The 62262-nt window shown below is 43.9% G+C and overlaps 4 long non-coding RNA genes across 4 annotated transcripts; 3 read left to right on the top strand and 1 right to left on the bottom strand.

Annotated features, from left to right (window-relative positions):
* Positions 1–6880: 6880 nt before the first annotated feature.
* LOC110203892 (uncharacterized) lies at positions 6881–34494 on the bottom strand. The gene is made up of 4 exons (XR_013487401.1): positions 34407–34494; positions 30543–30583; positions 13753–13980; positions 6881–10995 (listed from the first exon to the last, which is right to left on the bottom strand). It is a non-coding gene; the product is annotated as an uncharacterized LOC110203892 (long non-coding RNA).
* On the top strand, positions 20473–31412 carry LOC144457850 (uncharacterized). The gene is made up of 3 exons (XR_013487403.1): positions 20473–20697; positions 21591–21690; positions 31174–31412. It is a non-coding gene; the product is annotated as an uncharacterized LOC144457850 (long non-coding RNA).
* A 553-nt stretch (positions 34495–35047) lies between the features above and the next one.
* Positions 35048–36936, top strand: LOC110203893 (uncharacterized). Its single transcript, XR_002323112.2, has 2 exons — positions 35048–35409; positions 36202–36936. It is a non-coding gene; the product is annotated as an uncharacterized LOC110203893 (long non-coding RNA).
* Positions 36937–43273: 6337 nt separating this feature from the next.
* On the top strand, positions 43274–45974 carry LOC110203894 (uncharacterized). The gene is made up of 4 exons (XR_013487400.1): positions 43274–43514; positions 43663–43829; positions 44616–44708; positions 44967–45974. It is a non-coding gene; the product is annotated as an uncharacterized LOC110203894 (long non-coding RNA).
* Positions 45975–62262: the final 16288 nt, after the last annotated feature.

The raw sequence follows: 62262 nt of genomic DNA, 5'->3' as shown, positions 1-62262 counted from the left end.
TACTATGTACAAGTTCTTCCTGGTTGTGCTACTCCTTCACTCAGCATCAGACCATACAACTCTTTCCAGGATTTTCTGAAGTCAGCTGCTCATCTTTTTCTTATAGCAAAATACTATTCCATTCCATTCTATACCACAACTTGTTCAGCCATTCCCCAATTGATAGGCATACTCTCAATTCCCAATTCTTTGCCACCACAAAAAGAGCTGCTGTGAATAGTTTTGTACATATGAGTCCTTTCCCATTTGTGTGATCTCTCTGGGATATAGTTCTGGATGTGCTACTGCTGGGTCAAAGGGTATGCATATATTTATAGCCCTTTGGGCATAGTTCCAAATTGCTCTCCAAAATGGTTGGATCATTTCATAACTCTACCAATAATGTGTTAATGTTCCATTTTCCCCCTCATCTCCAAAACTTATCATTGACCGTTTTGTCATGTTGGCAATCTGGTAGCTGTGATGTGGTAGCTCAGAGTTGTTTTGATTTCTGTTTCTCTAATCAATAGTGATTTACAGCATTTTTTCATATGACTACAGATGGCTTTAATTTCTTCATCTGAGAACTACCATTATATCCTTTAAACATTTATCAATTGGGGAATGACTTGTATTCTTATAAATCTGACTTAATTCTCTACATATTTTAGAAATGGGGCCCTTATCAGAGAGACTGGTTGTAAAAATTATTTCCCAATTTTCTACCTTCCTTCTAATCTTGGTTGCATTGGCTTTGATTGTGCAAAAACTGTTCAATTTAATGTAATCAGAGTTATCCATTTTGCCTTTCATAATGTTCTCTGTCTCCTATTTGTCATGAATTCTTCCACTCTCGATAAATCTCACGGTAAACTATTCCTTTCTCCCAATTTGCTTGCATTATCAGCCTTGATATCTAAATCATGAACCCATTTTGACTTTACTTTGGTATATGGGCAAGATTTTGATCAATGCCTAGTTTCTGCCATATTATTTTCCAGTATTCCAGTAGTTTTGTCAAAGAGTGAGTTCTTATACCAGAAGCTGGGGTGTTTGGGTTTATCAAATAATAAATTACTATAGTCATTGACTACTGTGTCTTGCATACTTAACCTATTCTTCTTTTTCAGTACTCTCAGTTTCTGAAATTATAATTACCAAGACAAATCATTTTTCATATTCCCCTAACTGATTCTAATGAGATGCAGAGCCTTCTCAGTGAATCACTTACTGATATGGTGAACACTTCATCAAGGGGTTTGTGGAATTTATAACAGTATGGGACAGGGGAGGGAGATATTGATCGATACATTGACAAATCAACAGTGGGCAGTCCCCTTAGCAGGTACAGATACAGAGACCCACAGAAGAAGTAAAAAGAATTGTCAGTTAAGGCTTCAGAAGTGTCCTGTCATATAACTATCTGGTGTTCAGGCCACCATCCAATGAAGTTTTGTGGTTTGAATGCTTTTCAAGCAGTGCCCAGCAGATCATCTCTTCAAGACCCCTCATAGAGAGAAATCCTCTTTCTTGGTGGAAATCTCCTACAAAGCCGATCTGAACACAATTTTAAATTACCTTGCAAATAACCAGGTCAAATAATGAAAGTTAACTCAACCCTCATATCTCTATTGTTATAAAATCAAAACTGGAACCTCCACCAATTGTCATGTTGATAAGAAACTCAAATAAAAACCGCAAAATTAGAACCAAGTTTTTATATTTCACATTCACAAATTTGAACCCAGTTTTTATACTTCACATCAATCCCCCAGCAGGAGGATGAGATTCCACTAAGGAATTAATCACAGAACACAGTTTTATAAAAAGATGGACTCCAATACATACATAATCCATTGAGTGATCAGTTTTAAGATGGTACATATCAATAAAACAATTCCAACTTCTGGTCTTGTACAAATAAAGAACCCTTCATTAAAGTGGATGCTTCCTTTCAGGCATTTACACGATAGCCCACAAGCCATTCTTTTAACATCAAGTAATTGTAACAAACTGAGAGCAGCAGAATACTATCCTGGTTTCCTAAGTCCTTGAGTGAATTATCCCCATACAATTAGAAGGACCAAAACTCATATGGGAATATATACCAGTAACAGATGTCAAGGCTAAATACTTAATTCCCAAATTCCAAGCCAAATAGCTCAACTTTACACTTGCATCTTACTGGAATAATCTCAGATGTTCCAGCATCAATCGATTTATTGTTGAACAGATTTGACATGTGCTTACAAAACTTTTTGATTAAGAAATTTGCCATAAAAGAGTAGGGACATAACGAAAGTAAGGCAACAATGTTTCCCTAACTTCTTGCCAATTCCAGGCAGAAGTTATGTAATGCCCAACTGCATTCAGCCAGGCTTAAAGGCTACCAGGTGTCATAGTGGAGAAATTTGAGCCAGGAGAGTTCTACTCGGCACATGCAGAACACTCTTTCTCCAGGCTTTCCCATGAGACCCTCTGCATTCACACTGCCCCCATGGGTAGGTGGCTCACCTGGAATCAGACTCAGATTAACCGTCCCAAATGGTCTCAACCATCATCAGGGTTTCAGATGTGACTACAATCTCACATTAGTTAGGGAACATCTTTAAAGTAAGTCTTAAGTAGTTTGCGTGCATCACTACACATGATCTGCTTGCTGATTAAATAACATCAGGAGGAAAATCACATTTCCTTTAAGATCATAAGTTGCTACTGTGATAGATTTTCATCTGTTTCTCAAGCTTTTCTTGTCCTTCTCTAACCCTACTGCATCTGAAAGAATGAGACATTTCAAGAATTGAATCTCATGCATGTGAGAAGTTTAAAAACTAATTTTAACCCTTGCTAGACCATGGAATGAATGCAGATCTAAACAGCAAAAACCTTCCCACTTACCGCTCCTTACAGTAATTGCTTTACTATGACTACCACTACTGCTGCTCCCACTGAGCTACTGTCGCACACTCTCTTTCTCAGAAAGCACCCATGAAGGCCTGACCAAGGACACAACAAACCTAGTAATTCAAACGTAGCTAAACAAACTCGAAATTCACAGCAGGTTTGGACATAATTGTCATCAATATCAAATTATTACTTGCAACAAAATTAGCTTACAAATGGAAATTTTATAGGCTGTCTAAAAACCACACAAAAGCTCGTGCAACACATGTCTTCATAAAAGTTTTTCCCTTTTTAAAAACAACTTACAATTTATCCTGGTGCTATAACAAAATTAATTGATTACAAGATTTTACAAGGTCTTTTCTTACAGAATTGCCAAGTTTCCTTTCAAAAAAATACTTTTACAATAACTCCAAATAGCTTAGTGAACCATCTTAAATTTCATTAAGTGAGAAGCAAATAATTGTAGCTGAAGCTTCCTTTCAAATACAGACACAACTTGGAAGTTTATGATTTCTTAAATTACATTACTTCGAAAAGTTACAACACATGAACAGTTAGAATGATCTAACAACTTCGTAACCCATTCATCTTTTTTTCCCTGACAGCCTAATTCTGAATCTAACAGCATCTAGATTATAATAGAAATGGCTTTTATAGCAACATAGGTGACACCACTGTTTACCAAATGTCACAGCTGAGGTAAATGCATCCGAAATCACCTTGCACGGAGAATCATTCATCTCATCATTAACATATAGAAAGTACAACCTGAAACCGCCTTATGTATTTTCATAAAAGCCAAGTTTTCAAATGAAAAATCTGTTCTCCAAGCAAATATCAGTATTATTATTACTTATTTATAACCAAATATACTTCATTAATTGTTCCCAGTATTCAAAAAGCTTTTATCACATCCTTTTTAAAAGGCCCAATTCATATGCAACAAAATGCAGATTAAAAATTGCTTTGAACCCCATTTCTACCTCACCATGGTCTCTCAGATTTTTACAGTCCAAGACAATTTTAGACTTAAGATACAATTTAAAAACATAGGCAGTAATCTTCAGATGAAATCAATTACATTTTCAGATTACAACGTGTAAAAATGATTGAACTTAGTACTTTTGGTACTTGAACAATAACGTTAAATTAGAGAAATAACATTAATGTTGTCTAGCATATGCCAGTGATTTTACAATCAGCTGATCCTTACAACATACCTGGGAAGTAGATTCTATATTATCCTCTTTACAGAACAATAAACTGAGGTTAACTCTTGGAGTCATGCAATTAAAAATTCCTTAATGACAAATAACAATATCTTTTTGCTTAACCCTGAGAGGAAGAGCACTTTCAGATGCTGTTCTTATTCCTTCAAGACATATTTTGACTTAAATCACATCACATATGGATTAATAATTGCTAATTATAAACATATTAAATTTATTTTTTAAAAGTCCAATAGTCTTGGCCTTTGAAAGGAAATATTATCCTAAATTCATGCATTCCCTTAGGAAGACACATGGTGACAATTCCCAGCTCTGTGGAACTTTTTTTCCTCTCTCTTTCTCCACTTCTTGCAGAAGTCTCCTTTTTGAGGCTTATCAGATGAAAACTACCCTAAGCATTCCATCCTCCTGGGAGTTTCAGGCTGATATATGTAAGTCTTACAATTAAAATCACCTGTAAACCAAGGTAGCTAAAGCATTTGGTCCTGGCAAAGACAAACCATCTGAAGCTGCCACCAAGGCACCCAGAAGAACTAACCAGGGATTGGGGGAACTTAGAACATGTGGCTTGCTGCAGACCACCCCACCTCCATCTATTCCCAAACCATTTTTTTCCTACCTTCCCTATTTTTGCTCAAGCTTTTACTTCTCTTTCCTAATCTTTGAACCCATTACTCGGATTACCTCCACCTTCCTTTATATTACAAATTAAAAATTATACTCACTCCATTTTAGGTCCTGCTCCTCTTCACCCCTTTAGAATCTGGAGGAAGTTAATGTCTGATAATTTAGAAATCAAGGCATCTTTTTTTCCCCACACCCTTTACATATAGCCTTTTTAATGTTAATGCTTGAAAGTCAGAAAAACCCTTATTTTGCAGTTTGAAACATATTGCCTTGCTATCAGATCCTATCAGTCTAAAAGCTGCTGGTTAACTCATTTTTTCCTTCCACTACCTTTTGGGAGAGTCTCTCCCTGCTTTCTGATTCCATTTCCCATTATTTAACTTTATTTTGGTATCCCAACTTGGCCAGTGCTGAGACTCCAAAAAAAGTCTTAATTTCCTACTGAAAGCTTCAGGTAGGTGTTCCTTTTCAATGTTCTCTCTCCAATTACAGGCCATAGAATTTCCTCAGAAGGCTTTTCTGGCTGCATTTTTTATCTTTCACCACAAACATGAAACATTTTGCAAACACACACAGAGACAGAAAGACTTTGACGGTACAAAGTGTGCTTGAATGTGATTTTCTTGTTGCCTTTTTCAGCGTAGTTCATTTTGAAGAGAAACCAATTTAGAATCAAAATTCAGCATGTACCAATTTTTGCATTGCTTTGACCAGTGAAAATTCAAAGTTATCACTTGCCAATTTACTCTAACTGACCTATAGCCAAATACAGGCTATGCTCTCAGAGAAGGCCTGTCTTGTGACCCGGGACCCAAGAGCCCCTTGGGGAGAAAAGAAAAGGACTGCAATGGATGAGAAGAGTCCATTAGATAAAGAGCAGGGATTTGGGGGATAAGACACACCCACCCTTCAAGGCTGAGACTTTATGGGAAAAAAGTCCTCTTGGCACTGTTGGGGAAAGAGTATAAACTTCAAATCCCAGTCCAAAACCCTAGTCAAAGGCACCATTTCTTGTGAACTCCCAAAAACAAACCCCAATTTTGAACACAGCCAGCTCTAAGAAAGGGACAAACGAAATTGGGGTGCCTGTGTTCACACTTCAGTTTCTCTCAAGCTGTATTCAAATGCATTGCATGGGAGTTCAGTCCAAAACTGGGCTGACCAAGGGGGTCAATTCAGAATTGGCTTAAATTGGACTTTTTGGGGTACAGATTTACCTGCCCTTTGAAGAGTAGGTGTTCCTATGGACCAATTTCTCTAATGAATATAGATGCAAAAATTTTAAACAAAATACTAGCAAACAGATTGCAGCAGCTTACCACAAGAATAATACACTATAACCAAGTAGGATTTATACCAGGAATGCAGGGTTGGTTCAATATCATGAAAACTATCAGCATAATTGAGCACATCAATAACAAAACCAATAGAAACCACATGATCATCTCAATAAATGCAAAAAAGCTTTTGATAAAATACAACACCCAATCCTATTAAAAACACTAGAAAGCATAGGTATAAATGGAGTTTTCCTGAAAATAATAAATAGCATCTATCTAAAACCTTCAGCAAGCATAATATGTAATGGGGACAAGCTAGAAGCATTTCCAATAAGATCGGGGATGAAACAAGGATGTCCATTATCACCACTGTTATTCAATATTGTACTGGAAAACTTAGCTTTAGCAATAAGAGACGAAAAAGAAATTGAAGGCATTAGAATAGGTAAAGAAGAAACAAAGCTATCACTCTTTGCAGATGACATGATGATATACTTAGAGAATCCTAGAGAATCAAGTAAAAAACTACTTGAAATAATAAACAACTTTAGCAAAGTTGCAGGCTATAGAATAAACCCACATAAATCATCAGCATTTCTATATTACCAACAAAGCCCAACAGCAAGAGATAGAAAGAGAAATCCCATTTACACTTAGTGTAGACATTATAAAATATTTTGGAGTCTACCTCCCAAAACAAACCCAGGAACGCTATGAACACAATTACAAAACACTTTTCACACAAATAAAATCAGATCTAAATAGTTGGAAAACATCATGCCGGGAGCGCCTGCGTCCCTGGCTGTGCTCTGATGCCGGTAGAGTGTGAAGAAAGAATCACGGGCCAAGTGAGAGCAGTGAAGAACAAACTCTGTTTATTGATCTGAGGTCTCAGGCTTATATAGTACTGGATCAAGCAATAGTAACATTAGTATTCGTGAAAAGTACAAATCTAATTAAGTGATTTCTTTACTTCCTTGCACCTTGTCTATTACATTCTTTCCTGCATCCTGTCCTGTACCCCATCCGTTTCCTCCCTTCCTGCATCCTGTTCTCAAGAGAAGGAACGGGGCGGGGGGGGTGGTGAGCCGACATCCTGAGTTTCACAGCTGTCAGGCTTAGTACAAGCTATAGGTAAGACCCGGGCTGGCCTAAGCCCTCCAACTCCCCAAAGCCGGCCCTCTACATTTCCCCCTTTCTTCTGTTGTAGCTTGAGAACGTGGGATGCACATCAGGAGAAAACTCAAGAGTAACAAGAATACTATCAGGGTAGAAAATGCAACAGCAAACTTGAAATATTCTGGAAAGTGTTAAGTTCCTTGATATAATACAATAGCTTACAAACAATATCTTGAGGATCAATACCATCCATGTTATATTTTTGGAATGCCAAGCACCCTGAAGCCTATTCAATATTTGATCAGGAGTTACATTGGTAGTATTAGAAAGGAAATAGGGAGTTGCACCAACCAAAGTATAGTGGTCAAGTTACAGGTTTAACCCAAGGTGGGGCAAGGCATATAAGTCCAATGTAATCATGACTCCATCACGGAGCCATCCGCGACAGTCATCATTGCAAAAAGGACAGTCAGCATCTTAGTATTGGCTCTTCGTCTTCTCGGTCTCGCCTTCCTCCTCCGCTTGTCTCTCCGACCAGTTTTTCCTTTGATGCTCAGGGTCTCTATCCCTCTGGTCAGTATGCTGACAGGTGCAGATGTTCGTCTCGGGAACCCAGACTGGTTCTCTCATGTTCTGGAAAAATACAAGCATAACCTCGACCCCAGATTAGTAATTTTACTGGACCATCCCAATTATCCATCTTTGGATCCTTCCACATTACTGTGACATCTGGTTGCTCATCTAACAACCTGTCCTTTTGCCCTGCAAAATGTTTTTGCAGTAGTACGTCCCTGATCATCTAGTGTTAAAAATTTTATGGTATGTATTACCTGGTCCAATCTCCTTTTTACATTTTTGGTATATATTACCTGATCCAATCTCCTTCTTACCCTATTTTCTATTCCCTCTTTTTTCTGCTTATCAAGGAGGATTTTAATATCCTTGTTGCACCTTTCAACAATGGCTTGTCCAGTAGGATTGTACGGGATGCCAGTAGAGTGAGTGATATTATAGATGAGACAAAATTGTGCAAAATTCCTGCTAGTATAGGCAGGACCATTGTCAGTCTTGAGGTGTCTTGGATTGTCAAGAATATTAAAGCAAAACAAGAAATGGTACTGCTTATGTCCTTCTTAAAAAATGTAACTAATCCAAAATATCTGCTTGTCTTCATATGACATTCATCTTTCCCTCACTTTTTTTTTTGCACATACTCTGACATGTACACTGTAATTACACTTAAAAAAACATGAATCACACATTGATATGAAATAAAGGAATTTTAGAATAAGACTCTCCCTAACGTGTAATTGTTCAGTAGAAAAATAGCCAACTAAATATGATTAAGTAGTTTTTAGAACAGCATAAATTTAAGTAGCTAAGAAATCAGGTATGTATAGAAATGTGTTTAAGGTTATGCTTCTTGGCAGAAAACACAGAAATAACTAAGTTTCCTATCTGTAGTCAAAAAAAGATTTCCTAATGGTTTAATTAATAAAAATTATTTTCTACTCTAAAATGTTATTTTAACTACTGACCAGGCTATGACAAATTTATGCTGGATTTATGCTGGGGAGTTAGGCAGTAGAACTCTGAGGCAAAGCAAAAGAATTTCTTTAGTTATCTACTGAATTCAAGAGGGTTTTGTTGGGCAAGGGTAAAAATATATTTCTAAATATTCAAAGACAAATAAATGTCCCCCTTTACCACTCTTGCTTGTTTAATTTGCTTGTAAATCCTCTCAAAGAACCACCAGGACAAATGAAAGCCTAAAAATATTGCTATTAATATTCTAACAAAGTCAGAATGAAGAATTTTTTAAATCAAAGTTCTATCAAAGATACATTAAAAAGGACTTATGAAGTTACAGCCTTTTATATACTGTAAAATATATTAAGATTTTAGCTATATTAGAACTAGTACTAAGGAGCTGATTCACAAAATTTACAAGCTACATCTTACTGGAAATTTTAGTATACATACAGTGCATTAGACTGTGTTCAGCATACAAACTGCTCATGTCAAATTTCTAAAGCAGAGAGTTTATTTACTGCTACCCTTGAAGTTTCCTCCCCACCTGATTAAGAAAACAGGTTGATTTGTTTTCTAATTATTGATATAACTTACCTTCTTAAATAATTTTCCTCTTTTTTGAATGCCAATGTAATTTTAAAGTTACTTAAATGGTGGTTGTAGATAAAATAATACAAGCTTTTTTTTTCTAGAATTACCATAAGATAGAACTCTGGATTTACAAACTGATCTGGAATGAATGGAAGGTTGCAAAGGACATGTATCTACAAAAGCTATAAAATTAAGCACGCTATTTTAGCTCTAACTTCAATAAAACTTTTGTTATATGTATATAAGGCAAATGTCCCATTTTCTTTGATTATGAAAAAGGATCTAAAATGAAATCCCCTTAACCACTGATTTTGGTTAGTCTGCTCATCTGCCATATCATATTTACCTTTGTTTTTTTAAAAATACTGTTTGGAAATGTGATAGCTGACAAAAAAATGTTAATATACAATTTTCTTTGAGACTCTTGAAAACCACAAAAATTTCCAATATCATAGTGACTACAAATTCTAACACTTAATGTGAAGTCATCATAACTCTTTGCATGCCACAACGACTCACACCTAAGGCCAACTTTTTCAGAATGTACTATAACTTGAATAAAATCAAATAGGGAGACATATACAAAATGGGAAATACAGTGTAGCTTCACATCACAGCTCGTGCTTGTGCATAAGACATTATGGAGGGAGTAATAATTTCACTTACACACTGACTTTATAAATGTGATCAGTGCCAATATCCTGTATATTTATGACATGGGTCTTTTTAACAAGAACAGGACAGCAGCATGGCAACCACTTTTCTAAGTATATTTTCTATACAAAATAATTCCAAGATATAATCATTAAGTTCTCATATAGTACTATTATTTTAAACAATAATCAATAAAGTAGTAAATATGTGAAAATTACAACACCACCAAGACTGAGCACTGCCATTTCCTAGTGTAATCAAAGTTGGTATTAGTACAGTCTTGGCAATGCAATGGTTGGACAATACAGGTATCTTATGCAGAGATTTCAGCAGCAGAATGGCACTTGGTTTATGCTCAATAGAAATGACAAAGATGCAGTTGACAATTTAAAGAAAGACAATGTTCTTATTTGCATGCTAAAATTCTAGTTGTGTCCCCTGTATTTGAACACTTTCAAATAATATTGTCTGTCTCTCTGCTCTGCCTAAGAGCTCTGCCCCATATTAGCTAACTATCTTATAGTACACTACTGAGCCGGTGCAGCTTACTTTCCCTTTAAATCAGAGAAGCGGAAAAGCGGCAGTCTCGTTCTGAAGTTTACTTTCACTTTTAAAGACGCTCAAAATCCGTAGTCTCGTTTCTCCACCAGTGCGGTTTGCTTTCCCACCTGTGCAGTTTGCTTTCACTTTAACTCTGAGACCCTAAAAAGTGGCAGTCTTGTTCTGATGTTCACTTTCACTTTAGGAGACCCCCATAAGTGGCAGTCTCGTTCTGATGTTCACTTTCACTTTAAGAGACCCCGATAAGCGGCAGTCTCGTTCTGATGTTCACTTTAAGAGACTCCGATAAGCTGCAGTCTGGTTTCTTTTTAATCCCCGTTTAACCTGGTGAAAATAAAAGCTGTATAGGAAAATTATCGCCCTACCTTGTTAACGTCTTCTCTTGATGACCGGAGCTCCTTTTCTAGGGCTGTTTAGAGCCCACCTTGTCCAGGGCCACTCTGCCGGGGAAGCCTTCCTTTCAGGTCCCTGTCTAGGCACCAAATGCTGGGAGCGCCTGCGTCCCTGGCTGTGGTCTGATGCCGGTAGAGTGTGAAGAGAGAAAGAAACACAGGCCAGGTGAGAGCAGTGAAGAACAAACTCTGTTTATTGATCTGAGGGCTCAGGCTTATATAGTACTGGATCAAGCAATAGTAACATTATTATTCATGAAAAGTACAAATCTAATTAAGTGATTTCCTTACTTCCTTGTACCTTGTCTGTTACATTCTTTCCTGCATCCTGTCCTGTACCCCATCCGTTTCCTGCTGCCTTCCTGCATCCTGTTCTCAAGAGACGGAACAGGGGGGTGGTGAGCCGACATCCTGAGTTTCACAGCTGTCAGGCTTAGTACAAGCTGCAGGTAAGATCTGAGCTGGCCTAAGCCCTCCAACTCCCCAAAGCCAGCCCTCTACAATAGTGTCTGCAGCCCTAGCTTGGAGATGTAGGGCTGGGCGTGAAACACTGATGTCCACAGTGGTATTGCTATCCCTTCTACCTCTTACCATCAGGAGGGAAGGCACCGGTTCCCACCACAGGGATTGCCAATGGTTCTAGAAGCCAGCAGGGGAGGGCCCACCCTTTTGCAGGTTTCAGGGGCCAGCAGCAGTAGGTGAGGGGCGGACGCAGGCTGGCCCTCAGGCCCAGTTTGCTCCTGCTGCTTTTGTCAACTCCCCAGGAAGCTAGGATGTCAGCAGCCCCACATAGGATCCTATAGAGGTCTTAGATCTTCCTCATGACAAAGACTACTGTTTCATTCTCTAGTTTTATTTTGTTATCGACATATTCTAGTTTATGTCTATGCAAAAATAAATATTGTCTTGGATCTGTCATTTCTTCTTATGTACCCCACCGAAGAAGCCACTTGCTTAAGTAGTGGGAGAAAAGTGTCAGGATTGTGGTAGAAACCCTTTCCTCAAAGGTCAGCTTCCCTTCTGCTGATGGAGGCCTGGAGGTTATTACCCTGAGCAGTAGAGGGAGGCAAGTTCACGCCTGGGCTTGGAGAAGCAGACCTGGTTCAGGAGGCCAGAAGGGGCTGCAGGAGGTGGAGCATTTGTCCTAGATCATAAGCAACCACTAGCAAAGCCAGAAAGGTAAGGGCCCCAGGTGCATCACCTTGATTCCCAGAGAAGAGCAGGGTGGTGGGGAATTGTGAGAAGAGAGGAAGTGTCTTCCAGATGGGAATTCCCCAACAAGTGGCTGGAATTTCACTGCCAGAGTATCCCCTCATGACAACATGTTCCAAAGACTCTTCCTTCAGAGCAGTGCTGTGTCCAGCCATGGGGAGACCGCATGTTCCCCAGAGATGTCAGTAGGAAAGAGGGACTGAGGCAGAAGGAATTCCGTGGATAGCAAAACAGAAATGGAAAGAGGCCTCCAGGAGACTCTGCTTTTCCTGTCATCCCATCTAGAGGGGGCACAAATAGCACTTGGGTGCCCCAAGGTCCCCCCAGCACTTCACAAAAGTTTTGTGCAAAAATCTCTCTCAACTTCCTACCCAGATGAAAAGATTTCTTCAGGTCCTTCAGATAGTCCATCTAAGGTCGACTCCAAATGAATTTGGGTAAAATGTAGTGCTTTGCACTGAGAGGCTCAGATTAGAGGAATGCCTTCTTCCTTTCTCTGCTAGCTTATTTCACTTGAGCCCTTAACTGTTTCCAAATTCACCTGTCATCTGTAACTCAGCTGAAGGCTTTACTATGATCTGAACCTACTTTGCAGAATTTCTCTGATCTAAGGAATGACTAGCTGATCAGAGGGCATGGCTTTACAAGGGATCTGCTGTCTTGGGAGCCTAGGTAACAAATGCATCTTTTTGTCTGGTGCACTGCTGTCCTCGTGTCTTTAAAGCAAACCACTTTATTTACCTAGGGAGGAGAAGTGCTTAGTATGTGATCAAACAGTTGTCCCACTGAGGTGTACCTTTGCTGCATGCCTCTCACCAATGTCACCCATGGCCATCCCTTGGATTCCACCTTTGCACCGCCTCTCCTCCATTGCACTCTGCCACATCTCTTGCATTCCACCTTTGCAGGATCTCTCAATTTCACCTCAACAGCACCTTTGAAAATCCATGCTCTCTCTCTTCTGACGTTGCCCCTCCCCTCCTCCAAGACTCATCACCTCACACTTGCAGTGTTGCAATACTTGCTTGTGGATCTACCTGCTACAACTCTCTCCTTACTCCTTTCAGTTCTGAAAGTGGTTTTGCTAAGGTGCATGTCTGTTTCACCCACCCATCCAACGTGAACCCCCTGAGCAAAACTCCAATTTTGAATACAATCAGCTCTAAGAATGAGAGAAAAGAAACTGAACCAGTGCGCAACGTGCTAGTAAAGTGCATTGTGCACGCTTCTGGAGAGAAGCCTAATCAACGATTTTTCACTCAATCTCAGCTTAGATTCATTTTGAACTAGAAGGCTTTATTTCTCCAAGGCCTTATTTCTAACAATTGTGGCTGCCCTCAAGGACCTTTCAGTCTGATGAGAGAGACAACAGGCAAACAACTATCTAGAAGAGATGATGTTTGGGAAGAATAGGAAAAAATCGCTAGAATGCAAAATGAAGAGAGGTTGGGGGAGGCTTTTTGTAATAGATGGAATCCACTCAATAGGAAAGGAAGAAAGAGTGAGGGTACTACACATCTGCCTCCTAGCTTCTAAATGCAGGGGGATACAAACCCAATTGAAAAAGGAAAGCAATCTAACCTGGTTCCCACAGTTATCTCAAGATAATCCACCAGATCTAGTAGGCCTATACTTGGCTTTCCTGGGTCTTCAAGGCAGAGATCTTACCAAGCCCTAGCGGTGGGGACCCTGGGTTGACAATTGTGACCCAGATGAACCTTGAGCCAAGGAGACTGAAGAAGAACACTCAAATATGTAGGAAGAAATTCAGGTGAGGGTGGAGCTTCTCAGATTTTACTGAGTTCACTGGACATACAGCCTCCACAATGATGTGGGGCTTCCTTTTCCTCTTATTCATTTTGGTGTCTTATCCTTCCTATTGCAAAGATCATTCCCCTTGGAAGAGAAAAGAGAAGCAAAGAAAAACATGAATAGCCCAGTTATCATTCTATTAGCCCCTTTTTTGTTGAGGAGTAGTCCAGGCCATTCTTTATACCTTTTTTTGCCCCCTGCAGCAATGTTTAAACACGTATGCACACACACATATATGCATGGGCACATACTCATATGCACATACATGCACACATACTCCATGGACATGAATACACAGCTATGCAAAGATGATTGTAATAACCATTCTCAAGTTATTTCAAGTTTTGGTTTTTTTAAGATGTGCAGTTTGTGGTTGGGAAAGTAGTTTAATAGTCAAAGAAATGAATGATGTTGAAAAATATAACACATATTATGGTATCTGTGATGTTCACACATGTGGAATTAACACCCATGAGCTTTACATACCACACTACCAATGCAATTACATGTTCCTTCTTAGCTGGGCCATGAGCCTGTGTCAATGGGGAAAAGGGTTGGTGGAGCCTCATCTCATCCTGTCTGTGTTAATAATTAAGGCTGTGTTAGAACTCCCAACCCTTCTGCTCTTCTAAAGCTTCTTCACAATAGACTCTCTCTCAGCACAATAGTGGGTGAGGAGAGAGAGACAGAGACAGAGACAGAGAGAGACAGAGAGACACGGAAACAGAGAGATGGAGAGACAGAAGGACACAGGGCAGAAATTTGGGTGCTCCAAGGTGAATGACTAGCCAGGAAAAGGGGCTGCTAAGTAGCTCGACAACAAAGAGAAAAAGGAGGACAGAAGACCCAGGAGGAAGGTGCAAAGGGGGCTGACAGTGTGATGAGGACTGAGCCCATCAGGCTGGTGAGTCTCTCATTGTGCTTGTGATTTAAACGGAAACATTGCCTTAAAAGCTAAAACCTTTTTAAAGAAACCCATTTTAATGAAGGGTTCTTTTTGCAGCCCCTTGTGAGGCCCTTCCTGAATTTGAGGGCATCCTAGAGTCTCTTTCCCTTATCTTCAGTTACCATAAAACCTACCCCCTATGCTGGACTGTCAAAATTCCTTGTCTCCCTCATGCTGAACCATAAAATTTCCCATCTCCCTTCTCCTAGGTCACCTATCCTGCCATCCATGTTCCTCATCCTGTGTCATGCCCTCCCCTGCCTTATTTTCTTAGATCAAACATACCCTTATCCCTTGGTAAGTTGCTAGTCCTCTTTCCAGAGCTAGCCTGCTGCTTTTGCATCAATAAAGCTCAGGAATGAATGAGGCAACTCTACATTTACCCCAGGTGCCTTCATCCTCTAAGGTTCTGGCTTAGTTGCCTGGCTTGGCAGAACTTTGTGCCCTCACAATATTCCTTTGGATGGTACCTAGCAACCTTTGGGGTTCCAGTAACAGAAGGCGAGATGCCATAGTACTGGCTACCAAATGAAAAAATGCCATGGCAATTTTTTTCTTCTTGTTCATTTATTCAGGTAAGCTACTTGTGGCTGTATATGACCCACGCCCAGAAGTCTGTTGTCCTTGTAGGCCAGTGAACATCTGCATTCCAGCTCCCACTCTGGCAAGCCACAGTACAATAGCAGGCGTGCAGTCTGTGCCCTCTCCGAGATCCCAAATGCTTGGGCCAAACAGCAGAAAGTGGCAGTTTGCCTTGCCGGGGCAGTTGTCTGGGCTCAAAATGGGGGCTTGGGAGGTGGTTTTGTCTTGTTCAATGTGAAGCAAGGGGCCTCCTTTTTAGGCATGTGACAGATGGGTGAGAGGTTGGGGAGGCCCTGGAGTGATGTCTGTGTCCATTTTAGGATTCTGGTTTGTTGGTGCCTGTTTGGTTTCTTTTGATTATCTCCTGAAGGCTTCCCCACAGGGACAGACGCAGCTTATCCTCACCCACTATATTTCACAGACTCTGGGGGCTGGAAGGCCTCTCAGAAGCCCTAGGGACAAGCCTACACCTCCAGCCCCATATCTCCCTTAGCCAGGCCGAGTCTGCCGGTCTGTACCCTCTTTCTATTGCCCAGAATAGCTTGGCCCCTCTCCTCCACGTGGCAGTCCTCTGGCATTTGGAGGTGGCTCTCCTGTTACCAGAAGCTCCCTCTGGGTACAGTATCCATCCACAAAGTTGGCCCCCAGAGCTCTCCATGCCAGATGTGGTCTGGCCAGGAGAGTGGCACTGTGTAATGCTACCCTCGTAATCCTGGACATTGTCTCTGTCTCTCTTTTCCTTCCCCTCTCTGTGTCTCTTCCTTCCCCTCCCTACCTCTCTCTCTCTCTCTCTCTCTCTCTCTCTCTCTCTCTCTCTCTCTCATATTTGTCCCTCTCTTTTTCTCTCAATGTCTCTGTCCTGTCTCTCTGTGTCTCTTTCTGTTTGTGGCCATGATTTCATCATAACACCAATGGATGCGCAAGAAGACCTTCACTCCAGTGTAACTGGCTTAGGCGTGGACAGCGATGGACATGGCATCAGTGAGTTGGTGCTGGCCCTGAGGCCCTCTCCTGTTGGCCTGTCCCCTGAGCAGGGCTCTGAGATGGGGTGCTCCCAAAAGTCGTGAGGGGCCCAGATTGCCATCAGGGGTGACTGGGGTGGAGGTCGGGCAGCACAGCCACAAAGCAGGACTGTCCATGTGGCCAAGAAGCACTCATAGGTGTCCTAGATCTTCTTTGGCATCTGTTTGATCTGTGAATGGCTCTGTTGAAGCAAGAAATGTCTCCTTCACTCTCCCCCCCTTTGGACTAGAGTGTGTGATTTGGTGCTTTGATGTCTTTGCATCTTTTGTGCCAGTGCTCCTTGGGAGCCTCCTCCTTGACCGCAAAGTGCTGCTCTTCTTGTTGGCTGCGGAGGCACAGCCCAAAGGGGGCCCTCTTTTTCATCTGATTCTTCAGAATAGGCCTGCACAGGCTGGCATGTAGAGGTCACTTGGGATCACTCTGACCTTTTTTCTTGTTGTTCTCTTTTAGGTAGTGCCATTTCCCCTGTAGCAAGGGCAGGAAAGCAAGCTACAGAGCAGGTAAGAAGTGTGCACACCCACTTTGAGAAACCCAGCATGTTTTCAAAAGACATGAAGGTAATCCTCTTGCAGGGCTTGGGAATGTGGGCCCTACTAGTCACCAGGAGTCTTTAAAACACCTGTGGCTGTGGAAACAATCCCCTGATGGGCAGGGGAGGCCAGCAGGTGGGCCAGGAGGTGTGGTGGATGGTATCTGTCTGCCTTTGCCCAGCATCAGAGCCCGTATGGGGCATGTACACTATGACCACCCCTTGCCCTTAGGCGTGACCACAGGGTCTTCCCCTAAAGATGGTGGGAGTTCATTTCTTATGAACATAGATTTTGTAAGAAGAGAAGAGAGCAGGAACAGGTGAGGCCAGTGTTCAAGTTGTTTGAAAAGCTGCTTTTCTAGACTCCCTTAAGGTACCCGCCTGCTTTGTTCTCTTGGGGTTTCGAAGCAGACTAGTCAATTTGGTGCTCTATGTGCATGTGTGTGCATATGTGTGTGTAGAGGAGACCATCCCTGCTCTCAAGGGGCCCTTTTCTAATGGGGCACATGCCATGCCCTGTCTGAGGTCCTTAGGGTAGAGCTGTGCCCATGTTCCCGGGCTCTTTGGCAGGGGCAAGTCCCTCTGGTGTGCCTCTGGCATGGGGTGGGGAGGTGGTCCACCTAGTAGGCCCCTTTCTGAAGCCAGCCCTGGACATGCTGCAGGGTGAGAAGCAGCAAGTTAAGGAGCTGCAGGCCCTCATGGAAGAGGAGCAGAGGCAGAGTCTGGAGAAGGACCAGCTGAAGTCCAGGACCCTTGAGGCAGATGCACACACGAAGCCTGGAGGGAAGCTGTGGTGCCCATTGCTAGTGGCAGCCCCTGGACATGCAGGGGTGGACAGGGCACGAGGAAGGCTTGGGGCAGTTGGCGAGTGTAGACTCGGAGCAACTGTGGCATTTCCCAGTTTGTGTAGCAGTCAGTAGCTGTGACTGATTGAGGGAGGAGGCCCAGGCCAGGCCAGGCTGCAGCTGTGGCCCTTCTTTTCCCCACCCAGGAACTGCAGGTGTCTCAGGAGGAGTACAGCCAGATGTGGCAGCTGGTGATCAGCTTGCAGCTAGAGCAGAAGGAGAAGAAGAAGCTCCAAGAGAAGCTTGAGGCTGAGCAGTGGCGCTGCAGGGCACTCCTGTGCCAGGAGCGCAACCAGGCCCTGGAGTTGCAGAGGGCTCTGGAGGTGGAGCGTGCCCACTCAGCTGAGCTCAGGGCCTCCGTGAACCGGAAGCGCCTGCTCATGGAGCCCCTGAGCAAGCTCACCCAGGAGGTGTGCAGGCAGAAGGAGGCCCTGATGCAGTTTGCCTTTGAGGGCAAGCTGAATGAGGAGAAGTTGCAGGCAGCCCAGCTCCAGGCCCTTCTGGAGGATGCCTGCCAGCAGGGCATGGCCAGCTGGAAGCAGCTGGAGCTGGAGGTCCAAATGACCCGTGAAGAGCTCAGGAAGGAGAAAGAGGTGAGAGCACTGCTACAGGCCTCAGGACATGCCCTCCAGAGGCAGGAGCAGGAGCAGGAGCTGCTATGTTATCTGGAAGGCGACAGGGCCAAGCAGGGTAGGCTACACAGAGAGCTGGAGCACTTAGAGACCAGGCCGAAGGAAGAGGCTGGCAAGGAGGCCAGGAGGGAGAAGGAGAAATGACGTGAGCCTAAAGCAGAGGAAGACAAGGGCAAAAAGGGCAAGAAAGACCAGGAGAGGCTACTGAGGCTCGCCTGCCCTCAGAACACCAGGGTGCTTGGCATCTGACTTCTGGCGCCTGGGTGCCCTCTGTGACCCACCTTCCTGCCTGGGGGAGGGCTCTGGGGGACAGGGAATATCAAGCTGATGTTCTCTCAGGGGGGCAACCCCCCTACAGATGCAAGGTTGCTCCAATCTCCGTGCAGAATACGGTTAGGTGGGAGGCTGAAGTGCATCAGGAAGCCAGGGAGAAGGAGCAAGAAGATTGCAAGAAGGAGACACAGCCAGAGGAGACTGAAATGGCAGAGACCTTTCTGCTGGAGCTTGTAGGTAGGCAGGAGCCCCTGGATTTCTTGAGAAGGAGAAGAGGTGACACCTGAGAGAAATCTTTTTGGCAGCAGCATGAACCATGGATGGTGGATGGGGACCAATGAGGGACTGCCAGGTGAGAGGCAAGGAACTTGGACAATGTCTCTGGAGAGAAGAGATGACATGGGTGTCGAAAAGACGAAGCCATAGATTCTGTAAGAATTGAGGGGAACTGGGAGGATTGCGGTATCCTCCACAGATAGCGGAAAATCCAGAAAAAAGGGTGGGTTAGGGGGAGAAAGCAACGGGTTCTGACACATCAAGTTTGAGAATGTTCAGAAGAGACAGGGCCCAATATCTGCAGGAAGGAGTCATCTGCATGCAGGTGACAGCTTGGGCCCATGGGAAGTGGGAGGAGAGCAAGAGAGTGGTGAGCCGGGGGTGGGCTGCTCCAGTTGGGATTTTGATGAGAATGGTGGCAAGCCATTGATATGTGAGTGGGCAAGTGGTTGTAGAGAAGGATACAATTCCCCTTGGTTGCTTCCCTATGGACCTTTTAGAGGAGTGAAATTATCATGAAATAAGCCCAGGAATTATGGGCTGAGGTCTTGGCTTGAGGATATAATCTGCTGGGGACAGGAGAAGGGAGGTATCCAAGGTGAGAAGGGGAGGAAAGGAGGAGGAGATTGTGGGGGAGGGGACCATGGGATAAAAATGAGGGGGAGGGGACGTGAGAGAGCCCAGTGCTGGGGGTGGGAGATTGAGAGGTTGGGAGCAAAAGGACTGTCTTGTTGCAGTCAGTGGGGGCTGAGTCAAGACCAGATGACATGGACCAGAATACAGTTTGAGAAGAGGCGAGGTGGGCGGTGGGAACAAGGGCTTCCTGAGCAGTGGCAGTGGTTAGCAACAGTCCTCTTCGACTTAGACTCATGGCCAGCCTTGAGAACTTTGTGGGGTGGCAATATTTCTCAAGGCAGTGTGTTTCAGGGCCCTGACTACCAGACAGGGAAGAAGGAAGAAGAGCAGTAGTCCAAGGGCTTGGATTTGGATCGTGCCTCTGTGTCTCTTATGGGATTAGCTGTGTGACCTTGCACAAAGCACCTCTCTCTCTGGACCTCAGTCTGCTCATCTCTCAAACTGGAGAGTAGGGCCAGCTTGCTTGCAAGAGTCCCTTCCACTTGTGATTCTGTGCTCCCCAGCCAGCCACCAGTGTGCCTCTGTAAACCTGGCCCAGAGTCAAGCATTAGCCCACACACCCTGTGACCTTTCCTAGGAGGCTACATTTGTCCCAGCTGGAGCCTTTTCCCTGATGGAGCCAGTGAGAGCCCTGCGGGGCTTTGGAGAACAGCAGGCCCTGTGTCTGCAAGAGCCGGGTCCCTGGCCCTCCCCAGCGGCGGGTCCTCCCATCTCCTGCATTCCAGTGCATCCTCTTCCTTGGCCTGTAGCTTCTCGAGCTTGTGCTAGCAGTGTGTAACATTGTGCTTTCTTCTCATCTTGTGCTTGCGGGCCGGCAGCGGAGTTCGAGCTGCAGCAGAGAGGTGAGCAGAAAATCCAGCAGCTGCAGCACATGATCACTCAGCTTGAGAAGGACAAGGGCTGTGACCCCAGAGCCTGGCAGGAGCATGGTGCTGGGGAAGCCCTTCCCCCTGCCCTGGAGTAGCTTCAGGGGCATCACAGTCAGCTGGAGAACTTGAGGCAGCAGCTGCTGCATGTGGCTGGGCTTCTGAGCAGCTTCATGAACCAAACCCTGAACAGGTGGGCCGTTTGTGACTGGGGGGCTGACATCCCTTAAGAGGCAGATGAAATGGGAAACTCAAAGTTACCGGGAGTAGAAAATGTGGCCCTCTCTCCTCCCTCTGACCTTGAGATCATTCCCTCAAAGCCAGTGGAACGGGCCAGGTGCCCAGACTCACAGGTTTCCCCAGGTCCATCCTCCCTTGGGATGGGTCTGGGTTCTGTTGTCTACCTTGCTCTGAAGGGCAGCTCCTCTTGTCCCTGAGCTGGTGTAGCCAGGCAGCCTATGGGCTGTGCTCGGATGGATGCTAAGGTTGTTGACATGATTGTAATCTATGTCCTCAGTGAGCTGGAGGCAGTGGAGCCCCGATATCTCTTGTTTTGGGCTCTGAAAGCCAATTGCTGGATGCCCTGGCTTTGGGCATTTCTCCAACAGGAGAAATTCCATTTCTTCCAATAGAAGGCATTGGAATTTATCAAGTTGCTGTCCTTGCCATTATCAGTGTTTAAGAGGAATATGAAGGCAAGGCAGAAGCCAAACGGTTTGAACCTTCCTCAGGTTCACGTGTCATACACCCAGGCAACAACTGGTCACTTTGATAGCCCACTGGGTACCTGGTCACCCTTTGAAATCCAGCATCTCTGTTTTATATTTGTCTTTTTTGGTTACAAGTAGGTTTATTGCAGCCTTTTGTTTTTCCATCTAAAAATGCATCATCTCATGGAAACAGACTCTTTCCATAACAACAAAAATTCTCCAGCCAAATCACTCACAAAGCTGGCTGAATCAGAATGTTTTCCCACTTACTTGTTGAAGTTCTTTCCCTCTGGCAGACAGAATGTTGCAAGGCCCTTGCTAGGGAGGTAGGCTATTGCAAATCTACATTTTTTAACATCTCTTTTCTTCTTAACAGAACAATCAATGACTGGACATCATCAGATCAAAAGGCTGCAATGTCCTTGCTGTTTACTCTGCAGGAATTGAAATCAGAATTAATGTCAGGCCTCACTCAAGTATGTTGGAGCCCCAGTCCTCATTGGAAATGAGTGAGGCCCCCCAAGGGAAGAGGGAGAGATATCCTTGCCCACCATGCTGTGACTGGTGGCAGATGTGTCAGATGTGGGGTCTCCCGCTCCTTCCTCTGAAGCCCTTGTTCGCCTTGCTCTGACGCCTTGGTGTCTGCCTTTGGAAAAAAATGTCTTAAAAGCCAGCTCAGGAAAATGGTGGTTTTCACTCCCCTGTCATTTTTATGGATGACTTTTGATTTGTGGTTTCTTGCTGCCTTAGTTTACTTAGGATGCACTTGTGTAACAGAATCATTCCATCTCTGTGATCAGGTGCTGGACTGTGGTCTCTCTCAAACCTTTACAGTTTATGCTCACTTCTTGTGACAGACTGCCATATTTTAGTCAGACTAAGAATGATGTATTAACTTCTTAAGAAAGCATGTTCATCATGTCACATATGTAATATCCCCCCACCTTTCCTCTTCAAAAAATTCACAGAAGTCTCTTTTTTCTCCTTCCGATCCAGTTAGGGAAAAGAAGAACCAAATTTCTTGTAATTATATGCATAGTTGAACCAAACAAGTGCCCATAGCGGACGGCTGACCTCCCACCTCACAGATGGTCTTTTTGCAGAGCAGAGAGAACACCCCCCAAATGTTCTTTCTTGTCTATCCAGTGCTCTCCAGTACTGCTCTTCTCTGCTCTGCTCACTTTCCTCTGCATCTGGTGAGTAGGTCTTTCCATGCCCACACCTCTTTGGAGTCACATGGTCCCTCAACTCTTTCAGCACACTCATTCTCCTTCACATTGGTCTGCTTGATTAACTTATTCATTCCTCAGCTGATGGACATCCCCTTACTTTCTAGTTTTTGACACCATGAAGAGATCCTCTGTAAGTTGCTTGATTTTGTTTTTTAATTTTTTTTTTATGAGAAGGATATTTTCTGCTTTCTTTGATCTCTTTGAGATGTATCCCTAGAAGTCACATAGCTGGTTCCAACTGGCCTCACTGTTGAATAACTTTTTGTGTACGATTCCAAAGTACTTTCTGACACGTTCAAGCCGTTCACGGATCCATCACCAGCGTGTCCCCCAGTCCCGCCAACACTGATGATTTTTATTTATTTTTTCATTTTCTTTGTTAGTCAGAGGGCGATGAAGTAGAATCTCAGAATTTCTTCAATTTGCGTTTGTCTGATTAGCAGTCATTTTTTCACATGGCTAGAGAGAGCTTGAGTTTCTTCCTTTGAGAACTATCCACTCTTCTCTCCAGACCATTTATAGATGGTGAATGGCTCTTTTCCTTACAAGTTTGAATCATTTCCTTATATATCTTGAAAATGAAATCTTTAGAAGAACTTGCTGCAAAGTTTTTATTATTCCCCGTTCAGGTCACTGTTTCCCTTTGAATCTTAGCTTCATTACATTTGTGTATACAAAAGACATTTTTGGAATCGGCTACATAAACCATTTTCTTTCTTTGAAAAATTAAAGAAGTTTAGTGATGATTTTAATAGCCATTTCTAGAAGAAAATATCTTAGGTCATTCTCACTATACTGTTAAGTCAATTAAGTGGTAGCAGCAGGGAAATGCAAAGTCACAACTGCATACCAATGCAAAGGTTCAGAAAAGGAAAACTTTCGTCATGGTGCAAACGAATGAAATCAGAGTCCGCAGATAGCTCATACAGGTAAAAGAGGTGGTTTGATACTGAAAACACACTTGGAGGAGCCCCGTGCTTCAGAACAGGACTTGCGTAGGGTCACACTGGATGGCCCTTTGAAGACCAACTCTGCCAACACAATTATTCTTTTGGTTTGTTGGTTTGTTGGTTTGTTTTTAATTTTCATGGAACCCTTTAAAAACTTTTTTTAATTTTTACTTGTAACGTTCACTTTTCTGAGATTTTGAGTTCCAAATTTCCCCCCTATCCCAGATGCCAAGCAATTTGATATAGGCCATACATATACTGTCATATTAGACACATTCTCACCTTAGTCATGGTGTGAAAGAAGGATGAGAACAAAAAGGAACAACCATGAGAAAGCAAAATCAACACAAAAAGGGAAAATACTTTGCTTTGCTCTGCTTTCAGACTCCATAGTTCTTTCTCTGGATGTGGATAGCATTTTCCATCATGAGTCTTTTGGAATTGTCTTCGATCCTGTCATTGCTGGGAAGAGCCAAGTCTGTCAAAGGTGACAAGATGCTTTTTCTGAGCTTGCTTCTGTCTGTCTCAGAATGTCCATCTGGAAGGACCCTCCTGGCCTCCTGATTCTTCTGAATCAGCCTGTGGCTATGTGAAGGTAGCTGTCCTGCTCCTAGCTCCTTCACACCTTCTCTCTCCTAACCACCTGTCTATGTCTGGTGGCCTGAGGTGTATTCTCCTCTGCCATGCTGGAGAGGCTCCTGCATAAAGTCGCACCTACAGTTCATCTGCCAGGACTGTGGCCCCTCCTGAGGTGGTATGAGCAGGGCAGGCTACAGTGAGTGCTTCTCTCAGCCCTTGGATCCTGGCCTCTCTTGTGGATGGAGACCTTCTGGGCTGCTATCACACATTGAGGACTACAAATACCCCGGGGATTCCTCCTTCTCAATCTTGTACTTGTGGAGCCAAGGAGACTCCTCACATTTATTTGTATTGCATTTCTTCTTCATAGACGTGGTCCAATGGTCTAACTTGTGAAGACACAAAGCAGATGGTATCAAGTACTAGGTCTTGGGTCTGAGGCCTGGCGTCAAGTCTTGGCTCTGCTCCTCAATAGCTGTGTGACCTTGGCAAATCACTTGACCCCTTTGACCTTTCCTTACCGGGACCAGGGGGAAGAGGATGTTGACTAGCTGGCCCCCGACATCCTTCCAGACCTGAGGCTCTTAGGAGACCCGCCTGTCCTGTGACCGTCCTCATCCTACACTTGAAATTGCCCTCTCCAAATGCTCCAGTGACCTCTTACTGAACAGACCTCATGGTCTTTTGTCAGTTCTCATTCTGCTCGACCTACAAGGTGCCCTTGACTCACCCCCTCCTGCTCTTCCTACCTTGCTGACTCCTCATCCCTTGCCTACTTGTTGGGACCAGGATCTATGTTTGAGGGGCTTCCCCAGGGTCTGTCCTAGACCCTCTTTGTTCTGTGCTGTCGAAGTGACCCTGTCATCTGCGATGATGCGGCCTCCATCTGTGTCTCCTGACCAGCTGTGCCCTTGAGCCTTGAGCTCCAAGCTTCACCAATGGCCTGCCGGAGACCTCCTGAGATGTCTCTATCACAGCAGGCCTAAACACCTCCTCTACCACTCCAAATCGCCCCTCTGCCCAAACTCCCAGATTCTCCTTGAGTCTGCTGTTTCCCTGGCCACAGGGAAGTTAACAGACTTGTTTGGGCTACCTCCACTGGCCATGGTCTCTGCTTACATGGCCATGCCCTTCCTCCATGCCTTATCAGCTCTCCCCCAGTTCTTTCCTTAGCCTTCTGGCTAGGCACTTTGACTCAAATCTCTCTCCACCTCCTTCTGTCCTACACAGCATTGCCAAGGGGGTTTTCCTTTAGTTGCAGATCTGACCTTTACACTGCCCTGCCCTACCAGCTCCCAGGGCTCCCTATTGCCTGCAGGAGAAGATGTCAATGTGTCTCTGTAGCTTTTAAGCTTTTACAGCCACATGCTTCACTGCAACTCCACTCTCTGTGACCTTGCTGGCAATGGATATCTGCCATGCTGGAAATGTGCCCCTGTCCTGTGACTGCACACTGGCAGACCCAGGTCACCCACCACCTTTTACATGAAGTCACTGCCTCCTCCCCAGTCTGTCATGTAGTAATTCTCCAGAGACGTGCTGATTGTCCCAAAAGGCTCCTTGCAGATTGAAGCTTTGATAACTTAAAACTCCATGAAAATGGTTTTGGGAGAACTCTGCATTTGAAGTGAGTTTGTGTCTTAGTGCATGTGGGTAGTGTGCTGTGTTTATGCGTGTGTTGTGCATGTGTGTGTGTGTGTGTGTGTGTTATGCCTGACTCGACATCCTTGTCACCCCTTCAGAAAAGGAGCAGTGGATATTGGGTTCATCCATCCTGGATGGAAGCAGGCATGTTAGCTTGCTTTGATGGCTTTGCCTATTCTAGATGTTCATTAGCCATCCCTTTAATAGTATGTTCTAGGAGTTTTTCAGGAATTGAAGACAAACTCATTGATCTAGAGTTGAAACTCTTCACTGTCTCACTTTGAAAAAGGTACATGATGTGGACTTCTCAGAGCTGTCTGCTAGAGGCTCTCCAGTGACCTCTGCTAGCATTTTAGTGTTCCAGCATATGGTTCACTCAGGCCTGGTAACTTGGTCTCCTCATGGATAAGTAAGCTGTGTTCTTCTTATCCTCCTGCTGACCTTGGCCATTTTATTCTGTTCTTTCTAGTCCAAAGGTCACGTTGCTTCCAAAGCCAAATCCTCTGCTTTTTTGTTCTTTTGTCCAGTATAATTGCTCTTGTTCTCTCCCAGTATTTCTGTGGATAGCCTCCTCTTTCCTCTTCAGCCTTAGCACATATTGGACTTTAATACCTCTCCCTGTCTTCCCACAGGATTCTGCCATCCTTTGGCATGTGTACTTTCTACCTCCCCTTTCCTACAGCTGGCTATCTTTCTTTTCTTTTCTTTTCGTTTTTTTGACTGAAGTGCTAAAACTTAAATGCCTAAGAAAGGAACAAGAAACACATCACATGTACAGCAGAACTGAAGAGGGGATTCAGAATATATAACAATAAATTTCCATTTCAAGAAAGCCTGTATCATAACTATTATGCATTGTGTTTAGAGCAGTCCATATTTTCTTTTTTTGTTTTTAACAATCTGCTGAAAATCTGACAACTTATTAAATGGACATTTCCTTTTCATTTAGGATACTGCTTAGCTTTGCTGGATAAGATATTTTCAACTGGAACCCAAGTTCTTTTGCTCTTCGATATATAATGTTCTAAGACCTGCTACTAGGTCTTATGTGATTGTAATTGTGGCCCTGACATGTGAATTTTTGTTTTTTCCTTGTTGCTCATAATATTTTATCAGTAGTTGGGGGTTTCAGAATTTGACTATAATATTCCTGTGGGTTTTTGTCATAGGATCTCTTCTAGGTGCCGATTGGTAGATTGTTTTGATTTCTACATTCCCCTATTGTCCTAATGTTTCAGAACAGTTTTCTTTAATTATTTCTGGAATTGTTGTATGAAGAGTTTTTGTTTATCATAGTTTTCAGGTCGACCATTTACTTTTATGTTTTCTCTTCTTCATCTGTTCTCCAGAGCAGTATTTTTTTCTTGCTAGATGTTTCACATTTTGTTTTATTGTTTCATTCTTTATTTTTTGTTTCATTCTTTCTCAGTCTCTTAGGACTGATTCTCCAATTGTGCCATGAGACCCCCTGTTCTAAGCATACTTTTCTTTCTTTTCAATGCTGAATAGTCAACGTGATTCACTATTTCATCTTTTTTTTTTGTGGGGGAAAACCTTAAGAGGTTGGAATTTTCTCACCTACTACTCCATCTTCCCAGAATCCTCTCTGACTATCTTTTAAAAAAGTGTATTGGTTGAGGAATCTGAGCTTCATTTAGCTCTACCTCTTTATAACTGTTGCAGAAGATGGTATCAGAATTCCATTCTTAAGAATTCTCCATCCCTTCTGCTGAGATGTCCCCTAAAGAATTGTAGACCCTGGGATATTCTATCTCACTTCCCTTTGAATCTTTAGAAATCTGCTCTCCTTGAAGGTAGGGTTCATATCACACATTGCGTGGTCATCCTTTCCCTTAATGCAAACTCTTGGTGTTTGGGGTCCGTCCCCAGAAAGTTTCCCATCCTTTCCATCCCAACAACTAGTTCCTTCCTCTTGGGACGAGTGAAGTCCAGATAGAAATTCCCCTGTTGCTCCTTGACCCTTGTAAAGAATGAAATTGTCATCATTCTAAAGAAGGACAAGACATCGAAAACACCTTCATATTTCATTTTTTCTTGATTACATGTAAAAACAATTGTTCACATTCAGTTTCTAATACTTTAAGTACCAAATTCTCTTCTTCCCTCCTTCCCCCACCTCCTCATTTAGAAGGCAAGCAGTTTGACATAGGATATATGTGTACAAACCACATTAGCCTGCTGTGAAAGGAAACACAGCAATCCCTCCTCCCCCAAAAAACCCAAGAACAATAGAGTTTAAAAAAGGAGGCTTTGATCTACATTCAGACACCATCAGTTCGTTGCACTGCTGAGGATAATGAAGTCTTTCACAGCTGATCATCATACTATATTTCTGTTACTGTGTACAAGGTTCTTCTGGGTTTGCTCATTTCATTTGGCCTCAGTTCACACTGGTCTTGCAAGGTTTTTCTGAAGGCATCTTGCTTGTCATTTTTGATAGCAAAGCAGTATTCTGTCACAAACATACACCACAATACTCAGCATTTACCAATTGGTGGACATCCACTCAATTTCCAATATTTTGCTGCCACAAAAAGAGCTGCCATCAATATTTTTCTACATATACTTCTTTTTCCTTTATTTTTTTTTATCCCTTTGGGATACAGACCTAGTAGTGGTATGGCTGGATCAAAGGGTATCCATGATTTTATGGCTCTTTGGGCGTAGTACCAAGTTGTTCTCCATACTGATGAAATCAGTTCACCACTCCAGCAAGAGTACATTCGTATCTCAATTTTCCCACATCTCTTCCAACATTTCCCATTTTCCTTTCCTTTCATAAGAGCCAGTCTGATAGGTGGGGGCTGGTAACTGAAAGGTGTTGACATTTGCATGTCTCCAGTCAGCTGTGATTTAGAGCATTTTTCTATATGATTATACATACCTTTGCTTACTTGGTCTAAAAGCTGTTCTGAGAGCTAGTGACAGAGGCCTGGAAGACCCGACTTCAAATCTTGCCCCAGATAATAGTTGTGTGACCTCGCACAAATCACTTAATCTTTTTTAGCCACAATTTCCTCATCTGGAAATTGAGGGTAAGAGCATATACCTCATGATGTTATGAGGACCAAAGGAGACAATACATAAAAACACTTTACCAACCTTAAAATGCCATATAAATATTAGCTTTCATTATTATTATTATTTTATAATTAGGGGGTTAGACCAGATGATCTCTAAGGTCCTTTCCAACTCTGACAATCTATGAAAATATATGTTCATTTCCCACTCAAGTTTCTTACCTGAACTATAGGGCATATTAGTTCACCTATTTTCATACTTATATAGTATCCTTATTATACTTCTGCACAGTTATCAATATTTTAAAGCCTTTTCATGACTAGTAGCACCCCTTCCATTGCCCTTTAAGCAAACCACAACTCAGAGAATTCTATGACCAGAGAAGGAGGTAGGTTATTCATAGTGAGAGTGATAGACAGTCTAGACAGGCTCTCCTAGAATGATGAAATGTCAAAAAATCTAGGGCCCCCAGCATGTTGGAGTCCCTGTGGGGGACTGAAGGGGGGACAAAAACAAGAGGTACACAGAATGAAAAAATGTGAATGGTTTGTGATCTCTATGTAGTATGCAATTATGGGTCTGGAGAAGCCCTGGAGTTTATTGACATGGTCATACCTTTAGGACAATCACTTTGGCAGTTGGAGGAGAGTTTGAGACAGGGAGCACAATTTGAAGACCAGATTAAGAGAAAGATAAGTACCTGGACCAGGGTAGTAGCTGTGTGTCTGGAACAAAATGAAATATTATAAAGGGGAAAAAATGAGAAGATTTGGCAATGTGTTGGATATGTGGAGGGAGAGAGACCAAGGATGGCACTGTGGTTACAAGTCTGGATGATGCTGCAACAATGAGGGGAGAGGTTGGGGAAAATGTAATGTGTTGTGTTTTGGACATGCTGAGCTTCACATGCTTAGAGAACATAATTTAAGATGTCCAAAGGGCAGCTGGTCATATCAGACTAGAGCCCAGAAGAGAGACTATGGCAAGATATAGAGATCTGGGAATCATTGGCATCTAGATGATATCACAAAGTGAGATGGGAAGGGAGAACAGGAAAAAAAAAAGATGATGCAGGGAAAAGAGAACCAAAAGCAGGACAAAACCACAGGGAATACCCAGTTAAGGAATGTAACATAGATGAAGATCCAGCGAAGGACTGGTAGGTAGGAGGAAAACCAAGAGACAACAAGGCCACAAATCCCAGAAAGGAGAGTATCTAGGGGAAGAGAGTAACCAGCAGTGCCAAATGTGGTAGAGGTCAAGAAGAGTAAGGATTGAACAAAGGCACTAGATTTGGCAAATAAAAGATAACTGGCAACTTTGGAGATGGTGATTTCAGTTGGTTGAGGTTGGAAGTCAGATTGCAGAAGGTTAAGAACAGAGTGAGAGGAATGCAGAAGGCAAATATTCTAGAATTTATATAGTTTATGAGAAAAGTATAACAGCTCTCATTAATAGAGAACTTGAAGGTTTGGAAAGCCTTTTATATACATCTCTTTTTTACATACATACATATATATCTTTTACACATGAGACAACTGAGGTTTGGAGAGCCTTTTATATACATCTCTTTTTTATACATACATATATATATATATACATATATGTATATATATACATATATACATATATATATATATATCTTTTACACATGAGAGAACTGAGGTTTGGCGAGCAACTTTTCTATGGTCCAACAGATAATAGGAGTCAGAGGGAAGGGCTTGATTCTGGGTCTTTCTGATACCAAGACCAATACTTTATCCATAATGCTAAGCTAATGATGTAATAAATGTAAAAATATCATGCCATCTCATGGTGATACAGGTATTCTACAAATAAAAGTTTCTGGGATGATACAATAGTATAGAACGGAATACTTACCACAATCGTCCTGCTATCAGATGTAATTACAGCAACTGTACCTGATAAAACAGGATTAAGAAAATATTTCTTTAGGAAAGTATATAAGTTGCAACTTTAAGCCCATATAAAGAATCCTAAGTTTGTTAGAAAATCTGAGTACTACAGTAACAGTTGGTGAACACAGATATTCAAAATTCCCAATATAAAAAGTGGATAGGAAGGTGTGGAAACTCTAAAAGAAACCCTGTTACAAAAATAAAACAAAACAAAAAACAGTGCTTATATCAATTCCAATTGTCTTTGTCTTTTCTTTGAAAACAAAAAATTCACTCTTTCCGCTGTGTGATTTGAATATTCTGTGCTAAAACAGCTATAATGTTTTATCACTTTTTGCAGCTTTTGGCACTATGCATCCTTAACACAACTTTCCTCCTCTAAGGGGTCCAATTAAAGCCCACAGATTTTCCCAGCAAATGGGGACCCCCAAATACAACAGTATTTTGCTTTCTCTACCCCCGTACCGTTCAGACAATAAGAATGAATGATTGAAACCTTGAATGGTTTCTTTCCTGGGCCCCCAAATTAAGAGTATTTTAGAGGTCTTTTCTTGTTTTTAGTTTAGACATGAACCTTCCCGCTTCTTCAACAGGCACCCACTCGACCAGTCCTTTATTTGTCAAGCATCTGAGACCTCACATCTGGCTCTCCAGAAGAGGACAAGACAGCTGGCTGCTGCAGATGCCATAGAGAGAGGCTGGCATGAAGAGAGGCATGGCAGCTGGACCAGGGAAAACATTTTTGAGGCGGGGGTAAGAAGTAAAGAACCACAATTACAAAAAAAAAAATGGACATGGAACAGGCAGCTTTATTCCCAGACAGAAAAGAAAATGCTAAGTAATAAAGAATCAAAGAATGATTAGACTAGAATCCAGTAATATATCACTATTAGACACTTTAGTAACCTAATATTCAGTTTTTGCAGCGTGGCTAATCAGCTCAATACATTTCACCTTCACAAGACACAAGATAATTTAACACTGAGTTAAATTTTCTTTCTGGTTTTCAGTGTCTCTGTCTCTGTCTCTCTTTCTGTGCCTGTCTGTTCCTCTCTCAGTTTCTCTCTCCTTTCTTCCCCATGATTCCCTTGGCACCAGCTCATTCCTCTTTCTGTGATTATAATCACTCTGGCATAATCTCTTGCTTCTGTTACCTCTAGGAGCGTATTATATTCTCAAGGTCAGTGCTACAGGAAAGAAATACACAAAAGAGTCAAAGGAAATCTAGAAGCAATAACAGAAAGGTAACTATTTTGGTCCATGCTAGACTCTCTCTATGGGAAGCCTCCCACCAATTTTCTAAGAGTCCTCTGTGGAGAATCCCTGCAATAAGGATAATGAGAAGAATAAGAATAATAACAGCTAACACTTATATAGTGCTTACTACATGCCAGGCCCTACACTAAGCACTTAGAAATATCTCATTTGATCCTGAAAATAACCCTGGGAGGCAGGTTGCTACTATTGTCCTCATTTTACAGATGAGAAAACCAAGGCAAATAAAAGTTAAATGACTTGTCCAGCATCACACAGCTAATAAGTATCTGAAGCTGGACTTAAAGTCTCCCTGATTCCTAGTCCTGCACTCAACCCACTGTGCCCCCTAGTTACCCAACAAATGCAAAGGGTCCCAAAATTGTGCCAAAATCCCCATATTGAGTACAGTGGCTAGCTAGATCACCCTTGGCTGAAGACACAAAGAATCTCAACAAGCACAAATGTTTGTCCTTTACCTGCCAACACCCTTTTCCCAGGGTTCAATTCTGGGAGAAGCCTGACTTTCAAATAGTTGAAGGAAGCTATGGAATTGGAAGCTATTAGAACAGCTCCTCACTCTCCCTCCACCTCCTGCTTCACAGGAAAAATTGCCATTTACAGTAATGTTTCTTTTGTCTATTATCTAGGGTTTTCCACAGGAAGTGAGAAAGTAAAGATGCTTTCCCATGCATCAGATAATGGGAAAGATTGGGAATTACAGCGTTCATTAAAAGAGTAACATTAATAGGATTTGGAAATTCACCTCATAGCCAACTTGCAGCTTGTAGTTTTCTGTCAGATGGCTGAGAACAAGTCTTGACACATAAATCAGTTTGACAGTTCATCTCATTAGGTATTTCACTTTTTTTTTTGCAGTTTTCATGAACAGGTTCAAACACTCTGTGTGTGTGTGTGTGTGTGTGTGTTGTGTGTGTGTGTGTACATACATGCACAGGTATACACACAGATCTCCAAAGCAGATCTTTTCCAGTGCCTCCTCTTTCTCAAATGCCAATTCTTGTGCTCCAGATCACTCTTGGTGCTGCTGCTGCCACCACAACCGACCACTTCAGTAGACACTACAGCCACAGCCTCCCAGGACCTCATGACCTTTTGAAACTTACAAGGTCACCTGGGTTCATCCATCTTGAGGTTGCTACTCAGTCACCTAGTGACTCTGGAAGATGCCCAGCTTCCATCATTCCCTTACTGCACTCTACCATGACGCTTTGAAGAGTCCTCATGATTGGAAACCATAAAGGAAAAGCAACATTTTTGTTGGGGGGGAAGGGCAGGCATGTGAGCCTCCCCATGGGTTCTTTAGCCAGAACTGTGGGTATACAGATAAGTCTTGAGTAGAATAAATAATGATTTCCCTGAATTTGTCTCATGTATTCACACTATGTGAAGTTATAATTATGTAAAATGTGGCAGTTGTTTCCAGCCCAATGCAGACATGTAGTTTCAATCTGGACAATGAGACTAATTAATAAGATTCATTACTTGCATTAATTGGAACCTAGCTAAGTTCTGGCTTGAGAATCAATGGGAAGACTTCACATATGTAGAGTCAATCCTACATAGACAGAATCTACATAGTCTCAAAACAGATGGGGAAAAGAGCACATATTACACATAAGTGTTCTATAAAAAGGAAAACCAATGAGACACTTTACAATACATGGCTTTATTAGATTTGACATCCAAGGAACTGGGTTCACATCTAGCCCCTGTCATTTATTAGCTGTGTGCCAACCCATGAAAGGGAGATAACCATATTTCAGCTGTCTATTTCACAGGAATGTTGTAAAAATGGAGATAAAAAAGTAAAGTTCTGGATGAATCACAAGATAACTAGGTACATGGGAGCTATTAGTATCAACAATAATGATAATTGTAATAGGAATTATTTGTCCATTTTCATCTAGTTTTCATCTGGTCTTCATTAAAACCTTATGAAAATATTTTTCAGCTTCCACAAATTTCATACTAGCTTTCAGCCAAACACTTGTCATTAAGTCTTGAGGTTTTAATTAGTGATTTGCCTCTATATTTGAAATCTTAACAAACTTAATTTACTAATTTCTCCTTCCCCATTGATATCAGCTAGTGTTTTTTGTAACACATATATTGGCCCTCTCCCCAATAAGAAATATATATATACATATATATATACCTCTCCCCAATAAGAAACATATATATATATATATATACCTCTCCCCAATAATATATATATATATATATATATATATATATATACATATATATGAACAAATAATTATACCATGCTCTACTAATTTTCTGTCCACAAATTATACACAGTATAACACGTATCCGCATGACCCGGGAAGATCCACACAACTGCCTCTACTGGGGATGTAAAGAAGGGGCGCTGCTGCACAGGAAGTCTGGCCTGAAAGAGCTGGATAAAAGGAACCTGCAGAGAGGGTGGGAGGAGAGAAGGGAAGGGCCCCCTGGAGGAGCCTAAGGCACGCCCCCCACCCCGCCTTCGCCTGGAGGTGGGTCCTGGTGGCTCCACTAACCCTTGGAAAACTATTCCCTTCAGTACCTGCTTCACGGCAGCGCCTCCAATCAGGGTCAGTGTCAAGCTTTGCCTCCTGGAGATTGGATAGCAAGTCCAGAAATATGCTCATTAGGTCGTCCAGGGGCAGGGTTAGGGAGTGGTCAGTTCTTAAAGGAACATGCAATTTTTGTACTTAGTGCACAGGCGTTTTACCCAGAATTCACAGCGAGAAGGGGGAGGGCCTACTGAAGGGTGTGCTTTTAGATCTGCGGCTGTCACTAACTAAGGGTCGGGAGCGTCCTGTCTGTTAACAGTCAGTGTCCTGTAACACCAAATAGCCGCAGGAGAGGACGTACATCTTGATGTCTGGAATGTGTACGGTAACTGAGGAGTCGGTAGAGATAGTTCTGTTCATACGAGGGAAATTCTACAGAAGTCAGTGTCTTCTTCTAACAGGGAAAGAGAGTTTGTTCACCGGGGCCCATTCATGGGCTACTGCCAGAGACGTGGGTTTTAGGGCCGGGGTGCGAGGACTCCATCAAGGCTCACTTTATCCACACCATTCCGCCTGACTTCCCGAGCAGCAGCAGCGGCTGCCCCTTCGCCACATCCCCGATGGAGGCAGCTTTGTGGATCTTCGCCAGGTCCTTGACCCGGAGGAGGGATCGTGCTCTGGGGCCCAAAGCTCGGACCCAAAGCTCGGACCCAAAGCTCGGACCCCGCTCTCCCTCCGCGGGGGTAAGGAGGCTCGAGAGGGAGGCAGCTCTCTCTTGCTGCCCAAGCTGAAAACCATTTTCATTTTGCCAGCGGGCTTCAGAGAGGGTCTGCAGAGCTCGCAAGGGGTTCTCCCTTGGCCTCTCAGCTTCTCCAGGCCCTCGCCTACGCTCTAGAAAACTTCCACGGCCGGAGGCTGGAGGTTGAGAGACCCCAGAGCACACAAGTGTAAAAGATTCAACCCTAGAGAGGCTTGTAGCCCTGGAAAGCCGCGAGGGGGCCTGAACTGCGCATGCGTCTGTCAGATCCGCGGGTCCCGCGCATGGGCCCAAAGGTAAAGTCAGGAGTGAGTGCGCATGTGCAGGGCGGTTTAACTCTGCGGGAGGGGTTCCCAGCTCGAGATCGCGGGGGTGGCAGAGTTCCAGGCTGGCTGCTTCCGTGTGCTAGAGGTTCTTCCAAGTGTCCCCCTGAAACGGGAAACATGGTGGGGGGGAAGTTAGAGAGGGGTAGATGGGGACCAGGTGTGGCCAGATGGGAAGCCTGCTGCATCTGGATTCAAAGGATTGAGGTTCGAATCTCGAATCCAGGAAACCTGCTCTGTTGTTTCCCTTTGTGAAAATGGGCAAAGCCCTTCCTCTCTGAGCCTCAGTTTCTTCTTGTGTAAAATGAAGACTTTGTACTAGATGACCTCCCAAGTCTCTTCCAGCCCTTAATGATTCCGTGAACCCGAGACTGATAACCAGTACCATGCACATGCAGTCTCCATTCCTCTTTCTTCTGATTCTCCCTTCCCTTTTTTGTATGGCACAGGGAGCCTGGGACATGGAGGGTGACCCTGGCCTTAGCCAGGAAGCCCTGGGTTCAAGGCCAGCCTCTGCACAATTTCAGTTGCCTTGTTGATGCTGTTATGAACCATGGGAAGGAGGGGGTTACGGCAGTTCACTGGGAAAAGATATGTCAGTTTTCATTGATCATAAGTTGCTAAAAGAGTTAAACATACCCTAAGGCTGTGGAAATAGAAAAATCGAGTTTAAATCACAGAAGATAATAGTCCCATTCAGCTCTGGGCTGAAGGGACCCTGTGTTTACTTGTTTGTGTTTACTTATGTTTTGTATTTACTTATAGATGCTATATATTAGGAGGGACATTAATCAGTTCAGACACTAGAGATATGGATGAACTAAGAATGATAGAGAAGACAAAGGGAAGGCATGATGTCTGTTTTCAACTATGTGAAGGGCCATTGTGAAGACTTGGGTATCTGTAGAAGAAACTGCTAAAATCAGTGATGAGAGGAGCCTGGTTTTGACTTGTATAAGGAAAAACAAATTTTATAGAAACGAAATGGACTTCTTGTGAGACAATTCCCTTCAAGTAGATTCTTACTGTGGCGCAAAAACAATTCTTACATTGATTGCAAGGCTGGACTCCATGATTGTTAAGGTCCCTTCCAACAACAGATATTTTGATTCTCTATATTAGTTTATATCAAACTGTTGCTGGCTTCCATTAGACTAGATCTTCCAAGTTGGCTTTGTTTTTAACATCTAATGTAGAGCAGAAGCTCGAAGTATTGTGTTTATTGAATTTAGTTCAACCCTCAAAGGATAAGGAAATTTCTGCATAGGGGAAGAGGACAAGTTATTTTGTAACTGGCCTTGGCTCCTACTTCCCCCCCTTTCTCTCCTTTGCTTTTTCTCCATTCATGATGTGATGTGTATTCTCTGCATTACTAGCGTTCATACTGTTTATTCGGCTCCAGAATCAGTGGACTTGAGAATACAGAAACGATGCATATTCACCCTGATGAACATGTGCTGCTGCTTTTCCTTCTGTCAAAATAAATAAAATATAAGCTCATCCTGTGGGTCCTTTGGTCTCAGTGGTGGGCTGTTTATGGCCCAGTGTGTAAATCCATATGTTGTTGGTTGTACTTGTGCCATGACCTGTCAAGATTTCTTCAAGTGATAGACTCTCTCCATTCTGTCTGCCATACCTGATGTCCTGCAGAACTTCAATGCTGTCTCTAAATGGCATGTGATGTTCAATAACATTTTCTGCCATCTAGCACCATGATTTAGTACTCTGGCTACACTTGGGCCATTGCTTGGCTAGTTAGAAATCCCATGTAACAGACTCCATCATTATATACGTGTTTTACCACAGTATGATTTGTGGACTGAAAATTAGTAGTGCATTGTATAATTATTTGCTAATATATATAATTCTTATATACCCTGAGATTTGCCTTCTCTTTTAGTTTCAGGGCAGGACTCAATTTCCCAGAAGTCCCCACTCCTATGCCTGCTGGATCCTTCTCACTCACACTCTAATCCCTCCTTCAAGAGGAGCAGGACTTTCCTGAGATTTGTCCCTAGGTTATCTTTTACAGAACTGGACAAATCTGTGTTTCCAAGACCTTAAAAAGGAATGCCTTGTGCCTGCCTCAGTATGATCTAGAGGACCAAGAAAAAAATTGTCTGATGTATGCGGGGTATTTCTGACAAGCTTCTCTGAGCTTTCGAACTTTCCTCATCATTATCTGTATCACTCTGTTTGGTATTTTTGTCTGTTCTGTTTGTGTCTCTGTGTGGTGTGAGTGTCTATGTGTGTAATCTGACACCTTGTAGGATTTAAAATGCAGCCAGCCAGCAAGAGATACTTCTAAGGGCTGTAGCCAGACTGAAAACATAGATAAACTTTCTTGAAAAGAAAAAGTTTTTGGTAAACTAACTCTCTCTCTCTCTCTCTCTCTCTCTCTCTCTCTCTCTCTCTCTCTCTCTCTCTCTCTCTCTCTCTCAAACACACACATTGCTGAACTCTGGCCAGGTTCTGAATGTGGAGGGACAGACAAGAAAAAAAAAAGTAAGGGGTAACCTTTTCCCATCAGATCAAAGAGAGGTAGATTGACTAGCACTTGACCATTTCCTGCCTCATATTAAAAAAAAAGAAGTTTTTGTGCAATGTGATTCTGACTAGGCAGTCTCCTACAAAAAGGGAACAAATTTTGCTTACAAGGTCTTAAAAAGAGATGCATTACAACTGAAGCCTTGAGCTCTGCAGTGTGAGGGAGGGGATTAGGCACCAACAGGATCTTTTTCCAGGGCCCCAACTCACCTGTCGGGCAGGTTCAAGGCCCAGCTCTAACTTTTTAAGGGGTTGACATACAAATGAAGTTTATTCGAGTAGAAGTTCAAAAGAAATTCTTACGATTCTTCGCCCTGTGGTCTCAGCTCGGACTAGGCTGAGGCTACAGTGAAAAATTAGAACAGCTAAAAGCATCTTATCAGATTTTTCAGGTTTTGAGATTGATCATTAAGGAACTTGGAAATTGACCATTTTAAGATTGAAAGAGAAACTCCTGAGACATTAGGATAATTCCAGAGTTCATCCCCTTTTGAAACACCTTCTCACAATCCAAACACAAAGCATTCCCCACTCCCTTCCCCTGAATCAAGAGGGTATATATTATGGGGATTGCAAACAGCCCCATGTTTTCTTGTTAACCCCTCATCCCAGATCAGACTAAGCGAAAATAGTAGGGAATATGAGTCACCTTCCCTCATCTGCCAAAAGAAAGGAGGTAGGAGGGCAGCAGCTACAGTAGGGGTCCTGATGGGGTGATGGGACTTGTACCTCAAAGTAAAAGACCAGGTCTCTGGAAGCAATCTAGTGTCTATTGGGCCTCTGTGGGAAATTCTTACCTTGTTGAAGGCACACACAGACCTGATAAAAGCTATCAGTCCAGGCTCTAGGGTGCTGGCCAAAGGACTCTGTCTCTGGTGCTTGTCCAAGGACCATGCCTCTGGCAAGCCTTTGTGTGAACAGAACTATCTTGTCTCTCTTCTCCCCCAATATCTGGTATCAACAGAGTAATCTCTGCTGAGTCCCTGAATTTTCCTATACATTCTAGGAGTCCAGACCACCCGTGCCTGCACCCAAGGCACCTGGACAACTGTTTAATCCCACCTCAGATACCCTAATTAACATACTTGGCATTTCTTTCACTGACCATTTCTGCATATAAGCTTTAGCATGATCCTCATCAACTTGCAAGTTTGAGTATGTGAATTCATTCCAGGCAACACAGCCCTGTGCCCTGACATTTTGGGGATTCCATCACCCCTAAACCAAGTCAGCCCCACTGGCAATGGCCCTGGGCCCCTGGGGACTCTGCAGCCCACCCCCTAGAATATCCTGCCCACCCTCCCCAGCAGCTGCAGGAAGAGAGACAGGAGAAAAGAAAGGGATAGGTCAAGGCAGTATGAAGGGAGAAGCCAGCCACTCTCTGCTTTTGTTAAACCCAACCTTTTATCAGTAATTTTTATATGTGATGATTTGGAAATGCATTCAAGAAGAGAGGTCACCTGATTAGTAATGGGTTTGTTTCAAGTTTCAAGTACATAATATTGTTTTATTGGTCAATGTTTGCATCAATTATGTCAAGCAACTTTTCATAACTTGGATGTTATTAGAGTATGAAATGAAAGGAACTAAAAGATAGTGGGAAATTATTCAAAACCATGTATGTTATTTTATCAACCCTGGGAAGTGCTTGTTTGGTATATGGAGCTCCCAATGAACTAGGCTTGCTGAAAATTTGCAAGTTTATTTAAATGATCTCTAACGATTGGCTTTTACATCAGAACAAATTTAAATTTAAGATTTGAGTTCTGATAAATTTTTATTGCTTATTGCAACTCCATTAGAGTAAAAATAATTGTATCTAGCCCCAAGCTATGATTAATGAAACTTACTATTTGAGGTAAAAGCTCTTGGGAATGTAACTAATTTTTTTTTTTAAGTTTGAATTTGAGTATAGTTGTCTGCACTCAATCAGGATCTGAGAGAAATGCCACGTGTTACTCGGAGGGAAAGTGATCCTGAGCTGTTACAAGTGGAGATTTGCATCTGGGAAAAGTGGAGAGGACAACCTTAGCCTCAATCTAAGGTGGGATCCTCCTGGCTCAGTTTCCCCATGGTGTTCCTTTGAAAAGGAATGTTTTCTACCTGACTATTCCTGAGTCTGGCATAGAGGTGGAATTGACACTGCATGGTTGGAAAAATGTGACTCTTCTCTGAATTCAAATAGAGCTAAGGATGTTTAAACCTGTCATATTTAGTATAATCATACTCCTATTTTTTTTTCTATTATAGCAGATTTGTATAATCAGAGGAAGTGGTTAGTAAAAAATGTGAGTACAGTGCAAGTATGTGAGGTCTTCTTGTTTTGATCTGAATGTGTGGTCATTCCATAAGTGGGTAAATTAGTGCTGGGCTTGTCATCTCTCTGTCTGCATAGTCACGTGAAAGATTAAATTCCTTGAATAGAACATTCTTTCTGAATGATATGGGAACAATTAGACAAAGGGAAAAGAAGTTTGTGAAACAAAGGTACAAACACAATGCTGAATCGTTATCCCATAGGCCAAAGCTGGGATAATAAAACTTGTGTTTAAGATCTGAGCAATTCAGCCTAAAATTACATTCCTTTCCATATCCTAAACGACTTAGTAAATGAGCAATTGGTCTAGTCATCCGCCTGTTATTGTATATGTCTCTATGATATAAGGTGCTTAAATGTTTCAAAATGATGTAAGAATAATTTGGTATTGGTACAGCTGATTGAAGGATCTAGCTGTTATTCTATTAATTATTGAAATTAAATCAGAAGCACCTTTGATTTGGGAAAGAGAATTTCAGTGTAATCAATTTTCTTGGAGGGTGGTAACTTAAAGCTCAAGTATCCTTCCAAGTCTTTTATCATAATTGGAGTAGAGTCAGCCTCTTATAAGCAAATTCGTTTGTATAACTATTGAACCCAAGAGTGGAAAATTTCTACCTGCCAGAATATTGATAGTGGGGCAGCTAGGTGGCACAGTGGATAGAGCACCAGCCCTGGAATCAGGAGGACCTGAGTTCAAATCTGGCCTCAGTATTAACACTCACTAGCTGTGTGACTCTAGACAAGTCATTTAATGCCAATTGTCTCGTGTGTGTGTGTGTGTGTGTGTGTGTGTGTGCTTGTATGTATGTATATATGTGTGTGTGTGTATGTATATATGTGTGTGCATATATGATAAAAAGAATATTGTTACTTGTATTTTTACCTATAGCATTGAATCCTCAATAGCATCTGATCCTCCTAAAGGAACTGGAAACAGAATGGTAACTTTTGAGAAAGTAACAAGATCAGATAATCCTGTATGTCAAATGTAAATGATTCTAATGAGACTCCTGGTTTCTTTATTTGTTTTCTCTCATTCTGACACTACTCCTAATTATTTTGTTGCTCCTTATATTTGGGCTCTGTGTATTCAACTTGCTTGTCAGATTTTTGTCTTCCAGTCTGCAGGCCATTTACCTACAGACCAGTAGATACCAGCCCATGTCCACCCACCCCATCCCTTGGACATGGCTTATGCTCACTTCCAGTCAACCTCCTCCGCAGGACTCCAAGAGGCAGGGATGGTTCTATACCCCTTGCCAGCAGGAAGCATTTCCAGAAGACAAGACCTTCACCCTTTGCTCCAAAAGATTTTGTGTCCCATTTGTTTGAGGGGGAATGATGGAGTGATGGGAACTGGACCCCATAGGAAAAGACTATGTCTCTGGAAGCAACCCAGTGTCTCATTGGGCCCCTTTGAGAATTTCTTTCTTTGTTGCAAACACATACATATCTGACCATGTAATTATTCAGGTTAAAACTATCAGTGCCGGCACAGAGGTGCTTACTCAAGAATCTTGTCTCTAGCACCTGGTCTCCAAGGACCACGCCTCTGTCAAGCTTTTGTATAAACAGAACTACCCTCTCCCTTCTCCCCCAATGTGTGGTATCAACAGGGTTATCTCTGTTGACTCCCTGAATGTTCCCATTCATTCCAGGAGTGCGCCTATGCCCAAGGCACCTGGGCTTCTTGCTTATTCCTTTGAATATTGAGGAATCCTTAATCTCACCCAACACCATTTAATTAGCATACTTGGCACACTAGTCACTGTTCTTTTTCTATCTAAACTTTAGCATTACTCTTGTTAAGTTTCAGGTTCCCTAAGAAGTATGCTGGCTCTATTAGTGTTACAATAAAACTTTTCTGTTCCACTGGAAGATGGTTTGAGTATGCAAATTCATTCCAGGCCACACAGCTGTGTACCCTCACATTATTATGGGTTAGCACCATTTTCAATTAATACCCTAGCTTCCTTTTTTGCCTTCTCTGTTTTGATTGATTCTTCCTATAATTAATGAGACTGAAATGTATAATGTCCTCCAAAAATTATGTTTAATCTATTGCTAGCATAAATAACACAAACCTATCTAACATACTATGGTTGCCAGATGTAAGATGATCAGCTGTCAATGACTTGGCTCTTCTCATCAATACAAGGATCCATAACAACTCTGAAGGACTTAGGATGACAAATACTATCCATCCCAGAGAAAAGAACTGATGATATGTCTGAATACAGATTGAAGCAACTTTTTTTTCACTATCTTCATTTTTCTTGAATCTTTTTGTCTATGTTTTCTTTCACAACATGAGTGTTATGGATGTATTTTGTATGACTACAGATATATAACCTATATGGAATTGCTTGCCTTCTCAATGAGGAGGTGGGGATGGGGAAGAAGAAAGGGAGACATTGGAATTTCTTGGAGACCAGGGCACTCAGGCCAGGCTTGTACAGCTAGAGGAGGTACAGGCCCAGCTTTGGGGCCTGGAGCAAAGAATCCTGCGCCATGTGGCAGAGGAGCAGGACAAGTATGCCAGCAAAGTTGCTGCTGACTTGAGGCTGACCCTTCTGAAGGAAGGAGAGACAACCAGGATGAAAGAAGAGGTGAGGCCTTCTGCCTGTCCTCCTGCCTGGGTCATGGGTATGCCCTGAGAGGAGCCTGCCAGGAGGGAGGGGGAAGCCCAGGCCAAGCAGGTAGCACGCTTGCCCGTCGCCTACGTGGGCTGGGCCAGGCTTGCAGGTGGCCCTGCCAAGAGTGGTGCATGTCTGTATTCTAGAAAGTGCATGAGATCATGCAGCAGGCCCGAAACTCTACAGGGAAGATCATATTGGGCTGGTGGACCACACCCTGGAGTCCTCAGGTAGGCGGCTTATAGAAAGCCAGAGGGCTTGGGACAAGAGGGAATGGAAAATCAGGATAACTGTTGTGAGACAGGAGGAATTGACAAATCAGGATGCCTTTATAGGCCAGGGCAGTTCAGAGAGCTGATGCCCTGGCTGCGCCCCCTCACCTTGAGGACTGCCCTAAGCCATCTCCGTGTCCTGCCAGCCCTTGGGTGCTCCCCCACCTTCTCTCCCTGTTGCTCTTTCAGGGGTCAGCATCCTCAGTAGCCGCAGCTCAAAGACCTGGCACCAGGATGGCCATTATCAGTCTGTTTGGCATCACCTTGTGGTACCGTTTCCAGACCCAAAGAGCCATCTTCCAGGTAGGGCTGAACAAAGGTCCCCCAGCTTGGCTCTCTGCCTGCCATCTCCCCCCTCCTTTGTGGGGGCTGGGCCCTCAAGGCAGAGGAGCCCCAGGATCCGCATGTTCCATGTATGCCACCTTTCACATGATTTGTCTTCTACACACAGCCAAATGTCTGCCCTGACAACTGCTGGGCGTTCCAGGGCCCCAGGGCTTTGTTGGCGTTCCCTTATCTGCCTGCATCCACCTCACTGCCATCACTTTGGAGCATGTGCCCAAAGCCCTGTCCCCAATCAGCAACATCACCAGAGCCCCCAAGGACTTTGTCATCTTGGTGAGTAGCTGAGCCTGGAAGCTCTCCTTTCCCGAAGTGCAGAAAGCCCTTTCTTAACACCAGTATGTCGAGGTGAGGAATGGAAGGATGTGCCCATTTTACAGATGGGACATTGAGGCTTGGAGCCAGCCCTTCTTCTCCTCCCCTTCTTCTTGGAGAGGAGCCAGGAAAAGACAACCACAGCAACAAGAAGAGTCAAGATTACAATGTGTCTTAGGGTCCTTTACTATAGCCAGTTGCCTCCATGGTCAGGTATCCAATGGGCAAGTTGGGCAGCGACGGTGATTCCCTACACAGACACCTAGTCAGGGCAGAGATGGAAGGTCCATGTAAGGAGGATTTAGGTGAAAAGATGGAGCCAGAAGAGAAGGTGAAATATGCAGGAGGAGAGGGATGCTTCAGGACCGAAATCCTGGTACAGATGAAGAAAGTGAGGCGCACACGCTGAAGGGGTTTGTCCCAAGTCATTCAGCAGCTTTGGGGAAGGGGCTGAGAAGAAGGCCAATGCCTTGGAGAGGAAAGGCTCTGTCTGTTGAATTACTGAGAGAGATGCTAGCAGGTGAGGGGATCAAGGAAGGCAACATCAAGTTGGATTGTGTTTGCTCCTCTTTCCCCTCCCCAATATATCCTGCCTTGGCTGCCTCCTCCTCCCCCTGAAACCTCTCCCATTTTTCCCTCCATGGACTAATTTGGATTCTTGTCCTATCAGCATGACCTTTCCTGCACCCCACTCCCAGCCATCCATTTGTCCATCCATCCATTCCCTTTGTTTTTCCTTCTGTGAAGGGGCTCAATGAAGATTCCCAGGTGGAGGGAGTGGCCCTCGGGCAGTTCACCTATGATAATGCTGGGGAGGCCATTCAGACCTTCCACTTTCAGGTATGGAGGGCTGGTCCCACAGCAGTGACCCAGGCATGCTGGTGATCTCAAGGGCTGGATCACCAGCTGTGGGGTTGCTGTTGTTGGCAGGTGGCTGCAGTGGAAGCCAGGTCCCCCAATGGGTCTGATAGGAAGCTGAGGAATAAGCTTGGGACTGAATTACCCACTGCTCTTTAAAGGAATCCTGGGGCAGAAGGGCTATGGGGCGGGGTATCCACCAAGGAATCTTGGGCCTTCCTGACCCCACTCTCTTTACAGGGCAACGACACAGCCCCATACCAGCTGATAGAGCTTCCTATCTTCAGCAACTGGGGTCACCCTGATTATACCTGCATTTACCACTTCCAGGCAAGCCTTCCAATTAGCACCTTCCTGCCCGGTACCTTCACTCCTACCTCTTTCAGCCACCAGCAAGCACCTGCTCCTCCCACCCCCAGGCTCAATCCCTTCTGGGCACTATGACTTCTGGGAGAGAGACAGAAGGTGGGAGCCCACCTCTGTGGAGCAACCTTGCCCCACCAAGCCCTCTCTGATATGGAGGAGACTGCCAGCTGAGCAGTTTCTGTTTCAGTCCCCATCATCTGCTGGGTCAGGTGTCCCAGCTTTCTGCAAGGCCTTGCCCACCTCCAAGTGGTGTAGAAATACTTATGTATTATGTGTTGGGGTGTGGAAGGGACTAGTGATGTCCTTGCTATGCTCAGCAGCAGTCCCACAGAAAAACAGCTTACACCACCTTGGCTCTGGGCAAGGAATTTGGTGTAGAAAGGGCATGACAAATTGGGCAGCTGCAAAGAGCAGACTGGTAGCCAGTCCGACATGGGCATGCTCCAGCAGGTGGCTAATGCCGCCCTCCATGGGACCTTGCATAGTTCTTTTTATCACTGGCCTTGATGGGTTCAGTCTTTGAAATCGGAAGTACCTGGGAATGACCACAAATGTCTGGACTTTTTATTCTGACAAGGCCAACAGCCTGGATTTGAGGGAAATTCTGCCCCCAGGATCACCTGGAGTGGCATTCAGAAACTGTATGGCAGCTGGGGGTGTAGGCATGGCTTGATGGCCCCCTCTACCCACTGGGGCTTCATTTACAGAGGACTGGAAGGTTTCAGGTGTGTGGGAAAGGCAGTATTATTAGATAGAGAATTACTCATGCATTAGATAATGCTGAAAGGGAGAGATTTCAGATTGCAGGCAGGAGCCATTGGGAGAGGGCCTTCCCTTATGCTGCTGGTACCAGGTTTCTCCTGGATGCCCCTCAAGGGCCCAGAGACCCTACTTCACCTTCTAGCCATGGCTTCATCCACCTCCTCACCTGGAACTCAGTCACTGTGCTTTGTCCTTTGGGACCACCAGCTCGTGTGGTTGTGACTATGATGGGCAAGGGACTGGCCAGGATCCTGTTGAGATTGGCCTTTCCCGTCCCTATCACAGGCTGGTGTTGAGCTGATGCTGACCTCTATCCTGGAGCAGATGTGACATGCCCCAGGTGCCTCTGCAGGGAAATTGGAGGCATTGGAGACTCTTAGGCTCTTACTCTGAGCTTTGATTCTAGTTTTTTGGGGCCAGGTTAGCACATGGGCAGGTATTAAGTTTATTGGGATAGGTTGAGGGGGCAGCTTTTTGGAGTTAAGACTGGGATGGGAGAGGGAGGGCAAAGTTTTTGGGCCTCCTGGCCAATTGTATTATCAGCATGAAGATGTTTGTATTTATACACAGAGCTAGTTCCTTTTCATCAGACAAAAAAGCTGTTCATTCCTGGGTGCCTCCTAAGGTCCCCAGGGTGATAGTCACTGCAGCCCCAGCTTGGAGGTGGGGGGGCTGGCCATGAAACACTGACGCCCAGTGGCATCGCTGTCCTTTCTGCCTCTTACCATCAGAGGGAAGGCAGCCTCACACTACAGGGTTGGTCACTGGTTTAAAAAGCCAGCTGTGAGGGCCCACTCTTCTGCAGGTTTCAGGGGCCAGCAGCAGTAGATACAGGGCTGACCCCTTCTCCCCTCAGACCCAGTCTGCTCCCTCTGCTTTTGTCAACTCCCCAGGAAGCTAGGATGTGAGCAGCCCCACATAGGATCCTACAGATGGCTTAGCTCTTCCTTATCAAAGACTACTGTTTAATTCTCTAGGTTTGTTTTTTTTGTTTTCTGTTTTTTTTTTTGGTATGGACACATTCTAATTTGTGTCTATGCAAAAATAAATATTCTCTTGGATGTATCCTGGCTTCTTATCTACCCACACAGGGAGGTTGCTCTTGAAGCCACCTGCTTGAGTAGCAGGGAAAAAGAGTCAAGATTGTGGTGGAAACCCTCTGTTCAAAGGGCAGCTGCCCTTCTGCTGAATGAGGCCTAGAGGGGAGTGCACTGAGCAGTAGAGGGAGCCAAGCTCAGGCCTAGGCTTGGAGAAGCAGAGCTGGGAGAAGAGCCCAGAAGAAGCTCATGGAGGTGGGGCATTTGCCCTAGGTCACAGCCAGCAGCCCTAGTAAAGCCAGAATGGTAAGAGCCCCTGGTGCATGAGCTTCTTGATTCCCAGAGAAGAGCAGGCTGGTAGTGTGTGGGACAGCGACCCTAACCCAAATTAAACTCAGGGACTTCTCAAGGTGGAAAGCAAAGGTTACCTTTATTACAATCTCGAGAGATGGCTGTCTGCTCAATTGGAGAGAGAGAGAGACCACATAACAGGGCCGCCTTATAAAAGGAAATCTCTGCCCACCACGCAAAGTCTCCACCCACTATGCAAACAAGTCTCCATCCACCACTATCCCTTACCCCCTTAACTGGGGGTGGGCTTACATTCCAGGCCCAAAATTCAAAGACAAGGAAAGAGGCAGGAAGCCAAGGGCAAAAGGCTCAGGTTGGGGGTGGGGCAGGGCTTATTCTTTGTTACCTGCTTAAAAACAGGGTCTGAGCAGGGAGGATTTTGAAAATAGTAGTCAAAAAGTATTGGCCTTTTGAGGAGGCTTCACCTCTGAGAGTTCATCTCTCATAGTAGGGAATTGTGAGAAGAGAGGAAGTGTCTTCCATAAGGGAATTCCCCATCATGTGGCTGGAATCTCACTCTCACAGCATCGCCTCAGGACAGCCTGTTTCTTAGGCTGTTCCTAATAGTCTTCTTTCAGAGTAGCACTGTGGACAGCCATGGGGTGACCACATGGTCCCCAGAGATGTCTGTAGGACAGAGGGACTGAGGCAGAAGGAACACCATGGATAGCAAAACAAATGGAAAGAGGCCTCAAGGAGACTCTGCTTTTCCTGTCACCCCATCTCAAGGGGGCACAAATAGCACTTGGGTTCCCCAATGTCCCCCCAGAAGTCTACAAAGTTTCTGAGCCAAAATCTCTCTGAAGTTCCAACCCAAATGAAAAGATTTCTTCAGGCCCTTCAGACACTCCATCTAATGTCAACTTCAAATGAATTAGCATTAAATGTAGTGCTTTGGTCTAAGAGGTTGAGGTTAGGGAAAATGCCCTCTTTCTTTCCCTGCTAGCTTATGTAACTTGACCCCTTAAGTGTTTCCAAATCCACCTGTCATCTGTGACTCACTTGAAGGCTTTGCTAATATCTGAGCACACTTTGCAGCATTTCCGTGATCTAAGGGAAGACTAGCTGATCAGAGGGCATGGTTTTACAAGGGATCTGCCATCTTGGTAGCATAGGTAGCAAATGCATCTTTTTGTCCCATGCACAGGTGGGAGGGTTGGAGTTAAAGGCCTTTAAATGCTAACCACAGGATTGTATGTTTGATTCCAGACCTAGTAGGAAGTCACTGCAGTTCACTGAGGAAGGATGATGTGTATGAACATGAGCATGTCTGCATGGACCATGGACAGGCCTCCAGAAAGAGATTTGAAATTGTTGATCAAATTCCCACTAACATAGGGGCCACCAAGTCATACTTAGGTCTCCCTGGAGACCACATGTTAACTTAGGAAACCACGTGTTAGCATTGTCTATGTTGTAGTGCATTTTTATTTCTTTTGTCAGAAGTTCTCAGTTCTGTTTGCATAAGGGTCAGCCTTTCCAGGGGGTCTGTCAGTCTTTTACAGTGTGGGACGCCCCTGAACTAGGGGTATCCCTAGGGTGAGATGAGGCTGAGAAGGAGAGGGAGGCACACCCTGAGGACTTGGACTTGAAGAGGCTAGGCACTTGTTCTGGGGCTTGAAGGACAGTGAATATCTGCCACTGAGGTTGGGAACCTGGAGGCCTGGAAGCAAGATGGTGCCCTAGAGAGTAAGACAGGTCTGTAGTCAGTCAAAGGATTGGAGGCCAAGTGGCAGAACCAGATGAAAATGTTCAACAAAAGAAATCAAAATCCAGGACAATAGAGATAATGTAAACTCCTGGTTTTCTAAGCCTTGTGGGAGGGCAGAGTTCCCTTCCTCTTTGCCTTGAGCCCCTCCCCCACTTGAATGCAAGCTCCTTGAGGGCAGGGCCCAATTTTGCCCTGGGGGATGGGCAGGAGAAGCTAGTATTGCTTCTATGGAGGAAGGAAGGAAGACTACAGTGGGGCAGGGGTGAATTAGAGAGGGATTTATGAGACTAGGGGGATGGGCTTGCTCCTCAGCAGAGTTGCATTCTCAGGACTAAGGAAGTAGTCGCTCTGCCTACCAGGAGGATGATCTGGGGAATGGAGGTATCAGAGCCCTAACCTCCATTGGAACCACTTTAAAACATGTTACCTGCCTCCCTGTCTTTCTCACAGCCTGTGAACATGATTATCAGCTTTTCTTTATGGGCTCTGGGTCATTCTTGGCCCCTGGGTAGGGGACTCCCGTGATACCCCGGGCTGCAGAGGGAGGCACCTTGGTGGGCGATTTGTCCTTCCAGTATTTGCTTTTTACCATAAGCTCTGTCCCTTCTCTAGCCATCTTGTCAACCATCACGCTTTGATCCTATCTACCCAGGTTCTACCAGGCTGGTCTCTGCAGTTCTGGGACAGGTGGTACAGTGACCAGAGCACTGGACCTGGAAGCAGGAAGACCTGAGTTCAGATATGGCCTCAGAGCCTGGGCGGCTCTCTGTTTCAGTTTCCTCAGATGTAAAACAGCACCTCCCTCCACGGGTTTTTAGTATTTGTGAAGTACTTAGCATGGTGCCTGGAGCAGAGTAGGCTCTTCCTAACTGCTTGGGCCCTTTCCCCTCCCACTGGAGCCTCCTCAGAGTTGGATAGAATTGTCTGGAGCTGAATCTGAATACTTTCTCAGTTGAGTAAAGTACTGCCACTTCAGCCTGTCTGTCACAACCCAGATGTCACCCTGGACTCTTTCACTCTCCCCGTTCCCCCACCCCCCAATATCTAGCCAGGATCTGTTGATGTCACCTCTGCAACATCTTTCAATTATGCCCCCTTCTCTCCTCTGACCCTGCCCCGCCCTGATCCAGACCCTGGTCACCTCCTGCCTAGACAATTGCAAGGGCTGCTGGGGGGTCCGCCTGCCTCCGTCTCCCCTGTACTCAGCCACCAAAGTGATTTTCCAAAAGTGCAGGTCTGACCATCTCAACCCCCTGCTCAATAAACTCCAGGGGCTCCTTGTGGCCTCCAAGATGTAATACAAAATGCTGTTTGACATTCAGAGCCCTTCATCACCTGCTCCCTCCTCCTTTTCCAGCCTCTTTCCACCTTTCTCCCCATAGCATCCTCTTCTTTCAGTGCCCCAAGCTTCCAGCTGCTCCGTGAACAAGCCCCTCCATCTCTGTCTCTGGGCATTTTCTCTGGCCTCTGCCAGGCCTGGGACACTCTCCATCCTAGGCTCTGTTCGCCGAGCCACCTGGCTTCCTTCAAGTCCCAACTGACCCTCCACTTTCTCCAGGAAGCCTTCCCCAGCCCTCTGAATTCCAGGGCTTTCCCTCTGTTGATCATTTCCTCTTTATCCTGTACTCTGTATTTGTTTGTACATTGTTTCCCCCCCATTAGATTGTGAACTCCCTAAGGGGCAGGGACTGTCTTGTGCCTGGCCCATACTAGGTTGTTCCTAGATGTTGACTGACTGACCTCACTGAGCAGTAGCCTGTCTTTGACCTGCTTTCTATTTCCTAAGGCCAGGGACAGGGAACCTGCGGCCTGAAGGTCACATGTGGCCCTCTTAGTCCTCAAGCTGGACCTTTGACTGAATCCACACTTCACAGAACAAATCCCCTTAATAAAAGGATCTGTTCTGTAAAATGTGGACTCAGTCCAAAGGCCGCACCTTAGGACCTATAAGGCCATATGTGGCCTCAAAGCCGAGGGTTCCCCACTCCTGCCTTAGACTCTGGGGGGCAGATACTTTCTGCAGGTTCTGCTAGATCTTAATTCATTCTTTAGGTCTGAGGCCAATGCTTCTGGGCTCACTTTTGTCCCTTCCCCATCTTGGGCCTGGATTCTGGCAACTCAGCCTTCTCACATACTCCCATCTCAAGTCCCTCAGCCATCCATCCTCTGACAAAACTGACCACAGCCAGAGGAGGTGAGTGTGCCTTGGCCTGAGCATGCCTTCAATTCTGTTCTCTGATTGCATCCAGGTGTATTAGGGTGACTGTAACAAAAAACAGGAGTGGAAAGGAAATGTTGTCCCTCCCTTTTTTAACTTCTGAAGGCTGGGATGACTCAGTGCTCTGTTCCTCATTCAGAATGCCTAAATGGGCAGGGCAGGGTTGTCATTCTGAAGGTACAGGGTCCCTTCTGCTCCCACGTGACCTGGAGCAAGACTGAAGTTGTGGCTTCGATGCCCTTGGAGGTCCCTGCCAGTGATCTTCAGAAGAAGTGTGTGTGTGTGTGTGTGTGTGTGTGTATGTGTGGTGTGTGCATGTGTGTGCACATGTGTGCACGTGTGTGTCTTTACTTTTTTTTTTTCCATTTGGACCTGGAATTTCTTCAAGGAGGAGACCTTATATCCTAATGCAGACAAGCACCTGGGGTGTAGGGCAATGAGAGAGAGTTGCACAGTCAGCAGGAGTCCGAGGCATGAACCCAGGCCTTCCTGACTCTGAGACTGGCCCACTGTGCACTATTGCCTAAATGTGTATATGTGTATGTGATGTGTGCATGCATGTGTTATGTTGCATCAATGTACAGGTATACATATGTGCATGTGTGTATGTGGTATGTGTATGTGTATAGGCATGTATGCATGTAACCTGGTGTATGTATGTGTGTATCATGTGCATGTTGTATGTGAGTATATATGTTTTGTGGTGTGTGTATGTATGTAGTGCATGTACATATATGCATGTGGTACATGCAATAGCTTTTCATTTTAAGAAAGTCTGTATTAAATGCTGTGCATTATATTGTAAGCTGTCCATCTTTTCTTTGCTTCCTTTTAGGTTTTCTTTTGTTCCCTGCTGTACACTTTTTATTTTGTTCTTTTTTTCCCCTCCTCCCTCCACTCTACCCACTACCTCAAGGCTACAATTGAACATTGGATGTATTTATATATATGTATTGATCTATACATACACATACATATATACACACAGACATATATAAACATATACTTTCCCTAAGAGATTCTAGTCGTACTCTTTCTGTTTATGTTTGTGCATATCTTTTCTTTTTTTTCTTTTTGTAATTTATTTCTTTAATAGCAAATGATTAATTTATTTATTTTTAGTTTCCAACATTCACTTCCACAAGATTTTGAGTTCTAAATTTTCTCCCCATCTCTCCCCTCCCCTTACCCCAAGATGGCGTGCATTCTAAATACTCCTTCCCCAAATCTGGCCTCCCTTCTACTACCCTCCCCTTTTCTAATCCCCTTACCCTTCTATTGTCCTGTAGGTCAGGATAGATTTCTAAATCCCTTTGCCTGTATATCTTATTTCCCAGTTGCATGTAAAAACAATTTTTTAACATTTGTTTTCAAAATTTTAATTTCCAACTTCTCTTTCTTCCTCTCTCTCTACCCTCCCTCAATGAATAGGCAAACAGTTCCCTATAGGTTATACATATGTAGTCATGCAAAACACTTCCATAGTGGTCATGTTGTCACATTTCCCTGCATCCTATCCTGCCCCATTTTTTCTGTTCTCTCCTTTGACCCTGTCCCTTCAAAAGTGTTTGCTTCTAATTACCCCTTCTATCATCCACTTGTTTCTTATCCCCTTCCCCCCTATTTTCCTGTAGAGTAAGGTAGATTTGCATACTCAATTGAGTGTGTACCTTATTCCCTCCTTAAGCCAAATCCAATGAGATTCACTCATTCCTTTTCACTTCCCGCTTCTTCCCCTCCACTGTAAAAGCTTTTTCTTGAGAGATAATTTACCCCATTCTACACCTCCCTTTCTACTTCTCCCAATATAATCTTCTCACACCTTTTAATTTAATTTTATTATTTTTTAGACCTCATCTCTTCATATTCAACTTACCCTGTGCCCTCTGTCTATAGGTCTCATGAGTTACAAATATCATCTTTCCATGTAGGAATGTAAACAGTTCAACTTTAATAAGTCCCTTATGATTTCCCTTTTCTGTTTACCTTTTCATGCTTCTTTTGAGTCTTGTATTTGAAAGTCAGTTTTTCTATTTAGATCTGTTTTTTTCTCAAGAATGCATTAAATTTCTCTACATCATGGAAGGCCAATTTTTCCACTCATTGATTATACTCAGTTTTGCTGGGTAGGCGATTCTTGGTTTTAATCCTAGCTCCTTTGACCTCCAGAATATCATTCTTACTTGATTTTCTAAATCCTTTTTGAGCTTTTCCATGGCCTGAGACTGATTCATATTTTTCTTGGAGGCTTTGACTGTGTTTTCTTCTGGTTGTATATTTTGTTCTTCTTTTGTCACCAAAGTTAGGTTCTATAGTCTGACTTTTTTTTGTTCAGTGTGTAAATGTTCCCAGCCTAATTACTTGATTCATAGACTCTTTGTTAAGGTAGGGGTCTGCTTCCAGTGTGGAGGGTGTACTGGCCCAAGCTTCAGGGGTTTGGTGCAGCTGTTTTCAGACATACTTCTAGGGATCTGTAAGTTTTCTGTTCTTTTAAGGTGGTAGCATCTAAAGAGAGGTGTTTACTCTTGTCCTGGACTAAGCTCTGGTCTGTGAGTGACCACAAGCAGTCTTTTCTGCCTTGGAACTATAAGGACAGTGTCCTCTTCACCACTGCCACAAGCTCTGGCTCATCAGTATTCCTCCTCACCCCGGACTTGCCACCCAGGACAGTGACTCAGATCTAAGTGTTGAGGTTTAGAGTTGGGAGAGCTGGTTCAGGTGTGAAAGAATTCACTTAGACCTTCTCTGTATCCATTGGGAGCTTTATTTCATCAAAGCTTCACAGGCCTAAAGTTAGCAAGGAGCTAAACAAAGGGGCACAGATACAGGAAAAGACCCAGGCTTATATAGACAGCAAACTATACAGCCTTTAGGAAGATGATACATTTTTAGAGTTTCGTACAAGAGTTGGAGATCAGGGACAGGTTAAGAACATACAAGGTGAGGAAAATGATTGTCAAGATAAGGAAAAATTGTCATGACACAGAATGAGAAAGATAAATGACAGGATAAGGGAAACAAAGACAATTCTTTTGGTACAGGATGGGCTACAGAATAAGCCTCAAATCCCCTCAGGGGCCTGGGAAAGTAACACTTAATATAATTTTTAATCCTAGGGCACTTTTTGCTTCCATATCATAAAAATGGCAAAGCAAGAGAATTCTGTCTCAGCACCAGCAGAAAGATCCCTGCAAACCTCCTCTGATCAGCTGTTCAATGCCCTTACCATCAGCTGGTCAAGTGCTCCAGAAGCAGCCACTGCCTAAGTGTCTGCCAACCTGGGTCTGCGCTAGGGCCAGGAGCGGACCACCCTCCTCTCTCACCTACGTCTGACAGACCTTCCCCACTGACCTTCTATGTTGTCTTTGGCATTTGTGGGTTGAGAAGTCTGGAAACCACCCCAGCTACCTGTGATTCAGTCCCGAGGGCTGCTCCAGGTTCACTGCGCCCCCATCTTTGCCTGTGTGATTCACACTGAACTGTGCTCCTCTCCCAGCCCAACACAACAGACCTTTCCCATCAGCCATCCAGATTGTCTTGGGCGGCAAAATTGTTTCACTCTATCTTTTGTGGGTTCTGCTGCTCTAGAATTTGTTTAGTCATTTTTTACAGGTATTCGGGGGAGAGCTCAAGCACGTAACTGCTTTTACTCCACCATTTTGGCTCTGCCTCTGCATATCTCCTTTCTCCTATCTCTCCTAACTCCTCTATTTTACTTCTACCTTCTTCCTTACCCTCCTATTACTTAACCTACCCCCACTCCGCAATCTCTCCCCTATCCTTTACCCTAAATCTAAACCCCTTTCCGTATTCCTCTTTTAACCTATTCTCACACATTCCCAACTAAAGATCCCTTCTTTATCCTCTCCCAACTCCCTATCCCCTTAGAGTTTTATTTCTTTCTAAATTTAGAAGATTTTTATACTCTTCTAAATGTTTGTGTATTTTCCCTGTTAAACCCATTCCCAATGAGAGTAGGTTTCCACAACTTACGGCCCCTCTCCCCCATCTAATTCCTGTGTTTGGTTCTTCTTCTTGCACCTCATTTGTAAAAGATAATTACTCTCAGCTGTACCTGAGTGGTTTTACTTTTTGTACTCATATCATACTCAGGTCTACCCCGATCTGCCTTATAAGTTACCTAGTAACAATCTTAGACATGGGTTTTATGTTTTTCGTACATAAAAGGTAAACATTCTATCCTCATTTAGTCCATTATAATTGGTCATTGGTATGTACTTTATATTTCTCTTGGCTCTTGTATGTTAAATCTTCTACTGAGTTCAGGGTTTTGTTTTGTTGTTGTCGTTTTTAACAAGGATCTGAAAGTGTGACAATTGATCAAATGTTCACTTTTTCATTCAGAATTATGCTTACCTTTACTGAGTATGATGTTTTTGGGCAGAAGCCCACTTCTTTTGCTCTTCCATATATAGTGTTCCACTATAATCACCCCTTGTCCTGGGGTATGGGGATGGTGCCTTTGTCCTCTAATCCTCTTCAGTTCTCCCTTCCAACCTTGAACTCAAAGCAAGACCTTCAGCCCTCTGTCACTGCCCACAACTAGCGGTTTCCCACCTCACTGCTTCTGCACTCACCTGCAGTATACTACTTCCTTCTCGCCCCACTGTGTTTCCATCTCCACAGCGCAGCTGGGTCTGGTGTTATTGTCAGCAGAGGTTCCCTCAGTCTCCCCCAGGATGGACACCCAACTCCCCTCACTGTCCCTGGGGTAAAAGTCCCTGTGGTGGGAGCAGAGGCAGCCTCCTAAACCAGTTAACCCCAGGACTTGCTGCTTGCTCTTAAAGTGCATCCTAGCCTAGAGGTGTTTATTCTTCACAGGGAGGAAATATCCTCCTGGGATTTTTCTTCACATCTCCAATTGTCCCAGGAGGACTCCTCTTCTGCCAGTATTCTTATTTGTTTACATGGATCAAAGTTTGCCCAGAGGTGCTATTTTCTCTTTTGTGGAGGAAAATATTAAGGGTTTGACATTTCTAATCTACTCTGCCATCTTCCCAGAATCTTCTCCCCATTGTGGGGCATTTTTTCATGTGACTATTACTAACTTTGATTTCTCTGTCTGAAAACTGCCTGTTCATATTCTTTGACTTTTATCAATTGGAGAATGTTCTTATTTTTAGAGAGTTGCTCAGTTCCCTATATGTTTGGGAAGTGAGGGCTTTGTTAGACAAACTTGGTGCAAAATATTTTTCTCATTTCCTGTTTTCCTTCAACTTGGCTGCATTGGTTTTATTTGTTCGCTGACTCCAGGCTAGGGTGGGCCATATGACAAACTCCCTCCCCTTACTCTTGCACGAAGATGCCTGAGTACTACCTGCCCCAAGCAAAGAGGCCAGCTCTTCCAGTTTCTCCACTTTGATTGGTTTCCTGCCATGCCCTCACTGAAATCCCTGGCTTCTGGCATAAGGGGCGTTAATGTCCATGACTTCCTTTGAACTTGTCTTCATAATCTTCTCATACTTTTCTGTGATGAGCAGAAACTTCTCTTCTGGTCTTTTGCTCTTTGTGCTTCCTCTGAATCTCTTCCATTCCTTCTGTTCCCTTCTTCCTCCTGCCCAATGCCTTTTTTACAGTTCATGTTTTCACTCTTTCACCCTGGCTGTGATGCCCACCTTTCTCTTTCCTTTTCTCATCTTTCTTGTGATGAGCTTTTTTTTTTTAATGGATATTGGCTGGGGTATTTTGATGGTCAAGGAGTCACCTTCTTCATCTTCCATAGAATCTGCCTTCCTAAAAGATGAATTCCTAATTGTTAGCTCCATGGGATGACCTCTCACCTTTCCCTCTTCAACAAAATCCCACTTGGAATCCCTATCACCAGAATGTTCTTGTGTTTTACCTCTGCTTCTCTTCTTTCTTCTTCCCCATCTTTTCCTGAAGCATTTCATCTAAAGTTTTCACTTTGCAAGAACTCTTTTCATCAGAGTTAAGCAACACACTGCACCTACTACTACCAACACCACAGCTACTGTCTGCCCAGAGACTGAGGAGAGGCAGCACTGAGTGCAAAAGAGGTGTGTCATTCACTACTTGGCATGACCTGGTGAAGCAATATTTGAGTTTTTGTCTAAGTTTTTTTTTTAAACTTTCTCTTATATGAAGTTTTGAACAGTAATATTGTCCATTTTTAATGAATGTTTTAGATATCAGCAAAATAAAGAAACAAAGAAACAAACAAAAAAAGCAAAACAACTCTTCTCAAGTCCCTCACAAGCTCAGCCCAAGCTACCATTCCATTCTTATTCTACATGACTCCCCTTCCCATTCTCTAGGGTCCAGCCAAATTGGCCTTTTTAGTCTCATCCCATCTCTTTCCTTTGTACCAGCTGTTTCTCATGTCTGAGGGGCCTTTCAAACTCTCCATGAGACCTTTTCTCTTTTCTGATTCCTTTAAGTGTGAGGGCTGCCTTTTGCCCCACCCACCCCACCCCCTGCAGAATGGCCAGTTGTATACATTATTTCTACCCTCAGTATGTAAGCCTGCCTGGCCCTAGAGCATAAGTTCCTTGAGGGAAGGTTTGGTGCTCGTCACTGCAGCACCTGGCACAGTGCCCTGCTTGACATCAACATTGTAAATGTTTGCTAAATCCATGGATTGACTGGACTCCCTTCTTCTGTTTGTGTGAGTTTGCTAAGGTCACCCAGGTTCACACAGTTATTCATATTAGCCCCAAGTCATTGTCTATACATTTGGAACCTCCTTATCTCTTTGCTTGTTCTCCTGGGTATAAGGGAAGCTGTCAGAGGGCAGAGACTCTGTTATTTCTGGTTATGTGTACTCAGTGCTCAGCCTGTTGTTGGTTCAGATGAGTCCCTCTGGCTTCCTGGCCTCCATGTCTAGTGCTTGTTCTGTTACACACCTCAGAATGCCTGCATGGAGTTCGAAGCTCCTGTATTGCTAGGCAGCCTTATTTACTGCAGCTTCAGTTATTTTCAGTTTTGATTGGTTTAGAGATGACACAGTCTCAAGTTTGATAAGTATATACTAAAGGTATTTATTATTAAGATAGTAAAATAGTATTAAGATTAGTTAGTAAAATAGAGTTAGAGTTAGTAAGTCCCAGTAGGTAACAATAATATACTTAAGTCTCAATTGGTATCAAATCTTGTCATAGTCAATGATCACCATCAGAGGCACCATCTACATCTGGATCACTGGGCCTGGGGAGTCCCATTTTTCAGCCTCCAGAGTGCCAAGGGGAAAATCCCAGGCTAGGTGTCCACACCTCAGGGCAGACGTCAAAGATAACTCAGGACTACCTGCCTTTAGTAGTTCCTTCTAACTAAGAAGGCAGTTTGACAAAAATATGTGATCTGTGTGAAAGGAGCTGCTTTCAAAACTATCCTTGAGAGTATTCCTGTTTATGAATATACAGTTCCTGGAGGGGTGGCCAGCCCTTCTTGGGAGCAAATCCCATCAAATCCTTCAACATCTAACTAGGAATAAGATTAACAAGAAAAAAAGAGGCAGGGTCCTGTTGCAGACCTACTGAGCAAGTTCAGAATGTCTTTTAAATTTATTCATCACAACTCCCTGAGATACTTGAGGCTCTGATGGCTGTCTTAAGGCTCACTAAATTTATGCCAGCCTGAGGATGAACTGAACAGGATGCCCTTCCAAAGGGATAAAGATGCACGGCCAATTTGGGGTTTTGGGTTCCCCTGAGCACCTCTTCCTTTTTGGAGATTAACTCCCAGGGGCCCCATCTACCCCAGGTTTAGATTCTCTTCCTCCCCTCTTGCTCTGATTTCTGACCTTATCATTCCATAGAAACTGCTCTCTCCAAAGTCACTAGTAATCTCTGAATTGCCTTTTTTTCAATCCCCATTTTTCTCAACCTCTCCTTGGCCTCACCTCACCCAACCTCACCTCTACAGCAACTCTTCTCTGTTTCACCTCTGCAGCATATCTCCAAAATGCCCCATTTTGTCCTCTGACTCTATTCCCAATCTAGTGTAGATCTTCATCACTTCAGTTGTAGACTATTGCAATAGCTACTGGGGAATCTGCCTTCCTCAATTTTCTCTTTGCTCTAGTCCATTCACCATTCAGATGCTAAAGTGACCTCCACCACACCTGTTCTGCTCAAGTCCAAACTGATTCTAGCTAGTGCTAGGGGAGTGTTTTAGCCATTGCTATCACTTTATTTTGTTTTCAGGATGGTCTTTATGCATCAGAGAGGAGGCTTTTGGGGCTGTGTTTTCATTGCATTCCCCATAAAATTTTGGGTTCAGTAACCTTGTTCATAGAAGAATTTTGTTAATAATGTGGGGTGTGTGTGTGAGTGTGTTTGGTTGTGTATATTTTGGGTAGAACTAGGTGTTATCTTCACTTAGTGACTCAGGAAAGAGAAACCACCAGAAAAGCAGAGTGGGTGAGCCACTGCCTCATTCGTTGACCATGGTGTTGAAAGACAGGCCTTGCCTTGGAAGCCTGGAGCAGCACAGCCTGACTTTGTCATTGGAAGACCATTTCAGGGCAGTGTTTCAGGAAGCTTCTTTCCTGGGGGGCAGCAGCACATTTCAGTGATGATTCCCTGAGTGTCTGTTGTTTTTATGTCTCCTTCCTGACAGTTGAAAGAAAAAGTCTTGTCCGTAAGTAATGAAGTAGCAGAGACTCATGGGGGGCTGGAACAGCTTCAGGAATGGCGTGAATGAGAGAGCATGAGGAAGGGATGAACCTGCTATCCCTGATGAGATCCGACATGGGCCATACCCAGCATGAAAGGCAGGATTTCTGTGCTGTGTAATGGAGGAGGTAATCAGACACTTGTCCCTGTCAGTATTTGGGCCATTTGCTGCAAAGGGCCAAAGTGCTCACATGGAGATAATGAGAGCTCAGGCTTTCTAGCTGTTATTACAATCCAGTCTTTAGTTTGGGCTCTAAATGAAATGTGGCTCATGTATTACATGAAGCAAAGAATCAAAAAGTATTTCTAGACCTTGTTTTCAAGAAGCTTATTTTCTAAGTGGGGCATTGTTATTTGCTTATTGTCTCTCCTGTAAGATCTTAAGTTCCTTGAAGGCAGGGTCTTTTGTCTCTTTGTATCCCCAGTGCTTTTCACAGGGCCTGGCATAATGGTAGGTGCTTATTAAATGTTGATTGATTTCCACAAAGAAACAGACAGTGGACCTTCCTTTGAAAGGCTGAAGATTAGGGTAGAGTTTCTTAGCCTCACAGAGCTCTCATCTGTAATACATGATTGGACCAGTGAAGAACATGTCTTCTTGTAACCCTTCACTCCCCTCTTGGCTGGAGGCTTGCTCTCCTCTATCACTAAACTCTTATTCCTTCCCTTCTTGAACCCTTTCACACCATTACCCATTCTTTCCTTTTTTTCCCCAGGCTCTGATGAGAGGCAACTCTTCTCAGCAGACCAACTGTTGCTCTCTTTCTTTCCTGTCTCCTGCAGCATTTTGTTCCCTCAGTTATCTCTGCCCTGGCCCTGCTTATATGCCCCCCTTTTTTCAATTGATCTTACCATCTCTCCAGAGACCATCCTCCTATGTCTCTCCTCTCTCTTGCTGCCAGCCCCCAGAAAGGTTCTTGCTACTCATTGCCTCCATCTCTTGTCTCCTTCGTGGGTCACACCTCTGCAATCTGACTTCTTTCACTCATCTGTAACTGAGCGCTCCACAGCAGCTGGCCCTTTCTTGGTCCTCATGGTCACTCACACTGTCAGGCCCCTTGATTCCTTCCTCCTGGGCCTTCTGTCCTCCCTCTTCTCCTGCTTGTCAAGCTACTTCTCAGCCTCCTTTGCAGGTTTGGCATCCACTTTGGAAGGCTCTGCCCTGTTCCTTTATTTGTCTCTCTCTCTCTCCTCACCCAATAATAAATGCTTGGGGATGGACTGATCCTTACTCTACCTCTGGTGAAGTACCCAATCCACTGCCAAATCTTGGGGTTTCACTTTCTCCATCTCTCATCTTTTTTTTTTCCTTTGAATTCTCACACAGCCATCATCCTAGTTCAGATCTTCATCTCTTCAGCTGTTGCAGAAGCTCCTGCTTGGCTTCCTTCCCTCCCATCCATCCTCTGGAGGCACAGCTGCCAAAGAGAACTTCTTAGAATTGCATCTGCTCCTATCACTCCTCAAGAAACTACAGTGGCTCCCTGAGTCCTTTCTGATCCCTTATAAACTCTTCCTTGTAGTTTTGAGAGCTCTTCACAGCCTGACCTGATCAACCCTCCTCCCAGCCTCATTGTGCATCATCCCCCTTCCATCATGCTACCCTCCTTCCTGAAAGGCATCCTTACTATTCCTTTCCCATGGCAGGTCATCTCTTGTCTCTGTTTCTTTAGACTGTCTGCCCCTCCTGTCTGGAATATTCTTCCTTAACTCCACCTCTTGGAAACCCAAGCTTCCTTCAAAATTCCCACAGAGGCATCTGTGAGAAGCCTTTCCTGATCCTCCCCTGGCCCCTAGCTCCTAATGCTGTGATCTCCATTCTCGAATATCTATTTTTTATTCTGTGTAGACAAATGTACATGTGTAGTACATCCATGAGTACGTATGTATATGATCTTCTCTCCTCCCACTGGAATGGAAGCTCCAGGGCAGGCAGTATTAGAGTTGCTCACAGCATCAAGCCTAGCACACAATAGGTGCTAAATATTTGTTGCTTGTCATCAGATTATATTGTGTGTCTTGAAGATTCCTGTTTGGACAAGTTCATTTTCAGGCTTTGCCCTGTTGTAGAATTATAGGCACCCTGTCTTCATTAGATGGTACCCTAACTTCAGAACTTCACATTGGACACATGGTCAGGAGAGGCCAGTGAGGCATCCCAGTTCTCACCCTGTCTGACCCATCAGCTTACTGTAGGTACTTCTGTGGACTCGTGCCCTCGGGGATGTCAGGTCTCGCTCCTGTGGTAGTGAGCACAGCTTCCTGGTGGGTCTTTCATGCACATCCTTGCTCTCATCAGTCTTTTGGAGAAGAGCTGTTGAGCTGGTTTGAAGTTGGCCCAGCATTTCAGGGCCATGTAAAAAAAAAATCTTACAAAATTGTGGTACCCCAATGGAAGTGAATGTTACTATTCTTTATTGTTGGTGTTGAGTCATTT

The sequence above is a fragment of the Phascolarctos cinereus genome, unplaced genomic scaffold, assembly GCF_003287225.1.
Source record: "Phascolarctos cinereus isolate Bilbo 61053 unplaced genomic scaffold, phaCin_HiC Scaffold_1;HRSCAF=81, whole genome shotgun sequence".
Taxonomy (NCBI): Eukaryota; Metazoa; Chordata; class Mammalia; order Diprotodontia; family Phascolarctidae; genus Phascolarctos; species Phascolarctos cinereus.
This window is presented reverse-complemented; position numbering and strand designations above follow the sequence as displayed.